The 72,089-nt window shown below is 39.5% G+C and overlaps 4 protein-coding genes across 7 annotated transcripts in view; all 4 read left to right on the top strand.

Annotated features, from left to right (window-relative positions):
* LOC141588193 (uncharacterized) overlaps positions 1-7,286 on the top strand; it is a 20,963-nt gene extending 13,677 nt beyond the window's left edge. Inside the window, exon 5 of the mRNA XM_074409648.1 lies at positions 6,867-7,286. Coding sequence (XP_074265749.1) covers positions 6,867-7,286 — 420 coding nt within the window. The remainder of the gene's footprint in view (positions 1-6,866) is intronic.
* A 17,806-nt stretch (positions 7,287-25,092) lies between these two features.
* LOC141586863 (uncharacterized) lies at positions 25,093-46,636 on the top strand. 4 transcript variants are annotated; one of them, XM_074408261.1, is made up of 3 exons: positions 25,093-27,504; positions 29,587-29,791; positions 46,313-46,636. In XM_074408261.1, the coding sequence occupies exon 1, from the start codon at positions 25,272-25,274 to the stop codon at positions 26,922-26,924; it is 1,653 nt and encodes a 550-aa protein (XP_074264362.1). In that variant the 5' UTR covers positions 25,093-25,271; the 3' UTR covers positions 26,925-27,504; positions 29,587-29,791; positions 46,313-46,636. The 4 variants fall into 4 exon arrangements, with proteins under 4 accessions (XP_074264362.1, XP_074264363.1, XP_074264360.1 ...); XM_074408262.1 differs by lacking the exon at positions 46,313-46,636 and adding an exon at positions 45,839-46,057; XM_074408259.1 differs by lacking the exon at positions 46,313-46,636 and adding an exon at positions 29,962-30,069.
* On the top strand, positions 39,625-40,203 carry LOC141588192 (uncharacterized). Its single transcript, XM_074409647.1, has one exon. The coding sequence runs from the start codon at positions 39,625-39,627 to the stop codon at positions 40,201-40,203; it is 579 nt and encodes a 192-aa protein (XP_074265748.1).
* Positions 41,637-42,035, top strand: LOC141588191 (uncharacterized). The gene has a single exon (XM_074409646.1). It carries the CDS (start codon positions 41,637-41,639, stop codon positions 42,033-42,035), a length of 399 nt encoding a protein of 132 aa, XP_074265747.1.
* Positions 46,637-72,089: the final 25,453 nt, after the last annotated feature.

The following is a 72,089-nucleotide window of genomic DNA, read 5'->3' as shown; positions in this document are numbered from 1 at the left end:
TCCCTACTGTCCGGTCATTTCCGGCAATTTTTTTGCATTTTTGCACTTTTTGCACTTTTGAGTCATTCGTTTTGCGCTAATTCAAGCCATATATACAAATGTATGTTTTACGTGAATTTCTATGTAAATTTCGGCAGCATGACGGCGTAAACCGTCATCTACCAAACCTGTTCAAAGCTAACTGCAGATTACAAAACAACGCAACTCAAGAAAAAGGCACTCGAGCCATCGTATATATAACCAAAAGAGGGATATGTACAACAAACTGGGGGCTCGAGCCCCAAGCAAAATCCAAAATGTCCAAAATGTAGGTCCTAAAATGTACAAATGTGCAACAACAAACAAAACAAACAACAACGAAAACTACTGCTGGTCGCCGCCTAAATCCACAACTCTCGCCTCGAGAGCAGCAACCTCAGCGTCGCGAACCTCGAGCTCCCTCAGCAAACGAGCTGTCTCCTCCCGAGACTGGGCCAGCTCGCGCTCCCTCTGCAAACAACAAATTGGCTCATGTCAATCATTTCAAGCAATCATAAGAAAATTAGAAAATTCAAAAAGGAAATAGACGAAAGGTTCATACCTGACGACCTCGACCGCCGACAAGTGCCTCGACGGTAGTAGCTCGCAGCCGGTTGGCTACCCTCCATAACGCTACAAACCGAGACGGCGCAACCTGCATTTCCAAGTAAGAAGTTCTCAATAATTGGGTAAATTCAATCAAATGTGTTCTTACACAGAAATCATACAAATTAGAGGCTCACCCTCCGAATCAGATGCTGCCACTCGTCCAAGCCAGCATCCATCACAGCCACGTCAAAGTCACGCAGCTCGGAGATCGTCGTCCTCCCGGTCGCGTCAGTGTACTCGAGGGTCTCGGGGTACTCTGGGGGCTCGATGTCCGCCGCCTCAACCTCCTGCAAAGACAAAGGATCGCCATTAAATCGATGATTATTCATCATGCTTTCGAAATGGTCATAAGGAGAGTAAATGCTCACCACAACCGGCCAGTACGCCAACCTCCCGTAGAGGAACGCCGAGTAGTCCTCACCAGGAAGCAGAAGGGCGTCGCCACCAACGCCTGCCAAGTCAGCCTCCACCTCAGCCTCAGAAGGCTCCCTGAACATCGTCCTAGGAGGATCGATGGGAACCGTCAAGACATACCGAGAGCACTGACGAGCCAAGCGCTCACCCAAATACCACACAGGACCCATCGACGTCCTTAGCAGCAACCGGCTTGAGCTCCTAGGTCGAAGGACCTCAGCCACGAAAGGAGGAGCGTCAACGTACTCCGCCCAAAGCCTGGGCGCCCACTGGGAAAAGGACAAGCAAGAAATCATTCTTATGATCGGTTAAAAAGTAATAAAGAAGCAAAACGAATATAAGTGAGATGCTCACACTATCCAGCTGAAGAGCGTTCACGTCCCGCCGGTAGACACCATGAGAGGAACGCTTGCTCCTCGTGCGACACATCACCCAATCCCTCACAACGGGATAGGCCTTCTTCAGCGGCTCCGTCCTCTTGGGCGAGAGGCTCGGAAAGTAGGAGTACACCCACGCCTGTGGAGCAAGATAGTCAATAACGATCTTTCGTAATTTGATAAAGAAAAGAAGTGATTTTAGTCTGAATGAAGGTTCATACCTCCAACAGTAGTCCAGGGCCGACAGCACCAGGAGAAGTCCCCTTCTCCATCAACTCCGAACGAACCATGGCCCTCATGAAGTGGATGAGGACCGCAAAACCAATAGTGACCCAGTCCCAACATCCTAGGGAGCTCAGGTCAGAAAAAAAGGGAAGAAGCTTCGTCGACAGCCTCTCTCCCTTGTCTCTGAGGTTGATCAAAGACAGAAACCACCAAAGCCACAAGCGGGCCCTCTGCTCAGCTGTACAGGGAGGAGGAGCCGTCTCCCTCCCGTCAATCACCACCCGCGTCGGGGTCTTCCCCGCAAAGTAGTCTCGGACGTAAGAACTAGGCACCAAACCAGGCACTGCAGCAGCCTTCGGTGCCAAGTTCCAGCCGATCAACCTCCTAGCCTCGGCCGAGCCCACCCTCATGGTAGTCTCCGGCCACTCTACCGCCTCGGTCCCACACGGTACACCAGAAATCATGCCGTAGTCCTCCAACGTGACTCCCACCTCACCAAAAGGCATGTGAAAAGTGGAAGTCGTGTCCCAAAATCGGTCCAAGAAAGCGCGGACCGGGCTAAGGTTAGCCCGCAGCTTCCTCTTCGCGATATCTCTCCAAGCCTGCACCAGGGCGCTAAATGCTCCCCGCTCAATCATGGCTCGCTCCTCCGCCGATAGCCTTTCGTAGCACTCCATCGCCGTCGTGTAGCCCGAGAACGATCAGATGTTCCTGGCCTTCTATTGTGATTTGAAACAAAAGCTATCTTTAGTTTGAATGAAATTGGAAAAGATATGAATAAATGAAATGAAAGAAGATGAGTGATGAGTGATGAATTCAAGATTACCAAGCACTTCACCGTCCTATAGGACAGGTGACCCTCCGCAGCCCAAAGCAAGTGCCTGCTGTCCCAGGTCTCAGCCCACATAGGTTCTCCTCTCAGCTGACGACCACCTCGTCCAACGTTGGCCCGCCTCGGGGCCTCCTCCTCCTCGAGGACCTCGTCCTCAGCAACCTCAGCAGCTGCCCCAACAGCAATTGCCTCCTTGAGAGCACGGGAAGCGTCAACGGCAGTGTCTATGTCCATGGGAGCTCTCCCAGAAGTAGAAGCCTCGTCACCTGCAACGTTAAAGTAATTTTAGGCCGCGTCAAGTGACGACGAACCTTGATCAGGGGATTTTCGAGTTTTAGAAGCCCCGAAATCGTTCTTTTATCGCCATCTTTGGCCGCATTCCCACAAACCCGATCACTCATGTGGTAATTTGGGTTAAGTCAAGCCTAGTCATGGGTTCGAGTCGAAATTTCGACAGCATTTCGTTGTAACGGCGATTATGCCCTAGAAAAGTGTCCTGAAAAACCGTCATAAACCAAAATTCCGAGATGGTAGGAAGTTTACCCATCATCCAAGGATTCCAAATGTCAAGTTTCATCGCAAACGGGCATTCTTAAGGCTATTTTCGAAGCAATTTACGGTTTAGCTGTGAAACCGTCACAATTTCACTCAAATGCCCAAAACTCAACGAAAATTCAAAACAAATACATGGTTATGATCCTTATACTACCAATTAGCCATTTACAAGGTCAATTTTGCAAGGCAAGATCATTTGGGGGAAAAGCCCCAAATTTTCGACATTTTAGGGTTGAAAACCCTAAATTTTGTCGATCCAATTCGTCCATTATAGAAGATTAATGCAAGAATGATATACATACCTTGATTAGTCATGACAAATGCAAGCTTTTGGATCAAATTTTGACAAAAATGGTTGAGATTTGAGAGAGAAATTGATGATTTGTGTTTCGAAATAATGAAATAAAACCCCTGTTTCATCGCGTTTTCACGCAGAATTGCCACCCTCAGGAATAGACGCAGTAGGTGCTGCGCCTCTTCCAAGCGACGCAGCTCTTGCTGCGCCTCTTCCTCAACTTCATCTCATACGAATTTTCAAAAATTTGTTATGAGTTCGTTATTTGTGGGCCCACCTTTGGTGCGCCTCTTCCCCGATGCCATTTTATCTTTTCTGGTCCGTTTGACGATTATTCTTCGCTCAGACCCGCATTTCTAAGCCAACTGCAGACTATCGTACATTATTTATTTATTCCAAGACCTTGCTTGTCACAACGAGCAAGTATTCTCTGACAAGTGTTTCGACACGCCTTCATTATATTCCCCCAGCGAGAGTAAGCGGATAGACAATCCCTCTCGAGACATGGAGATCAGTTCCCAATAAGGTTTTCCCCAACGAGAGTTCACGACATACAATCGTCCTTCTCAAGTTCTTCTGAAGTTTGTTTGAAGCCGACCCAAGCAGATTTCGCCCAGCAGTTCCCGCCCGTGTCCTGCTACTCACGATATTTCTTGTTTCCCCATGGAGTGCGATGAAGGTGTCGTTCTCCAGAAGTTCCCAGACCGGCAGAGTTCTTACACTCAAACCTTGGTTGCCCCTTAAGTTGAACTTATATTTGGCCTCCTCCCCATCGATGCTTTCCTTTAGGGTCCCACACCCTAGCACAATCCTTATATATCTTTTAGGTCTTACCCTTAGCTCCTACGCTTAACCTTAGCTCCTATGCACTTCCAGAAGCATCATGAGAAAGAAGTTTTAGGTATGGTATCTTCTTATGGCTGACGAGCTTCCTTACGTAGTCTAATGGACTTTAAACGACCCTCCGCGGCAGTCGACAGACTCTAAAATATTCCCGATGATAGGTCCTTGCTTCAGACCTCTTGAGCCGCCTCGCCTCGCGTCGCCATAGTCGTCAATTTGTAATATTCAATTGACCTGATGGCTATACTTTGACTTTCGCCTTGTCCAAGCCTCGGTCAAAGTGGGGGCTCTGTAGATACCTCATTTCTGCACCTCCCGCAAACCACCCGGTGATGATTGGGTCGCATGTTTGGTACGCGGAACGATTTGTGACAGTTCGTAAGTTTATTGTCACGTGATTGCTCAAACATTTATGTCTACCTCTTAATTGTCATCTACGCGCCGATACGGTCATTTTGACAGTAATTAGAGTACATTTGGAGTCCGGGCCTAAAACCGTCTTCATTTTCTGATAACCGCTAAATCCGGAGTCAGAATGTTCTGGAATGTTCCGGATATTTCTATTCCATATTTCACAATCTTTTAATCTTTGGTCAAGAATTTCCCGTAATATTCACACAAAATATTAAGGAAAATAAGATTAATCCGTTATTCCATAAATTAAACACGGAAATCTTTCTTCCGCAGGAGGAAACCACCTGGGAACAGACGCAGCAGGTGCTGCGTCTCTTCCAAGGGACGCAGTGCATGTTGCGCCTCTTCCCAAGTCCTTTTCTGTGTATTTTTTGTATCTTTTCATATCTTTTCGAGATTCACTTCCAAAGTCTCTCCGAAAACCCTAATTCCTCCACGTGATTAGAATAAATAGGAGCCTTCGCTCCTCATATTTCTCACGCGAGTGTCCGCCCTTCTCTTCTCCCTTTGCATTCTAGACCTCGTTCTTACTTTTTGGCGTCTACGTGCTTGAACTTTCGACCACGTAAGCTCGGATCCTTCTGAGTACCAGCCTCGTTTTGCATGACCGACCAATTTGACCAACTCCACCATAATCAACTTAATTAATCTTAATCGTTTTCCTCTTACGAGGTCACTTTCGTTACATTCGAGTCGAGCATCACTAAAACATAAACTTAGTTCATCTCGTTTCGTCAAACATGTAAGTCTGAGGGTGTAAATCCTTTTTTATTCATTGTTATTTACTTTTTGTAATCATTAATGTAAGGTTTATGTCGAAAGTACTTCTAAAAACCGATTTGTAAAACCATGTTTAAAACCCTTTTTACGGATTATCAGGAGACAGACGTCGAGAAAGGACGCAGCAACTGCTGCGCCTCTTCGAAGGAACGCAGCACCTGCTGCGCCTCTTCGTGAGGCTGCCGCAGTTCCTGCTTCCTTTCTTCTTCCTTCGTCCTCTGTTAGTTTCATTTCTTTACTTTCTTTTGCCATTGTTTGCTCTTGTTTCGTTCACATAATAATTCAACATATTGTTAATCACTGTTAGTATATAATTCATCGTTAAATCCCGACCTAAATCCCTTATAATCTAATATTTGCGGGTTTTTGTCATCAAAGTCAATCCGGGTTGTAGAGATTCGATTCATTCATATAGAATTTCTGAAATTCGATCTTTGATATATTCCCATCTGTTTGTTCATCATTAGTTTTTCATTAATTCGTCATATTTAACCTAATTAGTTCACTCATGTCACTAATCGATCTTTCATTCATGTAATTAATTCGTTTACATTCGTCTCATCCATGTTTTATCGCTTTTATGACTCATTCACATGTAATTAATGTATTAAATCACTTTCATCCGAGTCATATATCGTAATCAATCATTAAATTTCACCCACGAATACTAACGATTTGTAGTTCCGGCTTCACAGCCAGAACTCAGCCTTGGAACAGACGTAGCAACTGCTGCGCCTGTTCCAGGTTGATTTCTGTCTCTGAACTTCCGTTCTGCCTTGACCTAGTTTAATTAGTTTACGTATTCAATTAATTGTCATTCGTATTATCGTTAATAATCTGTTCGCTGATTTATTCTTCTTTTTTCTCAAATTATCCGTTTTAAGAGTATTTTCGACATAAATCATTAAATCCGTTGTAATTATTGTAATTTTCATTATTGTATTATTGTATTTCTTTTATCGTATTGCTTGTATGTTTTCACATGTAATTGAATCTAAATCCCTACTTCGACTCAAATGCATGTTAAATTAATTGTCTACCGACTTAGTATTAATTCTCACATGCTAGGATTAATCTAATGGATGTTGCATTGCATGCATATAATCGACAATATATCGAGTATAGACGATTTTCCCTAATCATTAGTAGAGGCCGCTATCGAGGCCGGCGGGATTAGGTGTTCGATCAAAAGAGCTTCCTAATACGTACCCTCACCCCTTACTCCAGATCTCTGTGAACATCCGTGTTCATTGGCATCCACGAGAGTCATTCTAGACATAGAATGCTAAGGGTAATGAGTTCTTGGTGTTCATGTCACTACTTTGTGTCTTGACATGGCACGAGGTATTTGAACGGTTTCCACTTTTTCACAATAAATTGGTGGCGACTCCACAAATGCAAACGCTTGTTTCCCAAGCGCCCCCGTGGCCCATTGTCCACAGTAATATTATTTAATAAATGTTTTGTTTAAAATTGTACAAAATTTAATTGGTAAATTCGACAGGGAACCAAACATACATCACTTTTTCTTTGTCCAAATGCGGTTCCTAATTTCATGGTGCAGTGGATAATTGATTGGGTGAATGTCGATAGCGATGGGAACTGTGGGTATCGAGCAGTTGCTCAAGATATTTATGGTGATGAACATAGGTGGCCAACAGTTAGACGTGATATGGTGGATGAGTTAGAAAAAAATAGACATATTTATATAAAATTATATGGAGGCGAAATGGAGGTCGATAAATTGATTAAGAGAATTTCATGGTGGAAAAGAGATGAAGATGCACCAGTGATACATTGGATGGATGCCGATATGCGATTCATCATAGCTAATTGCTATGATGCAATTTTCACATGTTTGTCACCTACGAATAGTTTTACAAGCTTACCAGTGACGCGAACGAGTGCAATATCACAGGGGTAGAAACAAATAATTTCCATTGTATTTATAAGTTATGGCAGACACTTTATATGGGTATGTTCGAATTCATTATATTTCTTAATTAATGTGTTATATGCATTTTCCTAACAAGTTTGTTAATCCCTTTTTCTAGGTGCGTCTTAGAAATGGGTCACCATTACCAACCATGCACCCGCATTGGAGATATCATGCTGATAAGAGTAGAATTCTCGAGTTCAAGCAAATTGAGCAAAAAATAATATCTTTTCAATCTCAAGGACCGCAATTTGGAGAAGCTTCTCCGGCAAAGACCATATCATCTTCCACATAATGAATTTTAGTGGAACAGTTTAGAACTCGCACTCGTATTTTAAGTGGGCACTATTTAGCTATTTGTTTATGACTCTTGTCTTCAACAAGTTTTACATTATTAATTACATTACATGATTACGTTTCATAATTCCGTCTTATGCTCATCTCTTATATAGTAGTCTTACTGCCGGCAAAGAGAAGTGAAAGACCAATAAAAATTGGAGGTATACACACTATAAGAGCCTATCAATAGCTGAATTGCATACCCGATGTTCTTCTTAAAGGTTTTTCTACATATTCAAATGCTTCGGGACTGCATATTTTTCAGTTGGTAATACCAGCATCAGTGATTAACACGATTGAGGCTATCTTGTAACACCCCCATACTCCTAGTGCCTTACCAGGATCCCCCAGGTATAAGGATGTTACCATCTCGGTTACCCGAGGCAATGATAATCATAAGACAATAAAGAAACATATTTAAATAGTTAATATAATTTAAGTGATTACATATCTCAAACCAAGACTGTCAAAGGAATTACAAAGTACTCAATCCGTCTACTGATAAAACTATCAAGCTACTAGACATCGTCGACATTGAAAGACTTCTAACTGCAACGTGATGACTCATCCCAGCTATCCCGTACGCATCATATCATACCTGCTCAATAACTGCTCACCACCCCCGAATGGATCACCACAGTTTTTAAAACATTTAAACGGGGTCAGTACTATTTACACAAGTTATATATCAACAGTGTTGGGGCTGGTGTCCTTAACAGTTAGTGCAAGGACTTATAAATCTCTAAAAGGATCAAAGGGCATATTTTTGGTATTATTATCAGTTGATCCACGTTTATCAATAACGGTTGGCTTGCTAGATAAGTTTGACGTTATTGTCATACAGATGGCGGTGATCAACCGGTCCCTAAAAGTCACACCTATAGGATACGTTTGAGAGATGTGACGGTATGAAAATACAGTCATGTAGATGCCAATTTTGACTAACCGATTAGTTCGAGTTATTTGACTAATAATTAGTCAAAATGTGATGTTGAGATATTTTATTTAATACGGATTAAATAATAATGGCTAAGACGAATTAAGCGGTTAATTCGTAAAATTGAATATAAGCGTTTTATATTTAATTAAATGTATATTGAATATAATTATACAATACTGTTTTGTCGGACACGTATTAATAATTCAACTAACCCGTATTATTAGTTGATGCCTTAATTTCCGATAACCGATGACAGTTTATAATTAGACCGTGTCATATACATTTAGTTATTTGGGTTCGGACCACGAGTTAAAATGAAGAGGAAATGGAAAAGCCCATATCCTCTCCTTGGACTCGGTTTTGGCCGAATGGTATAGACAAAAGAGAGCTCTCTCTCTTTTGTAACCTAAGGCTAATTCATTTGAGAAAAGATTAGGGTTTTGAGAATTGTGCCTCTCAAAATTCGGATCTCACATCCAACCAAAACTCACAAAACAATCCTCTCTATATTGCAAGGCAATTAGAGGATTCCTTCTAGCACAAGGGCATTTCTCGGACTATCTTGGGTGCAACAATTAGGAGGAGATCTACCTTGATCTCTCGTTGCCATTTTGCACTAGGACCAAATTTTGCGTTATAATCCTATAATTAAAGGGTATTATACGGATATTACCCTACAAGTGGTATCAGAGCGAGGCCACGTAAATTTTTCTATGTGTTTTTCATAAAACGATTTTGAAACGGCTATGTTTGTCTCGAAATCCGTGCCTTGTATACACGGATGTTGCGTTTTTGTTAAAACCGTGCGGCTGTTTTACACGGCTGTCTTGGGTTGTTTTTGATTTGTTCTTTTACATGTTGTTATTTTATACCGAGATTATAGCAACATGTCAAGTTTTGTCAATTGTTAAATTGTTTTGATGCGTTTTTTATCAAAATTGCAATTGATTTTGTCTCGACAAACTGTTTTCACGAGGGTTTTGAAGTTTTCAGCCATGTTTGCATTCGATCGAGCGTATTTCTACTCGATCGAGTGCCATTTATGTCTTGTTTTTGCTCGATCGAGTCCCTGTTGTACTCGATCGACCACTTTTCAAAACCCTACTGCTCGATCGAGTTGTCCTCGTACTCGATCGAGTAGATTTGCTGATAAAGGTACTCGATCGACCACCAGTTTAGTCGATCGAGCACTTTCTGTTTGGCAACCCTCTCGATCGACTTGCGCTTCAAAATTGATCGAGCCCTTTCGTTCCTCGATCGAGCACCTGTGTCCCTGGATCGAGGGATTTCTGTTTTGACAGCTTTGAAAATTTATTCCTTTTGCTTTAAATTTTCTTTTGGCTACAAAATGTACATTATACGGATATTGTACACTCGCTATGATTGTGAAACGGTTCACACACGTACCATTAAGTTATTTTAACGTGTATTTAAAGTAACGGACTGTATTAGATTAAAATTAAATTGATAGAAGCGGTTTTATCACATGAATTTTAATTATTAAAAGGTGGTTTGGATAAATTTCACATAATTACGGAATTATGTCACGAATGAATTTGTTTTTAGTTGATGCATTATATTTATCGTTGATTTTAAATGCTTGTGAATGCCTTTTATTACGTATTTATTTTTATTTTGCAAACGGTTGTAACTTAGTGTGGCCTTAGTAGAACGTGTTACCGTAATGATGGAACACGGTCTTGGTTGTATTTTGAGATCTCGTATCTCCATTTTATTTCTTTTAATTACAGTTTTTTTTAATTAGAATGTAAATAGGTTTATATTTGTAATTTTAAATTGTAATTTTTTGAGAAGACCAAAGATGGAGACCAGATGCTCACTCCCGCTACTTGGATCAAGATGGAACATCAAGACAAGCTTCTCGGGTCCAACGGCGGATTCCAAAGTTGTTTTATGTTTTATTTTACTAGGATAGGCCACACTAGGAATTTTATTTACGTATTGCATTCCTTTATTTATTTTTCGTAACGATAATATGCATCATATTCCGCCTAAAAACCAAACCACCTAATTATTGCATGAAAACTGACACATATAGAGGTCACGAGTTAGTTTTCATTGACATTCTCATGTCACACGATTTTAAGCCATCACCCAAATTGATTCATTCACGCAGACGCTAGTTTTTCGTTCACTTAAAATGAATTATAATTAAGTTGATGGGATCTTCCTCGTATAAACAAAAATTGAGAACGGTCTTTATAGGTCAAACTCCAATGAGTCCCTTCTTCGTCGGTAGGCATAATATGACCCCTTCTACGTCGGGTAAGTTGGAACCGATTGACCTATTTTATCTCAACACTATGGTCACTCGTACGATCCTGTGACTATGGTGGACTATAGATAGGATTTACGGAAATCTATCGACCAAGAGTTCTTCCTGAAGAATTAGCTAAACAGTTGGCTTATCAATTTACGGAAATTGAGTCTTGGGATCACTTGTATCATTCTTGAGGGAGATCAATTATGCAAGTGCGAGAGTCTACATGTTAAAATGTATTTTAAATAGACTTAAATCACCTCGATGAGTTGCTTATTTCGTTTTGTTTTTCTTTCTTTTTCAGTGTAGATCACGACTTTTAAACTGCTTAATAACAAATGGTCAGGTTCTACTGATAACCCAATGCCAAGTGCCACATTGGACCGTGAGTCCTGGCTTCGGATCTTCATGAATCAGATGAATCAGTCTACTCGACTGAAGAATGATGGATCAAACTTCGCGGACTGGGAGGCGGCATTACGGAATGCTGCCGCTGCTGACGGGAAGCTCAAATATCTCTTGGAGCCCATCCCGGCAAACCCAGGTCCCACGGCTAGAGCTGCCGAAATCACCAAGTTTAATGATTTCTGTATGGAAGCGGGTGCGATTAAAAACGTACTCATTTTTGCAATGGAACCCAATTTGCAGAAACGCTTCATAGCCCATGGTGCAAACAAGATTTTCACCACGCTCACCAAGGAATTCTCGAAAGCACCGAGAATCGTGACCTATGAGCATACCACTCGCTTCTTTGATGCGAGACTCCAGAAGGGCCAACCGGTTAGCCCACACATTCTCAGCATGATTGAGAATGTCGAGAAGCCGGAGACCTTTAATTGTAACATCAGCGAGAACATTGTTATCGACCGCATACTTCACTCACTCCACGATGGTTATTCACAATTTAGAGCGAATTACTATATGAATGATTTGAAGAAAACTCGCATGAACCGCACTCCTCCTCGTACGCACCGAGAAGGACATGAAGTTCAGTGGGAGCATGAAACAAGATGTTCTCGTTGTGTCAAATAAAGGGAAGGGTAAGGGCAAAGCTCGGGCAAACCTAGCGAGGGTAAGGCGAAGTTCAAGAAGTCGGGTTCTGGTAAGAGTGGGCCTGGTGAGTCGAGCACCTCATCGGGCACGACAAAGAGCAAGAATGAAAACATGGAATGCCATCACCGCCACAAGATCGGGCATTGGAGGCGTACATGTCCCGTTTATCATGAGGACTTAAAGGCAGGTCGTGTTAAACCTGTTGGTATGTCTTCTTCTTCTTCTACTTTTATTCATATGATTGAGATTAACCACGCAAGTTACGGAACTTGGGTACTTGATACTGGTTGTGGTTCTCATCTGTGTAATCATGTGCAGGGGCTCCGAAACATCGAACCCCTCGTAAAGGGTGAGGTGGACCTGCGTGTTGGGAATGGAGCAAGAGTAGCTGCCATCTCAAAGGGGACATATGTGATCCAGCTTCCCGGTGTTTGAGTTGTCATTATATGACGCTATTATGTACCTAGTCTTTCGAAAAACATTATTTCGGTTTACGCACTTGATAAACTTGGTTTTTCATTTGTAATAGAAAATAATACTTGCATTTTCTCATTACACGATATGATTTACTGACAAGGCGCCTCCATGAACGGAATTTATGTTTTAGATCAGACCACGGAAATATTACACGTAATGAATAAAAAGTTAAAGGTCGGTGACAAAGATCAAACGTATCTATGGCACTGCCGTATGGGACACATTAATGAGAAACGCGTAAAACAGCTCATAAAAAATGGAGCTATCTCGGCCTTTGATTTTCAATCATTTGGCACGTGTGAATCATGTCCCCTTACTTGGTCGAAGCGATGATTCCAACTCCGAGATGCTTGCTTAAGTCCATAAATGGAACGCTTAAGCTTGCACACTTTCTTAGGATGTTCTGGATCGATGAAACCTTCGGGTTGTACCATGTACAACTCTTCCTCCAAAAAGCCGTTTAAGAAGGCGGTTTTCACGTCCATTTGCCAAATTTCATAGTCATGAAAAGCGGCAATCGCTAAGATAATCCGAATGGAACGCAGCATGACTACGGGTGCAAAAATCTCATCGTAGTGCAAACCTGGCACTTGGGTGAAACCTTTAGCAACTAGTCGTGCTTTGTAGATATCTTGTTGACCTTCCGTATCTATCGAGATAGATCACAACGGATGTTATCTCTCAGTCAGGAGTCTTACATAGACAAAGTCCTAGAGAGATTCAGCATGACTAACTCCAAGAAGGGGTTCCTTCCTATGGCTCCAGGGGTGCATTTGAGCAAGTCTCAGGCACCAGAGACACCGGAAGAGAAAGAGCGCATGACACGGATTCCTTATGCTTCGGCAATAGGATCAATCATGTATGCCATGATATGCACACGTCCGGACGTGGCATATGCATTGAGTATGACAAGTCGATTCCAACAAAGATCCGGTGAACCACATTGGCTGGCATCAAGAACATTCTTAAGTACTTACGGAGGACTAAAGATTGGGCATTGACTTATGGAGGCGAACAAAAGCTATCGCAACCGGTTCTGCAGATGCTAGCTTCCAAACGGATCGTGATGACTCGAAATCTCGATCTGGATTCGTTTTTACTCTTAATGGCGCCGCAGATCAATTGGAAGAGTTCGAAACAAACTGTTACAACAGATTCTACGACGAGTCCGAGTACTATGCCGCGTCTGAAGCTACAAAGGAAGCGATATGGATGCGTCAATTCTTACATGGGCTATCTGTAGTGCCTAGTTCGAATGACCCGATCACCATCTATTGCGACAATAGTGGTGCCATCTTCCAAGCTAAGGAGCCAAAGTCTAGCAACAAGTCTAGACATGTACAACGGAAAGCTCATCTAATCCGAGATTACGTGGAGCAAAAGGAAGTAGTGATAGAAAAGATTGCTACAGATGATAACATAGCAGATCCTCTCACTAAAGCATTACGACAAGATAAGCATGAAGGGCACGTAAATTCCATGGGAATCAAACGTGTTCCTGAATTGTAGTACTCTTTTATGGATTAGATTCATTCTCCTTTGTACTCTATACGACATCATCGTTTTGATATTTTATATATATATTTTGTTTTTCATGTGGTATTGTACGACAAATTTGAACACCACAAAGTGAACTGAACAAACATCATATCTTTTTAGTCCTTAATTGCACACATGAGCTGATAACTCTGGCAATTATTTTGTGACGTTGGTTGATGGTGGGTTCAACGAGCCATAAGTCAACCGGTTGACTGACCAATCACAGAGGCGATTTATACGGATATTTCGTAGGACACTATTGTGACATCGACGTGGAGTCCTAAATGTTTTATAACATTCCGTGCCCGGTCGTGGATAGGACCTCCATGGTGATCCTAAGAGTCAATTCTTTTGACTATCGACTGTCTCTTGAGACTAAGGCAGATTTTGGGTGACTTTGGTTTCTTTCTCACGGTCATCCGTAACAGGGGGCCAAGTAGATTTTTTCTGGGTCATTTCATGTTGTGCTTAGATCGGAAGGAGTCGAGTTGAAGAAAATATTCAGCCTTTATCAGGTACTCGATATTTCTCAGGGCCACTCGAGGAGTCAGAATCGAAATGCATGGCCATGCTCGAATACGAATTCGTTTTATCAGTTGAGTTACTCTCTAGTCAGGGAAACCACTCTAGATACAGATCGATTGTAAAATACGACCTTTGTGGATCCGGATCTGCAAATTGTTTTACATTGAGTGGGAGAAATTTTAAATGAATATGAGAATCGGTTATCGCACATACACTTGTACGGACAAGTGGGAGTTTGTTGGAGCTTGTGTCCTCCAGTTAGTGCGGATAACGTCATTACACATACACTTGTACGGACAAGTGGGAGCTTGTTGGGGCTGGTGTCCTTAACAGTTAGTGCAAGGACTTATAAATCTCTAAAAGGATCAAAGGGCATACTTTTGGTATTATTATCAGTTGATCCACGTTTATCAATAACGGTTGGCTTGCTAGATAAGTTTGACGTTATTGTCATACAGATGGCGGTGATCAACTGGTCCCTAAAAGTCACACCTATAGGATACGTTTGAGAGATGTGACGGTATGAAAATACAGTCATGTAGATGCCAATTTTGACTAACCGATTAGTTCGAGTTATTTGACTAATAATTAGTCAAAATGTGATGTTGAGATATTTTATTTAATACGGATTAAATAATAATGGCTAAGACGAATTAAGCGGTTAATTCGTAAAATTGAATATAAGCGTTTTATATTTAATTAAATGTATATTGAATATAATTATGCAATACTGTTTTGTCGGACACGTATTAATAATTCAACTAACCCGTATTATTAGTTGATGCCTTAATTTCCGATAACCGATGACAGTTTATAATTAGACCGTGTCATATACATTTAGTTATTTGGGTTCGGACCACGAGTTAAAATGAAAAGGAAATGGAAAAGCCCATATCCTCTCCTTGGACTCGGTTTTGGCCGAATGGTATAGACAAAAGAGAGCTCTCTCTCTTTTGTAACCTAAGGCTAATTCATTTGAGAAAAGATTAGGGTTTTGAGAATTGTGCCTCTCAAAATTCGGATCTCACATCCAACCAAAACTCACAAAACAATCCTCTCTATATTGCAAGGCAATTAGAGGATTCCTTCTAGCACAAGGGCATTTCTCGGACTATCTTGGGTGCAACAATTAGGAGGAGATCTACCTTGATCTCTCGTTGCCATTTTGCACTAGGACCGAAGGTTATTTCTATTGCTTAATCGTTTCATCATGTTATTCGTTTTATGACTATAATCACATGTAAATTTTGCGTTATAATCCTATAATTAAAGGGTATTATACGGATATTACCCCACAAACAGTACACAGCAACCAACACAGCTCAAGCAATCATACACAATCAGGCACTCCACTCCATCTCCGTCACCGACTGTCCACTGGACCAGCCACCCAGCTGGGGGGGACGCAGCCGTTCCCACCTAAGCCCCGCTCATCATACCGAGCGATAACCCTGTCCCATTAATGTGCACATCCCCTTCCGTGGCGGGTTCCACGAAGGGCGAAACTAGGGCGTGAAGCCACTCCCGCAAGTGACTCCACTTAGCCGAGAACGCATCTCGAGAACCACAGACAAACAATCACAATCACAATATCAACAACCGTCTGAATCAACCAATTACACCAATTACAGCACAATCACCACACATTATGTAAGTAATAATCGAGTAGGGAAACCCTACCTGAACAAAGAACACAATCGACGGTCTGCCTCAACAAATGTATCAAAATTCCTCTCCTACGAATCCTCCTCCTAACATATAATCATGCAATTGCTACCAATCAAGAAACATAACAAAAACCCCCAATCCCAAAACTAGGGTTTAACGAAACTTAACGAAATAATATAAAATTGGTATGTAGATCTTACCCTCGACGCAAGGATTACAAAGGTATAAAGAACGATGGAATCCGACCTCTCGAACTCCGGGATTTGTCAACAACACGGATGAATGCGAAGAACGTAACTTGAATCTCCCTTTTAATGTTATTAGGTTTGTAAAGGTGTATTATGAAAGTGACGGAAAGATTTATATATTAATCCGTGTTATTAACAAAACCCGTCGAATTATCACCCGCTAACCGAGCTACTCGATCGAGTAGCTGAGGTACTCGATCGAGTGCCCCCTTACTCGATCGAGTATCAAGGTTACTCGATCGAGTACCCAACAGGTCAGAAACTAATTTAAAACGCAACACACCCTTACTCGACAGAGTAAGGCCTACTCGATAGAGTACCCAGAGACTCATAAAACCGTAGTATTACAGTCTTCCCTCCTTAAAAAGAACTTCATCCCCGAAGTTCAACTCATACATAAAAATAAACATACTAACTCGGTCAAGACGCAACAAAGCTACTAAAAACTCAAAACAAAACCCCAACTTACAAAATATGAAACCATGAACTCTTAACACCAACTATACCAACTATTCCTACCTCCACAGCTCGCTCACGATGTCGTATCAACTACATCATAAACCCTCCCGACACTAACTCCATACATAACCACTACATAAACATCAAACGGAATGTTACATTCTACCACCCTTAAAAGGAACTTCGTCCTCGAAGTTTACTCACACTCATAACCTCATCATCCAACTGTCAACACTATCGAAGTATTCTCGCATTCCTAACATCGAACTACTATAAGCACGTCCATGACCTTTTAACACTATCAACCACAACATACACAAATCCATACCTTATGCTACACCAACACTCTACTTCCAAATATACTACCATATGTACAACCATCAAACTTTCTTTTATCGCATCCTACTCCTCTTAAGATAAATGTTACGTCCTCGTAACTCACTAATACTAAATCCTAGATATATCTTTTCATTTTCTCATCACCACCGCATGTCAAAGATAATCACCTATAACCTAAACACTCGCCATGCACATATCCAAGGCTTTCTTACTTAAACATTTTTCATACCTCAACTCATACGGCACACCACCTAATCTATACCATAAAACTCGTGGCAAAATCACCATACTAACTCTCCATTCTTACTGCAAAACAACATACCTCTCTATGTAAGGCACCTATCTCCCAAAAGCATAACTCACGATCTACACTCGTTACGTACACTCACACTAGATCCTCAAGTTCTTTTCTTTATTACCGCAAAAATCATACAAAACTTAACATGACACTAATTCCCCACACTCTACACTCATTGTCCCAAAATCTGATTATGAACCACTGCGCAGCGTCCCGGATCAAGACAACTCATGTTCCACCAATCACTTACCATGATTATGTCTAAAGCCTCATCTTAAAACAAGATCAAAAGTATCAAACAACTTCTGACAACTGTGTCCCATCAACAGAATGTCACTATACCATGACAACAACGAAAACATATACAACTCTCTTTCATATCATACTCTACCCTCATACCAAAACTTAACTGGTAAGAAACATCAATAAACAAAACAACTGTCTATCTGTATAAACTGAAACTCACAGGAAGCAACATCAAACAAAACAACAATCCATGTATGACTGGTATGAACTTTCGAAACTCGAATCATAATCATCCCGCCTACTCCACCACAATCGGTGACGGCATCGCAACACCGCCACCAACAGCCACACCACAGTGCGAAAATACCCGCATCACAATACTAAATACCGTGCCCGGATCACCACACGAGGCACCACAACCACATCGATAGACATCACAGCTACATACAATTCCCATAAACACTGACTCAAAATAACTTCTCAGACAAGAAAAACTTATACAAATTCACTTTACTAAATCACATCGCAACATATTGTATGAATTAAACAGATAACCTCATGAATATCATCCCCTTACCATATCACAGATTAACATGTATCATGAATACATACAAGCATAACCATCGCCGGATCACTCGAATTATTACCTTTTTGAATACCATTCAATTAGATTAGCGTACCCAACATGCATTACAGAACATTCAAATATGACTTTATAATAATCACACTATACCACTTCTTGTGAGGTCAAAACCTCACACAAACATTTATACACATCATAGACCCATAATCACATCCAACTGTCAGATCGATCACGTAAGTTACCACTCAACATAGGTTACCTGCCGCCCGAGCTTAACTCATATGCCCTTCACAACATTTTCCCCTATTCGCACAACCATCACTTCTTGCCAAGTATAACCATACCATTACTATTCGACTATTAGCATCCGCCTCATCTAACCACATCTTATACCTTCTCACAATTATACACAACAATCAGGTCCCTACCAAATCAACCTCTTTTGAATTGTTACCTTTCTAATATACCATCACTCTTAACCATTAGTCACAAACCATAACACCACCACTGTCCGGACATCAAACCTCTTTCATTCATCTCTAAACATCACGATTTCTTTCCTATCTTCGGTTAACATTCCAAATAACTATCATTAAATTCACCAACAAAATTACATCAACATCATTCCCAATACTATCTTACTCGTATTTTCGTTTAACTCTCCACCAATTATCTATTATCGTGCAAATTTTCCACCAACTGCTTACTCCCTTAATTCCTCGAAACTCATGATTAATCATGTTGTCCCGAAATTTCGTATAATCACTAACTTACTTACTCTTGATAGTATCATACATCTCGAAGATTCCTTACTTTTATGTCACATAACTCCGGTCAACATTTTCCTAGTTTTGCTCCCCTCATTCTTTTCTTGTACACTCGACAGAATCAATTAACCATTCAACTCCTTATCACTTCTACCTAACTCTTTAGTGTTTCGGTTACTTTCTCACTGCTCCAAAACTCACATCTAATTATTTTATATCGATATCATCTCACTCTTTCTTGTCACAAATATTCTCTTATTATGTCATCAATCACCCTTGCCACTAATCCATCCATAGAATCAACGTTTACTGTTCAACAATTACATCTCTAGAAATCAAAATTCCTTTCATACTGCTAATTGCCCAAAGAAATCACACAGTAGTTTCATCTCTTAATAAACCAAATCTCCGAAACTCATTCACTGTCTACAAATCCACCTCGCGACATGTCTCCACAAAGTTCACTATATACTACTCTTCTCACCCTTTTAAAACGAACTTTCACTATGGATATTCTTAACCCACACGACTCCTAACCATTTCCCTCCATGATTCTTTACACATCTCAAGATGCCACCATTTGCGTCCCTCATTTCAATCTTTTCATTCTCACGTTCCATAAACTCACATCATCCCTTGCCCACATTCACTTACTTTTACGTTACTCAACACACAACCATATCACTCATCTCATTTCATCTTAGAAAACATGCTCTATGTCTCAATTAAGCCATAACGATCTTACTTTTCTTTTTCCACTATCTATCACAACCACGTATAACTCATGTCCTCCCACCGAACTCATACTCACCACAGGTGCCACTCACTACACCACAAGATTGGGTAACTTACGCGTCAAGACCAACGTACGTGTAAAACAATGCATAAAGAAGCAAAATAACAATTTTGAATTAAACATAATATGCAACGAATTCAAAAGATAAGCATATGACCCAAAACAGGGGTCACTAGATCGAGTACAGGACACTCGATCGAGTAAGTCACTTACTCGATCGAGTAGGTGAAGATCAGAAGCACGTAAAACAAATTACCAGGGCTACTCGATCGAGTAACTGACATACTCGATCGAGTGCCCCCCTACTCGATCGAGTACCAAGGCTACTCGATCGAGTACCTACGCATTTCGGCAAAGATTTGTCCGGTTTTCAGAAATGCAGTCATAACTCACTCATTTATTGGTCGTTTTGGGCGTGTGACCTATCGTTAGAATCGTTAAAGGACAAGCTATAACCTATAATTGGAATCACATTAAAATCATTTATGCATATCAAGTTATAACAGTTTAAAGACAACCTCCCTATAATCGAAAACACAACTACTTGATTTTACTTCCCAACAACTTAAACGGCAACAGGGTAAACAAAAACAACTCGATGCTCATAAAACCAGTATCCCTATCCACATGTTACTAACTTCAAAAGCCAAGCAACAAATAACTCGATGCACATATATCATTCAACTCACCAATCACATATTACCCACATGTTTTTATTATATAACTTTACGTAAACAAAATCACAAGTATATGACATCAAGTATCATATTCACATGTTACTAGCATAACAACCTTATAAAATCTCTTCCATCATACAACATGAGTTATAAAAAAAATATCATATTATCATGCAACAATTATCATCTTTTCCACCAACTATTCATGCTCTTACTCAAACTTTCAGCTATATAAACTCGTACAACACTACCAACAACATATATGTATACATAACTCTATGTATAACTCCAATCAAACACATTTTCTTTCCGTATTTCTATAATGCCATATCGTAAAACAACTATCATGCTTTCAATCAATAACTTACGAAATCACATCATCACCATCTTTTCTACACATTCCCCATTCTCAACATACATACATCCACTGATTCATGCCACACATCACTACATAGGTACACAATACACAAGGTAAACACATAACGATCCCGACTCATATCCTATAGTGACCGGTTCAAAATCGTAGGGCGAGTTCGCGACTTTAGGACGTCTCCCAAATCTTTGCATTAGCTCCTACAACTTTTACCCCGGGTTCATTTTATTTGACTCCCTATGTTTATTGGGTTCATTGGTTACATGTTTCAGGATCGTCGCTCTGATACCATTTTGTAACACCCCCATACTCCAAGTGCCTTACCAGGACCCCCCAGGTATAAGGATGTTACCATCTCGGTTACCCGAGGCAATGATAATCATAAGACAATAAAGAAACATATTTAAATAGTTAATATAATTTAAGTGATTACATATCTCAAACCAAGACTGTCAAAGGAATTACAAAGTACTCAATCCGTCTACTGATAAAACTATCAAGCTACTAGACATCGTCTGACACAGCGGAAGACTTCTAACTGCAACGTGATGACTCATCCCAGCTATCCCGTACGCATCATATCATACCTGCTCAATAACTGCTCACCATCCCCGAATGGATCACCACAGTTTTTAAAACATTTAAACGGGGTCAGTACTATTTACACAAGTTATATATCAACAGTACACATCAACCAACACAGCTCAAGCAATCATACACAATCAGGAACTCCACTCCATCTCCATCACCGACTGTCCACTAGACCAGCCCTGCCAGTGGGGGACCGCAGCCGTTCCCACCTAAGCCCCGCTCATCATACCGAGCGATAACCCTGTCCCATTAATGTGCACATCCCCTTCCGTGGCGGGTTCCACCCCTACCTGGAACAGCAACACAATCAGACGGTCTCAACAGCTGTATCAAAATTCCTCTCCTACGAATCCTCCTCCTAACATATAATCATGCAATTGCTACCAATCAAGAAACATAACAAAAACCCCCAATCCCAAAACTAGGGTTTAACGAAACTTAACGAAATACTATAAAATTGGTATGTAGATCTTACCCTCGACACAAGGATTACAAAGGTATAAAGAACGATGGAATCCGACCTCTCGAACTCCGGGATTTGTCAACAACACGGATGAATGCGAAGAACGTAACTTGAATCTCCCTTTTAATGTTATTAGGTTTGTAAAGGTGTATTATGAAAGTGACGGAAAGATTTATATATTAATCCGTGTTATTAACAAAACCCGTCGAATTATCACCCGCTAACCGAGCTACTCGATCGAGTAGCTGAGGTACTCGATCGAGTGCCCGCTTACTCGATCGAGTATCAAGGTTACTCGATCGAGTACCCAACAGGTCAGAAACTAATTTAAAATGCAACACACCCTTACTCGACAGAGTAAGGCCTACTCGATAGAGTACCCAGAGACTCATAAAACCGTAGTATTACATATCTATTGTACATATTTTTCCAGAAGGGACTGATAGAGCTCTACAACAAAAACAAAACCAAGTATCTCATAACTATGTGAAAATAGCCTATCAACAAGTAATCCCAAATTATACAATATCAGTAGCTGAATTGTTTGTTTTGTAAAACAAACAAGAACAACTCGTTTTCGACATTAGGCATCAACATCACTCGTCCAAGTAGTGTGAAGATAGGAAAAATAGAAATACTTATTTACTGTTTGTAAAGACTTGTTCAGCGTGAATCGATTATTTTCAGATGAATCGATTAAATAAAGACAAACAGTAGACAAATAAAGACAATCAGTAGCTGAATTGTTTGTTTGTAAAGACTCGTTTTTGCTGAATCGATTATTTTCAGATGACTGCAGGTTTGCTGGCAAAAATCAATACCAGTAAGAAGGAATAATGTCGAGTGATGTTGATGCCTTTACAAACAGTAAACGAGTAATGGCAAAAATAGATATCTAGCTTAGTAAAAATCGATTTAGCGAGATTCAGCGTTGTAAAGACTTGTTCTTCTGATGCATATCTCAAATTTCTTCACTTCCCTGCAAAACCAACCAAATAATGCTCCAATTTCTACTATTTCGACCCGAAAGCAGTAAACTCGGTGAATCACAGTCAAAACTTGGAGGCGGGGATGTGAGCAGGGAGGGGTGGTCGGCTGCGGGGAGGGGACTGTCGACTACAAGGAGGGGACTGTCGACTCCGGGGATGGGGCTGTCGGCGCGAGGATAAGGGTGTGATGTGATGGTCGTCGCGTGGATGAGAGTGTGGTGTGGTGGTCGGCGGCGCAGGGCGGGAGGTGAGGGAGGAGGGTGGCAGTGAAATTAATATTTGGGGTTTTTTACTTCTCTTGTTTCTCTCTCTCTCGTTTGTCGTTTGATGAGGGGGAGAAATGAGAGGGGTAGTTTTGAAATAAGGTGGAATTAAGTGCGGGATTGAGTAAAATGATGTGCGGGATTTAGCACGTCCCTAATTATAATGTTAGATATGATATACTTCCTCCGATCCACACAGATGTAAACACTTCCCTAAAACGGATGAACCAGATCAATGTAAACATACCATATTTGGCATGGAAAATGACAAGCTTACCCTTACATCCACTACCTATTTACAACTTTATCATCCACTCACCAACTACTTATTTACTCCACCTAAACCCATGTGGCCGCAATCAATATTTCCTACTTTACCCCTCACATTTCCACATTTTCTTAAATAACCACTTTTTGCTTACGTTTACATCTGCGTGGATCGGAGGGAGTACAATAATATATCGTAAATGGTACTCCGTAATAGTCCGAACTAGAATAAGGTAAGTCAACACAATTCAATTTCATACAATATTAAGTTAGACGGTAAATGTAGGTAATCCGAACGGGATCAGACACCAAAACTAGTACGCACAAATAATTGAAACCCGGCTTACTAAACCTGACAAAATTGACCCGGGTCGAGTGATTTGGCCTGAATAACGTGACCCAAACCTGAATTGACTCGATCTAATATATCCTCGACCCGATTCTTTATTATTACTCACAGATTATTATAGGCTTGATTAATTTGATAATAATAACTGACCCGAAAATAATAACCGAAATAAACTAAGCAGACCCGGTTAACCCGTTTGCTTAGGCCCTGTTCTTTTTGGCTTTTTAGAGCCGAATCAATCAATGGAGCCGAATCGAATCGAATCGAAATGAAATGAATCGAATGAAGTTGAGCCGAATCGAATCGAGATGAATCAATCGAATGGAGCCGAGTGAAATTAATTGAATCGAATGGAGTGAAATTTGAACCAAACTAAGCCGATTAGAGAGTTTGAATTGAATCAAATAATATTAATATTAATATTAATATTAACACTAAATATAATAAATAATATTATTATTATTATTATTATTATTATTATTATTATTATTATTATTATTATTATTATTATTATTATAGGTATTAATATTAATAATAATAATATTATTATTATTATAATTATTATAATTATTACTATTATTATTATTATTATTATTATTATTATTATTATTATTATTATTATTAGAAGAAGTATTAAAATTAACAATGTTATTAATAATATTATTATTAATTAATATTCATATTCATAATAATAATAATAATAATAGTAATAGTAATAGTAATAGTATTAATTATATTAATATGAATATTATTAATTTTAATAACCATAATATTCATAATAATAACAATAATGAGGATGATTAATTAATAATAAATTGATAATAATAATAATAATAATAATAATAATAATAATAACAAATAACTAAATAAATAAAAATAATAAATAATAATAAAATAATAAAAAATAATAATAATAATAATAATAATAATAATAATAATAATAATAATAATAATAATATTAATATAATATTAATATAAACTATTAAGTTTAAGATTCGCAGAATTGAAATTGGCTGAATTTAGTGGAAATTAATCAAGTTTAGTAGCCGAAATGACCGAATGGAATGGAGCGAATGAAGGATCGAATCAATAGAAATTTAAATCAATCGAATCGAATTGAATCAATTAGAATAGAAATTGAACAATCAAGTGAAAAAATAAAATCGAGAAAGAGCAGGCGCTTTAGTTAGTGAACTCACCCAACACAAACGCTGCAGGGCTTGCACCCTTTTTTCTTGCTCTTCAAGTCGTTTTATTTCCGACCTTCTGACAATGCACTTCCTATCTCCCATTCTCCCTCCTCTGCCGTTTCTCCGCTAATACAACCTCCTAACCCCCCATTCTTCTTCTCCTTGAACCAATAAAAAATACCATCAATTTCACGCAAAAATGATTTAAAATAAGAACAAACAATCTAAACCTTAGTTAAACCCCTGAATCCTCATGATATTTCCATTCAAATCCCATCACAAGGTACGAAGCTTAGTTTCCAATTTTAATTCACACCCTTTTTTTGCACTCTCTCGTTTATTTCATCATCACAATTGTCCCCGCGGCGATGCTTGGTTTACAAAGTTTGTTTGTACCCTTTTCTGTTTGAAACCGCAATACTTGGATTCTAATTTGCATTTGGATTATCTTGGTCGAGCTATAACCCCTCTGCTTGTGTTTCGTGTCGTTGCGAAATTGGATTACCAATATAAAAATCCCATCTTGGCATTTAAGTTCTTTGAGTTAACCCGTGTTAGATTTAGCATGATTCATAATTTTGACACTTATAATTGCTTGTTGAGGTCACTTTGTCAGATGGGTTTTCATAATAATGCTCAAATTGTTGTTGATTGGATGATAATTGATGGGTGTGAATTGGATTGTTCGGGTTTGGGTCAATTGGTTGGCTTGTTTGTGGAAGTGGGTAGGTTTGATGTTGCACGGAAATTGCTTGGTGGAGTGAAATGTCGCGAGGGAGGAGTGGATTCGTATTTGTATAACGTACTTTTAAGTGGTTTGGTTAGGAGTAATAGGGTAGATGACGCTGTTAGTTTCTTTAGTGAGGAGATGGTATCGAAATCTTGCTTTGATGTTTGTAGTTTTAATATATTGATTAGAGGCCTTTGTAGGACTGGAAAGGTGGATGAGGCGATAAGATTGTTCAATGGTATTAGAGGTTTTGGTTTGTTACCAGACATTATAACTTATAACACTATGATAGATGGATTATTTAAGGTGAAGAAGGTAGATAAGGTTCGAGAGTTGGTTTTTGAAGCTAGATCGAGGAATGAGATTACGCCTACTGTTGTAACATATACGTGTATGATATCTGGTTACTGTAAACTTGGTAGGATGGATGAGGCTTCCTTGCTGTTTCAGGAAATGTTGACCATTGGTATTAGACCTACCACCACAACGCTCAATGTTCTTATTGATGGTTTTGGCAAGGTGGGGGGACATAGCTTCAAGGCGTCTGCTATGTATGAAAAGATGATTTCTCTTAAGCTTCAGCCTGATGTTATTACCTTCACTTCTCGCATCCATGGTTACTGTCGGATTGGACTAGTGGACGAGAGTTTGAAGGTTTTGAATGAAATGATACATATGAAATTGTCTCCAAATGGGTACACATTTTCTATTCTTATTTTCGCCTTATGCAAGGAAAATAGATTGAATGAGGCATGCAATTTACTTGGACAATTGAAGTCGAGGAATATTACTCCTCAAGCTTTTATTTACAATCCAATCATTGATGGGCTCTGCAAAGCTGGAAAGGTAGATGAGGCAAATTTGCTGGTGGCCGAAATGGATGACATAAGATGCAAGCCTGATAAGTATACTTTTACAATTCTTATTATTGGGCACTGTATGAAGGGGAGAATGATGGAAGCAATTAAAATTTTCAATCATATGCAAGCACTTAAATGTATCCCGGATTATATTACTGTAAAATGTTTATTATCATGTTTGGTAAAGGCTGGAATGCCGACTGAAGCTTCACAAATACAGAAAAGCATAGCATTAAATAATGTGGCTGTGGGTTTATCATCTTCAGAAAAACGTATCCCAGCCAGGACCAATATGGATATTGAGGTGGCTGCTTAAGCGAATAACCCGTGAAAATGCTTCATACCGCAGCTGGATCGGACTTTTTCTTTCCATCCAGAAAATTGATTAGCTGGATCTATTACTTTGTGCTGCTTTGATTTTTTCCGTTGTGTTCAGGATTACACACATCGATTTAATCACCGCATTCAATATACGCTTAACCTGCGAAGCGTCTTTGGCATGGGCACTTGGGCAGGGGGTTATGTTTAGGCAGTTTTATAAAGAGGAGTTTTTGTCAGATTTTTGACGACGGGTGCAATATTTGTCTGCCACTTCACAATTTAAAAGGGGCTCAAGCAGTTTGCTGAGCTATTTGGTCTATTTCATCATGCTCCTAAGTTCTAAATTGAAGATAGTGAAAATTCTTGGATCCCTTGGAAATGGAAATCATGCTATACCTGTTCCTCCTGCTTATGTTTGATTGGTGCACCTCAAATGAGTGCTTATTGATAAGACATCTGTTGCTTATTGATCAGCTGTTGCTTCAGGGATCTTGTTTTGCTTTTTTGAATGAGATCTTAACAATGTCGCATTGTGCATCTCTTGACTTAAGTAATGTGAGATGATGGAGAATGAGGTTAGCATATATTCACAATTTTCCTGCGTTTCCTTGATCTTTTATTCACTTCTCATATGATTTCTTAATAGTGGCATGATCTTACGACTTTCCCTGTTCAGATATACTATACAGAGTATATAACAAGCGATGCAATACAATGCACATTTCATATCTTTGTCCTTTTATTTTTCCCTTTGCCCCATCATCCGTATGTTAGAGGATCCCTCTTTAGAAGTAAAAACGGTATTATTGCACAGTTCTATATCTACTTTAGATTGAAATACAAATTTGTCTATAAAGCCGTGAGTTTCCTTCATGCCGTCTTTGTTATGGGACCCTTGTTTAGTTTGAAGAGGCGACAAGGCGAAGGCACTCGAGGCGTTCCATTTTTTTTTTTTTTTTTTTTTTTATCAAATTTGTATTTTTCAAATAAAATTTTGGGCATCAATACCCATTTTACCATGTAAAAGAGTAAAAATTAGGATTAATGGGGAAAAGAAATGACATAATTAAGATCTAGAAGAAAAATTTATGGAAATTGCATAGAATGCATACTAGTGAGCCTGGTCAGGCGAGCCTTATCTAAAAGGCGCACCTAAAATGCACAAAGGCGTTTTGGCTAGTGCCTCATCCAAGGCGCACTTTTTTTAAACTAAGGACCCTTGTCACCTTAGTACGCCTTGCACCTTTTACGATTAATCTCGCCGTATGCGCTTACTAAACTGTTTCTATGTTGTAGTTTTGTTATGTTAATATTGCTAAGTTGTCATAATTTTTAGCAGTTGCAAAAAAATGCCATCTGTAAACCCAAACCCCTTATGCTGATTTATGAACCACTAATTTAGTATGCTTCTTAATTACTAACCAATCAGATCACCAACATCCCCATCCGTACCCACCCTAACTTCCTGCTTCCTCACCAGAACACCCCCCCCCCCTCCCCTCTCCCCCCTCCTCCTCTCTGAAGCAACCCAACCCAGCGGCCGACCACTCTCCCATCTTTGACCACTCCCCAACCCCGACCTTCCCACCAGAAACTCCTCCTTTCTCCTCCATTCTCTTCAGCCGATATTTCACAACCTTTATATCCGACCGGCCCATCCCTGTTTCTGCCACTGCTTCCGCCATCCACAGGCCACACCTGATGTCCCCTACATACATTAGAGCATCTGTCTCCTCCCGCAATTAAAAAGAGCTTGTATTTGAGTACATTACATTGCATTTTATGTCAAAATAACCTAATATAAAATCTATTTGAAGTGTACATTAGCCAACATTAAAATACATAGCAAACAATATTGAAAACACCAATCCTATGAATATCTTAGTTTTCTTCGTCTATGACCTTAACATCTCCAACGCAAATCTTCATCTCATCACATTTCAGCTCAAGCTCCTTCAAATCCATCTTCTCCTTAACTCCTTGCTTAAGTTGATTAACTTTCTCATGACACGAAACTTCAAGATGTTTTAAGTACAACATGGATGCCACAGTTGCATACCTTTCTTCTAGTTCAAGTTTGCGTGGATCTTATTAAGGTACTTGACATTGGGTAAAATCAGAAATGGAGATGAAGGAGATAAGAAGAAATATATATATAAGGGGAGTAAAAGAAGAAGATGGTTGTGAATGAGAAGAGAGAGAAAGAAAAGGGGTTAAATCAGGACAAGAAAGAGGAGGGAAGAGAGGGTGTTGAATTTTTTCAAGAGAAAACAGAATGAAAGGTTAAAAAAAGACGGCTCCCACGCGATAAAAAGAGTAAACAAAGTAAATGCCGGAGTCTGACCAAAATTTGGCCGGATAATGGATTTTGGTGGTTTTCAACAAAATTTTAAAAATTAAAGGTAGTGTCTTGCAAAAAATTAAATGATAGGTAGTGTATTTGCAAATGAGACAAATCTTAGGTAGCTTTTGACAAAATACTCCATAGAAAATGAAAATCAGCTACTCATGTTAAGACATTTAGTGACGTGTGTAATTGAATGGGTGCGATCCTTGGTTCATATGTACTCCACCGCTTGAGGAATAATTCAAGCACTTTTCCTCTCTTGAGTCCTGACAATGAAACTGAATCACACTATATTTTTGCATCTATTCAGTTTTACAAGTTATTTAGGAGGACATGATTTGAAAACATGGAGGTGATTGGATCATGCAAAAAGCACATCACATCAGTTGATCCCCAATTTCTCTTATATCAGTCATCCTGATTTTCATCGTTGGCTACAATATAGAGACACTAGTGGAGGCCACACCTAACAACTGGCAACCGTATTGTGGATGGCAGGAAATTACTTGGATGAGGTGTGTTGGTTTCTCCCATTTTTTTTTTTTTTTCGCTTCAGAGGTTGCTTTGGATCCCCTTGTCCATCTGCATTATTGAACTTCTCCCTTGTATAGCATGAGTATAGTTTTTTCCTGGTGAGGGTATACATTGTCTCTTACTCCTGTTTTATTGGCAACTGTATATACAGAGTAGTTAAACAAAAAACAGAGATTTGGGAATACTGTCAAACATTCACAACTCAGCCATATCAGATTCAAATAAATAAACAGAGTTAAGAGGTCGTTTGGCTAAAAAATGGTGGTATGGAATGCTTGGAATGTGATACTATTGAGGTATGAAGTTAGAACCCCATTGCACATGTACTTGTTTGGTTAGATACTTGGATATCTTTCCCACTGTAGGTGTAGGGGGAATAGAGTTTGAAACTTGGTTTGGAGAGTCAAGCATGAGATTCTAATTGATTTAGCGTTTATCAAGTATCGGCTCCATTTCAATATACCTCATCAAACAGTGGAATTGATAAAACCCATTCCATTCCAATTCAATCCAAAACACTCAACCAAACACCTTGTAATTGCTGTTTGACTTGCTGCGTGTCAATAGCTGTTTGGCTTGTTGGCTATCGATGATAAATAGAACTCTTATAATCTGTATGCTGTTGCCATTTGTGGCTTTCAAATTGATGATTCCTGTTGGCTGTTCCCAAACATTCTGGGAAGTCATCTTGGGAGGTCGTCCTGAGTATGCATTAATCTGTAAACTGGCCATCTAAGACCATCCCAGAAATCTGAGTCAAAATGACGGATGTATGTCTAATTAAAGCCATTTAGTGACGTTCTTCAACCCACCATATCTTGCATTAGGATCTTGAGGAGTTTAGGATCCCAAAGTACCTAAGAGGGGGAGGGGGTGAATTAGGTACTTTTTAAAATTTTTAACTTAACTTAATTGATTTAAGTTAGTTAAATGAAATGATATCTCAAATACCTAACACAATCTCTTTTAAATGAAGATTAAAAGAAGTGTCGTTGGTTATGATTGAGGCAACAGTGTAACAGACTGTAACTTGTTGTCTTTGTAAAAACTGTAAACAACGTACCAACGTGACAGTATAGTAGACCATTGCTTTGAAGAAAATGAAAACGACAAACTAAAATTGCAAAATGAAAAGAATGAACGAAATAAGATCAACACAATCGGTTTTGAATTGGTTCGGCCTACACTCTATAGGCCTACGTCCAATCTAGTTCTCATTAATAATTTGATAACGTAGTTAACTCTAATTACAATTATTCTATTACAACGAGATTTCCCCACAATCTACTCCGTTTGTGCTATTTAAGAAACTACTCCGTTTCTAAAGCTCATCTAATTCTCAAGTAGTTATAAGATCAAATGTCTCTAGTTTTTTCACTTAAGAACGCGAGAGACTCAATGTCGATCTAACTAAGAGAAAGAAGATATTGAGCTATGTCATACTAGACGAATAAACCATTTTGAGACTTATAAGAAATAAGAAAAGTTTGCAACTAAAAGGTTTTAGACACTTGAAAATATTAAGAGTTTTTGCAAATGTTTTCTATCTCTTTCTCAGATTTTTGCTATGTGAAATGTATTTTTCTCAAAGGAAGAATCAATCCTTTTATAGATGAAAAGGAGGAATCTTTTTAATAAAAAGAATTCAAGTTTGAAAGTCAATCCAAAGACAAGTAAGATGTGACAAAAGATTTCAGATTTGAACTTTTGTACTTGCACCAAAATGGTTAATAGTGGTAAGGGCTCTCATCTCTTAAACAAGTGGTCACGGGTTCGATTCCTAACTCTTGCGAATGAAAAAGCCAAACTTGGGAGGGGTCAACCCATTAAATTGCCTTCAGTACCCCGAAGGAGATTGCCCCAGCTGTCGGTAGGGGATACTCCTGGTCAACACCAAAAAAAAAAACCAAAATGGTTAATGAGAAAAGCAAGCTTTAAAAAGTTTATTTCTTTTCCTTTTGGAGAGTCACACATGTGACTTCGACAAGAAATGAAGGCTTTAAAAGTGCTTTCAAAAGATCAATCTTAAAGCATTTAACCAATTTGGGCAAAGCTTACAAGTTACCAACTAAACCAACTAATCAGAATAGTTGGTTAGGATTCCTCACAAACTTGTTCAACAATTTAAAAGACATCTTTAAAAAGCATGGTTTACGTCTAGGACAGCAACAGTGGGCGACACTGTTGCCTTGGCATGGCAAACTCAATATTTTCTATCTCAATACTGATGACCCAAATTAAATACAAGGCGGTCTTCATCCAACGCTTCAATCGTCTTGAATCAACAAATCGATAATTCCTATTAAGTAAACAACAAATCGATAATTCCTATTATGTAAACTTAAGCGAAAACATTAGTAACATTTGGTTTGTCATCATCAACATCAAATACCCAACATATCCTCTTTATTTTCTTGTGGTTCACTTTCAATCAATGGTCCAGACTCCAAATTTTATTCTGCGCAATCTAATTTGCTCGATTATAAAAAGTATTGAAATGATGATGTGAAGTGAAAAAAATATTTTAGAAAAAGGATGACGTGAGAGAAAATAGACCTCTCCGTTTCTTTTAGGAAATTGAGAGCATCTTACCTCCCATATCCCTAATGGCCTAATATGGGAAATTCAAAGGCGACAGATGCACAATATTTTATTCAATCAACCATTGTCTAAATTTGCCTTGAGAACAAATTCACTATAATTTTCAATTGGTTCAAACACTCTGCCCGACAAACCATAACCTGTAAATTTGCATGATATCATGGGTGGATCGAGATTGGGATCAGTATGAATCTTATAGTCCCTCCTCTTCACCATACTGTATATGTTTAACTTTCAGGTTAAAGTTTCAAAATTTTGACTTTAATTAAATATATTAATATCAATATCTATCTATCTATCTATATTATTAAAGTAAGCTTTTTTCGAGGGATTATAAAGTCTCCAACTTTTACAAACTACCGCAAATAAATCTATATCTTAATAATTTTTAAAATAAAGTATTTATGCAATAGAGTTTGAGAGATGTTCAAACTGGAAAGATAGTACCGAAATATATCACAATATATAAAGCGGTATGATGATATCCTACCAAGCATACTTTTTTCTGTCTAATTCTATTCTTTCTTACTTTCCTCTTTGTTTCATTGCAATTTATTTATTTGTCTGCAATCGTGTTGTTTTGTTTGTTGCAATTATTACATTTGTGAATCTAATTGTTCTTACTTAATGTGAGATCCATGAAGAATATCAAGCAATCTCACAATACTCCGACCTGCATATTAGACATGAAAGTAATCTCAAAATTCGGTATCAATTCTTCATCCATGCCTTATGCAGATTTTTTTGTTGGTAATTTTTAGCATTTAAAATCTCAAACATGAGATCTTTTGTCGTTTTCCTCTGCTTTAATGATTTTTATTTTGAGAAAGCAATTTTACAATTCCTCTGCTCTAATGATTTTTATTTTGAGAAAGCAATTTTACAAATTTGAAGTAATCTATTTTATTGCTATATTTACTTACTAACATATGATATCAAACTTATGTCCTACAGTTTGGCCGCATATTGGTGGTACGGTATGCATGAAGTTTTATCATGATAAACCAACACCTAAGTTTTACGTTGCCTATTTGCAACCTTCTTGAATCTTATTGTATACATACTTATATGGGCTCAACTAATCATAATAGATTTCTTTATGTATTATTTTAAATAAGTTGACGGTCTTTATAAATAAGTAAAAGCATTATTTTGGTTCCGTATTACTTTTATGAGTGGCACAATACTATAAGAAAAAATGAGCGGCACTTTAACTTTTAGTTTTCGTTTCTTCATGTTTATTTCATGATTCTTGATTATCAGGTTTTGTGTGACTATTTACAATATCCTAACGAAAAGAATTTAATGTTGGGTTTTCGTGCAGAAATTAGCCGATGATTTAGGGGTTCAGGAGGACTTTAGTAAAACGATTCTACTTCGATCATCTAAGACACTATCCTCCATTAAAATAGAAGTTCTATTATACTTTAAAAGCTTTGTAGTGCTACATAAAAAAAAGAAAAAAAAAAAGAAAAAAAAAAGGTAGATACGATATACCTGGATGTTTACAACTCGGGATCATCCCTTTTATCATCAACGAGATCAATTATAATTATAAATACAATCATACTCCTATTTAAAGCTACTTTATACTTGCGTTGCGAAGGCATAATTATGATTGATCTTTGCAATTGTAGGTCAATAAGGAGTTTGGTGTATTACTTTCAATAATATTGTTAATTTTTTTTGCATTGTAGTCATCCGTATATGTTACTCAGACACATGTTATGGAGTATAAACTCTACTTTAGCTATTTGTACTCCCTCATCATAAACTGGTGGCATAGTTTAATATTTATATCCTAATGTTTTCCAAGAAAAGAAATCATTACGTATATGTTTTCCCAGGCACGGCCCAGGGGCCGTGCAAGCGGCCAATCTTGACACGCACAGGGCCCCGACTTGAAGGGGCCCCAATCGTAAGAAATACCCGTGTTAGTTAATAATTAATTTAACGCTTATTTTTAACATAATAATCAACTTGACTCGGTGGTAAGAGTAATGGTACATATTGCCAATGGTCTTGGGTTCGATTCTTGGGAATCGAACTCGGGTGGTATTGCTCTTTATCATTTAACTAACCATTATGCCATGTAGTTGTTGTTAAAGAATGGAAAATAAATTTGTTTATGTACTAAATTCCTTCGGAATGAAGAAAAAAGTAGCCATATAAAAGTACTCAAAATAGTAAAAATATATTTTTCAAATTATTCTATTAATAAAAATGGTACTCGGGGCCCCTTTTTAAGATTTCGCACAGGGCCCCCAAAATTACCGGGACGGCCCCGTGTTTTTCTAAAAAAACGACTAAAGTCACATCCATCCTGAAGGAAATCAAATAATTTTACTTTTAATCGATTATAAAGAGTCCAATACTAAATTGAAGAGAAAAATAAGTATCCTAATAAGTAAGAATGACATATATATATATATATATATATATATATATATATATATATATATATATATATATATATATATATAGAGAAGAGATCAACTAAGGTCCATAGATATATTAAGTCCATAAGTTCTATTATGAGCCATTGGATGGAGGGAGATGGATGGCCAAGATCAACCTCCAAAAGTGTGTTTATGGATTAATATCACTCATTCTCTCCTCCTTCACTAATCCTTCTAATTAATCACTAATTCACTATAACTTCTTTTCCTCTCATCCACTTCTCTCACATATCACACAACTCATCTTCTCTCTAAAACCCCAAAAAATAAAAACCCAAAAAATCCAAATAAATAAAAAACCCAAAACCCAAATAAATTAATAAAACCCAAAAAATCCAATTAAATCAAAAAACCCAAAAAATCCAATTAAATCAAAAAACCCAAATAAATCATTCATTCTTCTCTTCCTCATTCACCACCACCCACCACTATCCCACCCGACACCAACTCACCACCCACCACCGCCGCCACCACACCGCCGCCACCTTTTTTTTTTTTTTTTTTTTTCGTTTTGTATTAATTTGTATGTTTTTAGTTGTTTTTTCCATTTATTATTTTTTTGTCTTTTATTTTATTTTAGTTGTCTTTTATTTTGTTAGTTCTCATTTTTATTCATTTTCTTAAATCTCTTCTTGTTATACGTTTTTTTTAAGATTTCGTGTTTTAAATCTCGTTTTTTTTTTGTGAGATACTTTTTTTTCATCTAAGACAAAAATGGAGTAAAGTAATACAAAAATGAACCAAAGTTATACAAAAATAGACCAAAGTTATACAAAAAAAAGACTAAAGTTAAACAAAAATTGGACTAAAGTTATACAAAAAATTGGACTAAAGTTATACAAAAAATGAACCAAAGTTATACAAAAATGAACCAAAGTTATACAAAAATGCATCAGAGTTATACAAAAATGGACCAAAGTTATACAAAAATGAACCAAAGTTATACAAAAATGAACCAAAGTTATACAAAAATAGACCAAAGTTATACAAAAAAAGACTAAAGTTATACAAAAAATTGGACTAAAGTTATACAAAAAATGAACCAAAGTTATACAAAAATGAACAAAGTTATTACAAAAATGAACCGAGTTATACAAAAATGAACCACAGTTATACAAAAATGAACCAAAGTTATACAAAAATGGACCAAAGTTATACAAAAATGGACTAACTTTTGTATAACTCGTGCATTTGTGTATAACTCAGTGCATTTTTGTATAACTCCTCCATTTTTGTATAACTTTGGTTCATTTTTGTATAACTTTGGTTCATTTTTTTGTATAACTTTAGTCCAATTTTTTGTATAACTCTAGTGCATTTTTGTATAACTCTGGTCCATTTTTGTATAACTTTGGTTCGTTTTTGTATAACTTTGGTTCATTTTTGTATAACTTTAGTCCAATTTTTTGTATAACTTTGGTTCATTTTTTGTATAACTTTAGTCCAATTTTTTGTATAACTCTGGTGCATTTTTGTATAACTCTGGTCCAATTTTTGTATAACTTTAGTCTTTTTTTTTATAACTTTGGTCTATTTTTGTATAACTTCAGTCCTTTTTTTGTATAACTTTAGTCCATACTTGTATAACTTTAGTCCATTTATGTATAACTTTGGTCCATTTTTGTATAACTTTGGTTCATTTTTGTATAACTTTGGTTCATTTTTGTATAATTTTAGTCCAGTTTTTTGTATAACTTTAGTCCAATTTTTGTCTAACTTTAGTCTTTTTTTGTATAACTTTGGTCATAAAATGTATAACTTTAGTCATAAAATGTATAACTTTAGTCATAAAATGTATAACTTTAGTCGTAAATAGTAAAAAAATCAAACAATAAATATGAAAAATATGAAAAAAAAAAAATAATAACAAAAACCAAAAAAACTCATAATAACAAAAACAAAAAACCAAATAACAATAATAAAACCAAAAAACCAACAACCCAACCAAACCCGAAATCTGAAATAAACCAAATAACAATAAAAAAAAACCAAATTTAAATATCGTGTGTATAACTCTAATGCACGCAGTGTATAACTTTAATAGACAAGATGTATAACTTTAGTCCAAAAATACTTCAATAACAATATATAACTTTGGTGTTTTAAGTCGTAAATTGTATAACTTTAGTCGTATAACCCAATTAAATTAACAAATTATATACAAAAATAAAATGTTGGTGAATGACTCATGAGAATAACAAATTATATGCATAAATCTAACAAAAAACCCGTAAATCTAACAAAAACCGTAAATAAAACAAAAAACTAAAATACAAATAAAACAAAAAACAAAGAACAATAAACAAAAAACAATAAACAAAAAACTTGAATAACAATAATAAAAACCAAATAACAATAATAACAATAATAACAAATAACCAAATACCAATAATAAAAACCAAATAACAATAATAAAAACCAAATAACAATAATAAAACAAAAAACCAACCGAATTTTTTTTAAAAAAAAAAAAAAAAAAACACAAATCTGAAATTTTAAACTTGAAATTTGAACGAATATGAGGACTTTTGTGACCCGGTTTAGGGCTTCATTTTTGAAGGGGTTGCGGGTTGGTTTGGGTATGGGTATGGACAGATCTAGGTCGAGGGTGGAGAGGAGTCGAGTGGTGGTTCTTGGTGGCCGTGAGGGTGGCTGTAGGTGGCGGGAAATGGGAGAGAAAGAGGGATGTCGGGTTGGTTGTGGTTGTTGATGTCGCGGAAATGGCCACCCTTGAAACCACCGTGGCGGTTGGCGATGGGAGAGGAGGAGGGCGAGAGAGAGTGGTGGAGTGGTATAGGGCGAGGGAGAGGAGGGTGGCGAGGAGAGTGGTGTTGGGTGGTGGCGGGTCTGTGGAGGGAGGGAGGTTTTCGTGTGGGTGGTGGGCGGAGGTCGATGGTGCGGCGGTGGGCGGTCGATGGTCGATGGTGCGGTTGTTGTGGGTCCGGTGGTGGTGAATGGTTGTGGAAAGGTGGTTTGTTATGGTGGTGGTGAATGGTTGTTGAAAGGTGGTTTGTTATGGTGGTGGTGAATGGTTGTCGATGAAATTGTTGTTGTTTCTTTTTTTTTTGGTTTTTTTTTTGTTGGTTTTTTTTTTTGTTGATTTGGGTTTTTTTGTTTTTTGAGAGAATGAGAGAAAGATGAGAGAGAATGAGTGTATGAGAGAAGTGTGAATGAATGAATAATGAGGAAGTGAGTTGGAAGATTAGAATGGTGGAAGAGTTGTACACAATTAGGTAGAGTTATACACAATTAGGGAAGAAGATTAGGGAGGGAGATTTGTAGCCCTCCATTGAGATGTAATCTCATCCCTCCATCCCTTCCATCCAAAGGCCCTTATAAGGACTTATGGACTCAATGGATGTAAGGACCTTAGAAGAACCACTCTCTCTCTCTCTCTCTCTCTCTCTCTCTCTCTCTATATATATATATATATATATATATATATATATATATATATATATATATATATATATATAAGAGAATGAACATAGTATCATATTTTAGCCATCATCTTTATCGGATGTATAAGTTGGGTCCAAATTAGGATTTAAGAGTATTTATTAGTGATTTAGTGTGATTGTCAATTTGAGAATGGGTTACGTAAGAATTAGAGTACATACAACTGATACAAGCAATGTCAAAAGTTTTCCAACGAGATAATTAAGACACCAAATCCATAAACAACAATAGCCATACATTGTTATATTGGAGTATATCACCATTCGAAGAATATTAGACACAGTGTTAAGTCCTACTTTAAAATCCTATTTTTACAATTAAAGTTGGCTGGTATGAGTGGTGATGGCTCTCATCTCTTAAATAAGTGATCAGAGATTCGATTTCAGACTCTTACGAATGAAAAAGCCAAACTTGGGAGGGGTCAACCCATAAAATTGCCTTCAATACTCCAAATGAGATTGACCCAAATATCGGATCCAACTGTCGGTAGGGGATACTCTTGGTAAACACTAAAGAAAAAAAATACTTCCTCCTCTTCACTCATTTCCTTCCCTTTCTATTTTGCACAAGAATTAAGAAAATGATTTTGGACCACACAAAACACTCTATTCCACTCTATCCCAGATGTAATTAAATTTGGACCACACAAAAGTTACCAAAAAAGGAAAGGGGAAGAAAACCCGACTTACCTAAACATGAATGAGGGAGTACTATTTTTGCACAAGTTTTATACAAGTTTGATTTTATGGAAGATAATCTACAAGTTTTATGTGTCTTTGTAATGGTTGAATGTAAACATATAATTTCCGTATTTTTTCTTATCAAGGCATTCACAAAATAGGAAAATAATAAGATAAGAATTTAATTAATTTACTCAAAATATTATGAAAGATACCATTGGAGTTCTTTTAAAATTAGAGGCAATTACTTGTTATGAAATTTTTTCTAGGGTTTTCTCCTAGGGTTCCTGTCTAGGTCTAGGTGTAGGTCTTGGCTTTCTCCTCCGACTCGAGGCTCTTCTCACGCTTCTACGTGAGATTTGCTAGGGTTTTCTTTCTTTCTTTTGTTTGCTTTGTTTGTTTTGGTTCGTTTTTGTGCAGGGCTAGGGTTTAGCGAGATCGAATGGCCACATCTTCGACTAAGGGAAAAGGGTTGATGGGAGGAGATGATTGTAGAGATGGGAATCGTTTCTATGGGATGAAGGGACAACAGAAGAAGACGAATGTGGGCGTTTGATGCTAGTGGGAAGAATCTGGGCTCAGAAATCTATCAATGTTAAGACGGCAATTAAGACAATGATCAAGCTCTGGAATCCTTCGAAACCTGTTATAGGAAATGTGATTGACGCTAAAGAGAAGACTTTTGTCTTTCGATTCGGAGTGATGCGTGATAAGGAGCGTGTTCTTGAAAATCAGCCATGGCATTTCGATAAGTTCGTGTGGTGCTTCAACGAGCCGAGTATGACGGGTAAGATGACTGATCTTCCGCTATATCATTTACCTTTATGGGCTCGTGTTTATGACCTTCCCATTTCGGGTAGGAGAAATGAGTCGAATGTGAGGAAAATTGGAGCGATGTTGGGGAAGTATGTGGGTATGGAGCTAGGGCCGAACCCGGAAATGGATAGAGCTATTCGTGTTCGCATTATCCATGATGTTAGGCTGCCATTGAAGAAACTAATCCATATAAAGATGAGCGGTGATCGTGAGGTGCCTTTCGAGGTGAAGTATGAGCGCTTGCCTACTTTCTGCTATGGGTGTGGAAGATTAGGGCATGGGGAAAAAGATTGCGAGGAGGGCCCTTTCGAGGAGCATGAGCTTCAGTATGGGGAGTGGTTGAGAGCCTCTCCTTGGAAAATTACGAAAATCTGTTAAGGAGGGGTGTGGAAAGGTCGCTTGGCCATTGTCCAAATGAGTTTGATCCGGAGAAAAAAACGTAGTGAGGAAGATGCGGTTGCTAGAATTATTGAGAAATTGCGAGCATTCTTTGTTAGAATGCGAGTGAAAAGAAGGGGATGGGGAGACGTTGCGTACAAGGGGAGTAGGGAGCAAAGAGGGAGAGGATGTGATGATAGTGGAGAAGGGGGGGATTCTGTGAGGGGTGTCGATAAGGAGGTAGGTAGGGAGGAGGATGCTAATGTTGAGTGGATTTTTCCGGTCGACAGGGAGGTGGAGATGGGTATGGGGATGGGGAGCTCTCTGGAAATGAACGACGGGATAGGGACAGCTGGGAAGGGGACTGGTGAAGTGAGGAAGGGCGGACAAGGGAGGAGTGGAAACGCGGGGATAGGGGTGTGCAGTTGCAAGGGAAGGAAGTGGGTGAGGACTGAAAGAGTGGGAGGCAGGGAAAGTGGTGTGTTGGAGATGCCTGAGGTGGGGGAAAAACGGGAGCGTGTGGAGGAGGAGCTAGTTGGGGGGAACAAGAGGATTCATGCTATACAAGACGGGGGCGTCATTGAACCTGAGGCGGTGGTTGGGAGATCTCAACCCCGCCGGGCTCAATGAGTCTTTTAAGTATTAACTGCCGGGGCTTGGGCCACCCCGACGCAGTAGGTGCGCTCCGTCATTTGATTCGACGGGAGGCCCCGGCCATGGTGTTTCTTTGCGAGACGAAACTCAATGGTCGTGAGATGCAGACTGTTCGGGCTAAGTTTGAAGGGTATGAGGGAATGGAGGTGGATAGTGTGGGCAGGTCCGGTGGGCTCGCTTTTTGGTGGAAGAAGGGGATTCAGTGTGATTTTGTTTCAGCTTCAGTTCACTATATGGATTTTATTATTCGGGAAGAGGGAGGGGACTGGAGAGGGACTGGGTTTTATGGGTGGCCTGCGGTTGCAGACCGTCATTTTTCTTGGTAGCTGTTGCAGATCCTGGGGAGACAATCTTCTTTACCTTGGATATGCATTGGTGACTATAATGAAATATTGTATGCTAACGAGATGAAGGGAGGGCAACGGGCACAGTAGCAGATGAATAATTTCAGGGAAGCGGTGGATGATTGTGGGCTTGTGGATGTTCGTTACGAAGGATATAGTTTCACCTGGGATAATGGGCAAGCTGGAGCGGATAACAGACAGTGTAGGATTGATCGTGCGATGGCTAATAGTGAATGGTTTGACAAGTTTCCGTATGCGAGACTCATACATCTCAGTCGGGAATGGTCTAACCATTCACCCATTAAGCTGGTTATGGATAGGCGGGAGGAGGAAGGGAAGGGGAGGAGACGGTTTCGTTTTGAGCAGGTTTAGGTGGGTGAAGCTGGGAGTGAGGAGGCGGTTAGAAGAGGATTCGAGAGCGGGGGATGGGATATGATGACGGCTTTGAGGGAGAGTGCGGAAGAGCTTCAGGCGTGGAAGGGGATTAGTATAGGGAAGATTGTTAAATTGATTGCTACTAAACGCAAGCAAATTGAGAGACTTAATGAGGGGGGGAGGTCGGTGGAGGAGGTACGAAGGAGGAGGAAGCTCGTTGGTGAGGTGGCTGAGTTGTGTAGGCAAGAGGAGCAGTTCTGGAGGCAAAGATCGAGGGCTCTTTGGCTAAAGGAAGGTGACCGTAATACGAGTTACTTCCACAAGCAGGCGGGACAGAGACGAGCAAAGAACCATATTAATAAACTTACTGATGAGAATGTGATGGTTCGATATGGGGATGAGGCGGTTGCGGGGGTTGCTACGGCCTATTTAAAAGGATCTCTTCACAGCGGCTCCTAGGCGCGATTTCGGGGACGTGCTGGATGGTATGGAGGGTCGGGTCAATGATGAGATGAACCGAACGTTGAGGCAGCCTTATCGCGAGGAGGATGTTCTTGAAGCTCTTAATCAAATGCACCCATTGAAAGCTCCAGGCCCGCATGGGATGAATTGTTTGTTCTATCAGACATATTGACATATCGTTGGTCCACTGGTTACTAGCACGGTGCTGGGAATATTGGATGGTGCTCCAATGCCGGATGAGGTGAATCATACGCATATTGTCTTGATTCCGAAGAAAAAAGCTCCAGATAAGGTTAGTGATTATCGCCCGATCAGTCTATGCAATGTCATTTATAAATTGGTGTCGAAGATTCTCGCGAACCGCCTGAAGGTTTTCTTGTCTGATATTGTCTCCGTTAACCAAAGTGCTTTCACCCCGGAAAGATTGATTTCGGATAACGTGCTCATCGCTTTTGAATTGTTTCACCATATGAAAAATTCGAAGAGCAGGGAGGGGCATATGGCTATAAAACTTGATATGGCGAAGGCGTACGACAGGGTCGAATGGGACTTTTTGGGCCATTTGCTGCGTGTTATGGGATTCGATGGGCATTGGGTTAACCGGGTTATGATGTGTGTGACGACGGTTGAGTCAGCTGTGTTGATAAACGGTAATGTTAAGGAGTTCTTTCAGCCAGGTAGAGGCCTCCGACAGGGGGATCCTTTATCGCCATATCTGTTTATTCTCTGTGCCGAAGTCCTATCAAATATGCTAAGGAAATCAGTGGAGGATGGCTCGCTTCATGGCATCCGCATTGCGCCACAAGCACCGGTAATTTCTCACCTTCTATTTGCGGATGATAGCATTTTTTTCCTCAAGGCGGGTGAAGAGGAGGCCGTGAAGGTGAAAGAGATTTTACGTGATTATGAATTTGCTTCGGGTCAGCTGGTTAGCTTGGATAAGACAACTGTGTCTTTTAGCCGTGGAGTGTCGGATGAGAGACAGGCGAGAGTTGCGGGGCTGTTGGGGGTTCGAAAGGTTGATGAGCAGGAGCGCTATTTGGGCCTACCGACTGTTATTGGTCGGTCTAAAAGCCGATCACCGATATAGTCCGAAATAAGTCGCTTAAGCGGCTTCAAGGGTGACGAGGGAAGATATTGTCGAAGGCTGGTAGGGAGATACTTATAAAGGCTGTGGCCAATTCGCTCCCTACCTATGTGATGAGTATTTTTAAACTTCCAGCTGCTTTTTGTGACGATCTTCGGAGAATGATATCGAGGTTGTGGTGGGGTCATGAGGAGGGGAAGAAGGGCATTTCTTGGGTTTCGTGGAATCAAATGTGTAAACCAAAATGTGTAGGGGGAATGGGATTTCGAGATTTTCTCAAATCGAACCAAGCTCTTCTAGGCAAGCAAGCATGGCGTTTGTTAACATCCCCGGATTGTCTGTGGGCTCAGTTGATGCGAGGCATAATTTTTTAACGGCGAACCTGGGACATAATCCAAGCTATACATGGCGGAGCATTTTAGGGGCAAGGGAGGGGTTGTTACATGGCCTACGTCGACGGATTGGTAATGGCTTAGACACATTGGTTTGGGGTGATCAGTGGGTACCGCATACTCAGACGGGGAAGGTTCTGTCACCGTGTTTTGGGGCGAACGAGGGAATGAAGGTGGCTGAGCTTATGGACACGGGTAGAGGGGCGTGGAGTGAGGAGAAGTTGTCGATGTATTTGCTACCGTTTGAGAGGGAACGTGTGCGTAATATTCGACTCAGTGAAGCGGACCATGACGATATGTGGTATTGGGCTGCGGAGAGGGATGGTGAGTATTCTGTTCGGTCCGCCTATAAGTTGTTAGTGGGGTTTGAGATCGATTCTGAGCCATCGACATGGGAACGAAGTAAATGGATATGGAATAACCTTTGGAAAGTTCAAGTGTGGCCACGGATCAAGCTATTCTTCTGGCAGCTGTGCAACGACGCGCTAGCAACCAAGGTAAATTTATCTTTTCGGGTCGGGAGGGAGGATGTCTTGTGTCCTTTGTGTCAGTGTCAAGTCGAGTCAAGTATTCATTTGTTTCGTGACTGTGGCTTTGCTAGTGAGGTTTGGGACAGGCTGGGGGTGCAGGTTGAGGAGACCGCGGGGCTAGGCGGGATAAGGGACTTTGTGGAAGGTTGTTGGAGGGAGATGGACAAGAGGGATTATGGGTTGTTGATGGTTGGGTGCTGGGCTCTGTGGGAGATGCGAAATCAGGCGGTTTTTGAGGGGGAGAAGGGAGAGATTGAGAGGGTGGTTAGACGGGTTCGTTGGTTTTGGAAGAGGTAGAGGGGATAGGGTGGCACAGTTCAAACGGAAGGAGGCCAAAGCAGAGGAGTAGAAGAATGAGCACGGTAGGGGGTGGATGGCTCCGGGTGAAGGTTGGGTAAAATTGAATGTGGATGCGGGAGTTAAGGAAGGCGTCGGTGTGGGGATAGGTGGGGTGTGTAGGGATAGTGCGGGGAAGGTACTTTGAAGCATGGCAGCGCGGAGATTGGAAGTGTGGGAAGCCCATGTTGCTGAAGCGGTAGCAGTTCTCGAAGGCCTTGAAGAAGCGGTCAAGGCAGGTCATGATGCGGTGATTGTTGAAAGTGATTGCTCTCAAGTTATAGACGGACGGAAGTCAAGGAAAACGGGTCGAAGTGTTTTTGGACTTGTTTTGGACGATATTTTGCGTCTTTGTTCCTCTTTTGGTTCGATTGTTTTTTCTTCTGTATCTCGTAAAAACAATGAGGTAGCTCACGCTTTGGCTCATGCGTTACCAGTAGTCTCGGGACGTGTTGTTTGGCTAGACAAGTTACCTGATGTAGTAAGTCGCAATATTTCGATCGAGTAATATATTTACCCCTTTTGGGTTTCAAAAAAAAAAAAAAAATTAGAGGCAATTACTTGGTTTTTCTTAGTTGTTTTTAATCTTTAGTCATTCAATGTGTATCTTAGGCCCTATTCTTTTGGACTAAATTTTAGCATATTTCAGTTTAGTTTAGTTTAGTTCAGTTCAGTTCTATTTAATTCAGCTTAGTTCAGGTCAATTCAGTTCAGTTCAATTATTTTCAGCCGAAAAGAACTGGGCCTTAAGTTAGGCACTTTATTCAAATGAAAGATCTGAAACATCATACGATGAAAGCAAAAGCAAATGACTCATAGGATATTACAAATAGGCCCGTGCATCGCACGGGCATTAAATCTAGTATATACACTTAAAAGAGGAACTTTTGGAGCGATTTCATTGGTTATTGCTTTTGTTGAATAAATTATGTGTATAAAATAAAGATTAGTCCATATTTAAATTTAAATTATAATTACATATAGACAGTCCAAGTTTTTAAAATTACAAAATTAATTAAATAAGTTAAATAGATAATGAAGTAAATGTAGGATAAGATTGTATCAAGACTCAAAATTATTAGTTCGTTTTTAAGTCAGACTAAAACTTCGTAAAACTCAATAAGAATAAATTTAATAATTTTATGAATTAGATTATGGATCAAACACTAGCTCCAACAAAATATGGAAGCCTAGAAACGTAGGAACCAAGCTATATGCTTGCTTATTTGAATAATATTATTACTCCAAAATATATTTGAGTCCTAACTCCTAACTCCTACAACACATAAAATTCATCAACACCGATCATTATAAATAGTTAGATGATGTTTACTATCATCCCCCTAATGTTCCATTATTATTTATATTTTCACGTTTCTATGCATGATAAATTGATAATGTTGATATTGATGTTTTGATTTTCGTAAGACTATTTTTTTTTTCATGAATGTGCAGGTCAGTGCTTATAATATAGATTTAATGTGTTGTAAAAGACTTTGATCGACCTTTTTACAAGGTATTTCAATCCTTTATCCACTATATATTGTAGCGAAAACTCAAATTACATTTCATATGAGTTCTTTATTCTTTATTTTACATGCGTTAGGAGAAAGTTATTTGGGTGGAATACCGGAAAATTTGAGTTATTGACAGTAGATTTAATAGTCTTAAGAAAGACACGCATTCATCTTGAGTTACCTATTGAAAAGTTGAATTGTCATATATACATGGTTTTAATTTGATGGTTTTTGCTCTACTTAATTCATTCGTCAACTATTGTACATCTCTGATCATACTTATTTTGTCCTTGTACTCTTGACAAGAAGCGCTTAATTTTTATTTGTGTTTAACCACAAGAATTACCGATGAAGTAATGATGAACTTATTTTGTGAGTTTGTGTTACATTGATGACGGTTTTAATTTTGCAGGAGTCATTCAATTCGTTCAACTTGAAAGTTCATGAGTAGTGAATATTGTGTTTAGATAGTTGCATCAAATAAAAAACCGGTTCTGATACGATTTCGCTCAACTTCAAGATGCACTAGAGTTTTTCAAGTGTCTTGCATGATTATTTTTCAACTATCAGATAAAACATGTATCAAGATACACTAGAGTTTGATTCACTTTCTCAGATTCTCATGAATCCAGATTGTAGCTCAAATTAATTTATCAATACTGATTTAGATTGTAAATAAAATAGTTTCTTTACTTTGCCATCAAATATTGCGGATACAATAATCTCATTTAATCGATTGTGCAGTTTGTCTTATAAAGAAAAATTGATACACGAATAAAACGAAAAAATGATCCGTTCAATGTTGATATATTTTGATGCTTAAATCTCCTTGTGGTTAGTGTTACCCACTTCCCGGGTCAAAAGACAAACTTTTTGAGCGATTTTAAAGTCTCCAATTATTCTAAATTACTTGCATATTAAAATATAGAATTTTTTTAAAAGTAGATCAATTAATTAAAATTAAAATAAATATTTCAAAATAGTATAAGATTTTGTCAATAGTCAAATTTAATGTCAGTGAACCTAAATATATGGAACTATGTAAGGATTAAGGAAGAAGTTAGCCAATGATTATTCTAAAAGCCAATTCAAAAACTATTCTTCTGAAAAACGAAAATGCAAATGTATATATGTGATGGGAATAGGCAGTACATGCACAAATAGGATTTTGCACGCACATGATATTAGTTGGACTTTATTATTGTTTTACTCATTATGTCAAAACCACAGAGGGATCATACTAATCGGGTTAATTCGGATTATGGATCAAGTGGGGTTCTCACTCAGTGTTGGGTCGGTGAGGGTTATTCAGTCGGATACAATGAGGCTATGGGGTAATATTGACAGAATTGGTATAGGAGTATATTGCCGGATCGGTACAACCAAGGCTTCTATCCTTGAAAATAATCGTATTCGAATGACTCCCTCTCTTTGTGTAGGTACAGCACGTATTGGTTGAACAATTTGATAAGAAGTCATTAACGATAAGGTCATTTCGCGTACAACAATTGAAAGGGATTGAACGAAAAGAAGAAAAAAATTTCAAGCACTACCACTAACATAAAACTAACAATAGGGGATTGATCGTTATTTTTAGGGTAAACCATAAAACTATTAGTAAACTATTGTTTTTTTTTTCTAATATATCAATCTCACGAGATAATAGCTCAAGCGTTGGATATAACTCAAGATATTATAAATGACACTATCAAGTGCTTTGCGCATCGTCCGGGCATTTTTCTAATATTAGCCCCAAGATAAATATTATGAAATCGCTGTTGTGAATAACTTATGATATTACCCGGGCAACGCCCGGGCATGAAATCTAGTTGAAAAATATGAGAGATTCGTACCAAATAAAATAAAATAAAAAAGATAAGTTACAATATGATATTAAGTATTCGAAAATTTTCTATGATAACCCTTAATTTTGTATGATTTCCCATGGTACTCCTGCATTTAAGAATCTATCCATGATACCCTTGAGATTCAATTTTTGAGCCCATGGTACCGTATAATGTAACGGTCGTTAACGGAACGTTAAAATTTTGATGACGCGACAATAATTAGTAATTAAAAAATTAATAATAAATATGAAATAAAAATAAAATTTGAACATTTCCCACGGTACCTTGTGCTTTATACATTTCCCCTAGATATCCCTAAGTTATAGCAAAAGAAATACCATGTTCTGCCATTACAACTCACCATCAAAATATTGACAAGGTTATTGATTTAAGAAGAGTTTATGTAGAAAATAAATCACAACTTATTGCGCTATGTTAACTCACTAAAAGAAGCTCGACAAATGTCTAACATGGCTTGTTAGAAAAAATAAAGATTTGACAAATAAAGTGAATGATGACATGAAGGCAAAGATAAGTTTTTGTTCAAGCCCTTGTATTTTAACATAAAAGTAGCATTGATTATGTACATGTTGATGTTGAGTAAGGGTAAGAGTAAATCAAGATGACACATGGAATGATAGCAAAATGACCCCCTTATCATGCTATTGCAATGCATAAATCAGGATTCAAGAGTGTAGTGGGAAAACTGTATAAACTTAAGGGTACTACGGAAAAATTATTACTGTACAACTTAGGAAGATCTGGAGAAGAATGTGTAAAGCACAAGGGTACCATGAGAAATGCTCAAGTTTTTATTTGTATTTAATATTTTTTTATTAATTTTTAATTACTAATTAGTGTCACATCATCAAAATTTAATATTCCGTTAACCGTTACATTAAGGGCTCGCATGGAATGAAGGAAACAATTAGTGGGGTAATGTTTTAAGGGAAATAATTACCGGGGAATATAATCCAGGAAGTAATATGTTCCTTATTTGCAAGTTCGGAATGCTAAGAGAATTATTAGTAGGGTAATCTATTTTCGGGTTTGGTACAAGTGTAATTAGTGCATTAGGTATAAAATGAATTCATATTTGCTCAATATTGAGAGTAATGAATTACTCCAGTAATAGTTACCCATAGGGAGGGTGGGTAATACATTATGTAACACCCCCGCACACCAGGATGCCTTACCAAGGACCATCCCCGTGTATGAAGGTGTTACCATCTCGGTCACCCGAGGTAGTAGATCAAATAGACAATAAAAGAACATTATAATTAATAACTTTAACACCTTACAACCACGATACAAAACTGAATACAAGAGATAACTATGATTGCTAAAGAACTCATGGGTCTGACACCTATGCCGGTAGCGTGGTGACTCGATTCCCTCCATGACCAACATCAACAATCAACTGTACCTGCTAAGCCAACTGCTCACCATCCCCGAATGGATCACCACCGTTTTGAAAACATAACACGGGGTCAGTTACTGAGCAATTAAGGTAAGACAAGTACGATAAATAACCAACTGATCATCCACCAACCCCGGTCTCCCGATCTCGCACAGTAACCGACTACACACCAAGGTGTGTAGCCCTGCCAGATTACGCATCGCAACTGGTAATCCTCGCCGCCAGTGGGTGACCGCAGCCCATCCCCACCAAGTCCAGCTCCTCAGTGAGCGACTAACAATCCCTGTCCCTTAATGTGCACATCCCCTCCCGTGACGAGTTCCACGGAGGGCGAACTAGGGTGTGAAGCCACTCCCGCAAGTGACTCCACCACAAACACACACACACCACAGCAACACAGCTGTCACAACACCACAACTGTCACAACACAACCACATCACCACCGTCGCCACAACACTCATACTCCAATGACCAGCAGATAACAATAATTACAAACAAACACAATCTTAAATCAATTGACAGTAACCGAGTAGGGAAACCCTACCTCGTCGCAAGCCATGAAAAGCATCCATACACAGCCAGACCAGACTCCAATATGCATCCTACAATGATAGCCATCCCCTATTATACAACTATCCTCAATAACCTACTTGAAGACACAAGGCAGAGACTTACCTAATTATGTAAATCGATGATGACACGGATGACGACCACGCATGCAACCTTCCTAAGCGAATCCCGTCTTTCCCATGGTGGAGCTGTAGGTTATGTATATGATAGTGTATGGAGGTAGGGGTGATAGGAGAGAGTGGCAGGCTAGGGTTAGAGAAAGAGGAACTGTCGAGAAAATGAGAAAATGAAATGAATCTCGCGAACTTGCGTTTTATATTAACACGTCAACAGCTGCCATACTCGGTCGAGTACTGGAGTACTCGGCCGAGTAGTGTGGACAATGGGCCCACGGGGGCGCTTGGGAGGAGAACAAGCATTTACATTTGTGGAGTCGCCACCAATTTATTGTGGAAAATTGGAAACCGTTCGAATACCTCGCGTCATGTCAAGACACAAAGTAGTGACATGAACACCAAGAACTCGTTACCCTTAGCATTCTATGTCTAGAATGACTCTCGTGGATGCCAATGAACACGGATGTTCACGAGAGATCCGGGTAAGGGGTGGGGGTACGTATTAGGAAGCTCTTTTGATCGAACACCTAATCCCGTCCGCCTCGATAGCGGCCTCTACTAATGATAAGGGAAGTTATCTATACTCGATGTATTGTCGATTATATGCATGAAATGCAACACCCAACGTTTTAATCCTAACATGTGATAATTAATACTAAGTCGGTAAACACGTAATTTAACATACAATTAATGTCGAAGTAGAGATTTAAGTGCAATTACATGTGAAGGCATACAAGTGATACGAGAAATATAAATACAATAATAAATACAATAATGAAAATATTACAATAATTTACATTGGATTAATGATTTATGTCGAAAATATCTTTAAAACAGATAATTTGGGAAAAGAAAGAATAAAGGAATTAACGAACAGGAATTAAGGGTGGTAATACGAATAATAGTTAATTAAATACGTAACTAATAAACCAAGTCAAGGCAACACGGGAGTTCGAGATGAATCAACCAGAACAAAGGCAGCAGAGCTGCGCCCTCTGGAAGAGGCGCACTGCGTCTGTTCCTTGGCTCAATTCTGGCCGTGAAGCCGAAATTGCGAATCGTTAATGCTCATTGGTAACTTTAATGATTGATTAGTATTGTTTACTCGGATGAAAGTGATTAGCAGGTTATTTACATATGATTGATGGTCATAAAAGCGATAAACATGGATGAAACCGACTAGAACGAATTAATTACAAGGTTAAAAGGATTAATAATTAACAAATTAAGGAACTAAACAAATTAATTAGGTTAAATACGATGAATTAATGACAGACTAATGATGAATATGATAAGAAACAGATGAGAAATATATCAATGATCGAATTTCAGAAACTCAACATGAATGAATCGAATTTCCACAACCCGGTTTGAATTTAATTACGAAAACCCGCAAATATTGGTTACTTGGGATTTAAGTCGGAAATTAATGATGAATTATATGTTAATGACGATGAACAATATATATGTTAAATTATTATGCTATTATATCAAGGAATCGAAGAACAAACGAAAACAAGTAAAAAAACAAACGAATTGACAAAGGACGAAGGAAGAAGAAAGGAAGCAGGAACTGCGGCAGCCTCACGAAGAGGCTCAGCAGGTACTACGCTCCTTCGAAGAGGCGCAGCAGTTGCTGCATCCTTTCTCGACGGTTGTCCTCTGATAATCCGTAAAAAGGGTTTTAACAATGGGTTTTAGAAATCGGTTTCAATTGTATTTTCGACATAAACCTTACAATATGATTACAAAAGATAAATAACAATAAATAAAAGAGAGATTTACACCCTCAGACTTACATGTTTGACGAAACGAGATGAACTAAGTTTACGATTAGTGATGCTCGACTCGAATGTAGCGAAAGTGCCGTCGTAAGAGGAAAACGATTAAGATTGATTAAAGTTGATTATGGTGGAGTTGGTCAAATTGGTCGGTCATGCAAAACGAGGCTGGTAATCAGAAAGATCCGAGCTTATGTGGTCGAAAGTTCAAGCATGTAGACGCCAAAAAGTAAGAACGTGGTCTAGAATGCAAAGGGAGAAGAGAAGGGCGGACACTCGCGTGAGAAATATGAGGAGCGAAGGCTCCTATTTATACTAATCACGCGGAGGAAGTAGGGTTTTCGGAGAGATTTTGGAAGTGAATCTCGAAAAGATATGAAAAAGATACCAAAAATACGCAGAAAAGGACTTGGGAAGAGGCGCAGCACCTGCTGCGTCTATTCCCAAGTGGTTTCCTCCTGCGGAAGAAAGATTTCCGTGTTTAGTTTATGGAATAACGGAATAATTTGGTTTTCCTTAATATTTTGTGTGAATATTACGGGAAATTGTTTACCAAAGAATAAAAGATTTATAAAATATGGAATAGAAATATCCGGAACATTCCAGAACATTCCGACTTGGCATTTTAATGCTTTTCAGAAAATGAAGACGGTTTTAGGCCCGGACTCCAAATGTACTCTAATTACTGCCAAAACGACCGTATCGGCACGTAGATGACAATTAAGAGGTAGACATAAATGTTTGAGCGATCACTTGACGATAAACTTACGAACTGTCACAAATCGTTCCGCGTACCAAACATGCGGCCCAATCATTACCGGGTGGTTTCCGGGAGGTGCAGAAATGAGGTATCTACAGAGCCCCCACTTTGACTGAGGCTTGGACAAGGCGAAAGTCAAAATATAGCCATCAGGTCAATCGAAGAATACAACCTGACGACTATGGCGACGCGAGGCGGCTCGAAGGGTCTGAACCAAGGACCTGTCGTCGGGAACATTTTAGAGTCTGTCGACTACCGGGGAGGGTCGTTTAAAGTCCATTAGATTACGTAAGGAAGCTCGCCAGCCATAAGAAGAGACCATACATTAGATACCCCTGGGTGAAATGTGACTGAAGACGCTTCGGCAAAATCTTTGAAAATCCGAATATTACTTGGTGTCTGAAGGCATTAGGGGCCCCAGGGATTCTGAAGAAACTTCTTAACACTTCTGAAGGCTAACTATGAAGGTTATCTCTCACTAAAGGAAAGGCTGAAGGATAACTCTCTCTAAAGGACTGAAAGGTATGAAGGTTCGCCTGGGGAATAAAACGTTGATTTTGGGAAGAAGGCAATGACACACGATGAATCTGCTGGGAGAAATCTGTTTGTGTTCAGCTTCAAACAAACTTCGGAAGAATTCGGGGTCGATGTTGATCTCCATGTCTCGAGAGAGAATGACTGTCAGTCGTGAACTCTCGTTGGGGAACTTAATCGGGAACTGATCTCCATGTCTCGAGAGGGAAGTCTATCCGTGTACTCTCGCTGGGGGAACTTAATAAAGGCGTGTCGAAATACCTGTCAAAAAAGGAATGCTCGTTGTGACAAGCTAGGTCTTGTGTAAGAAAAATAAGGCGATAATTTGTTGTTGGCTTGGAGGATGTGGATCCGGGTGAAGAACATACGTCAAACGGACCAAATATGTGATGTAGCATCAAGGAAGAGGCGCACCAAGGATGGGCCCACAAAAATAACGAACTCATAACGAATTTTTGAAGACTTGTATGAAGGGGAGCTGAGGAAAAGGCGCAGCAAGAGCTGCGTCCCTTGGAAGAGGCGCAGCGCCTGCTGCGTCTATTCCTGGGCGTGTTTCTTCTGCGTAAAAACCCGATGAAACAGGGGTTTCATTTCATTTACTCGAAACACAAAACTTCAATTACTTTGTCAAATTCCAACCATTTCCGTCGAAATTTGATCCAAAAGCTTGCATTTGCCATGACTAATCGAGGTATGTGTATCAATCTCGCATTTATCTTCCGTATTTGCTCAAATGGGACCGACAAAATTAGGGTTTTCGACCCTAATTAGTCGAAAATTTGGGGCTTTTCCCCCAAATGATTTTGCCTTGCAAAATTGACTTTGTAAACGGCCAATTGGTAGTATAAGGATCATAACCATGTATTTGTTTCGAATTTTCGTTGAGTTTTGAGCATTTGAGTGAAATTGAGACGGTTTCACAGCTAAACCGTACATTGCTTCGAAAATGGCCTTAGGATTGCCCATTTGCGACGAAACTTGATATTTGGAATCCTTGTGTGATGGGTAAACTTCCTACCATCTCGGAATTTTGGTTTGTGACGGCTTTTTCAGGACACTTTTTAGGGCATAATCGCCGTTATAACGAAATGCTGTTGAAATTCCGACTCGAACCCATGACTAGGTTTCAACTTAGGCTTGACTCGACCCAAATCATCATATGAGCGGACGGTTTTGTGGTTAAATTGCTGAAGATGGCAAGAAAAGAACGATTTCGGAACTCCGAAAACTCGAAAATCCCCTAATCAAGGCTTGTCGTCACTCGACGCGGCCTAAATTTACCTTAATTTTGCAGGTGACGACGCTTCTACGTCTGGGGGGGCTCTCATGGACATAGACACTGCTGTTGACCTTTCTCAGGTGCTTGAGGAGGCGTTGGAGGAGGCTTTCACCGCTGCGGTGATGGCTGCTGAGGACGAGGTCCAGGAGGAGGCTGTTGAGGAGGAGGAGGCCCCGAGACGGGCTAACGTTGGACGAGGTGGTCGCCAGCTGAGGGGAGCACCTGCGTGGACTAAGACCTGGGACAGCAGGCACTTGCCCTGGAATGCAGAGGGTCACCTGTCCTATAGGACGGTGAAGAGCTTGGTAAATAGGATTCATAACTCTTCATTCATCTTCTTCTCATTTCTGTTTGTCATTCCTTTTCTCCTTCATTTAAGCTAAAGATAGCTTTTGTTTCAACTTAACATAGGAGGCCGGGAACATCAGGTCGTTCTCGGGTTACACGATAGCGATGGGGTGCTACGAGAGGCTGTCGGCTGAGGAGCGGGGCATGATCGAGCGGGGAGCGTTCGGCGCCTTGGTGCAGGCCTGGAGGGACATTGCGAGGAGGAAGCTTCGGGCTAACCTTAGTCTCGTCCGAGCGTTGTTGGACCGGTTTTGGGACACGACCTCCACGTTTCACCTGCCTTTTGGTGAGGTGGGGGTCACGTTGGAGGACTACGGCATGATTTCTGGTCTGCCGTGTGGGACTGAGGTGGTGGAGTGGCCAGAGACGGCCATGAGGGTTGACTCGGCGGAGGCCAGGAGGTTGATCGGCTGGAACTTGGTGCCGAAGGCGGCTGCGGTACCTGGCTTGGTGCCTAGTTCTTACGTGCGGGACTACTTCGCGGGGAAGACCCCGGCGTTGGTGGTGATCGAGGGGAGGGAGACGGTGTTGGAATATGTGTCCTCCGACAATAATGCGATCACGACTGTTGATCATGATGATCACATGTTTAAATCTCATTATAAAGAATACAATTGGGAAGTAATATTGTTACTGTCAACTGGTCAACATATATCGGTAATGATTGGCTGACTAGAGTTTGACATTCTTTGTCGTCGTGCGACGTGGTGATCATTGACCCCTAGGTCATACCTATAGGGCAACACTCTTAATTGATTATTTAATTAATCGTATAATGTTACGAGTTAATTAAATTACTTGAAAATTGACGAACGATTTTGGAAGTATAATTTACGTATCAAATTGAAATGTGATTAAATGAGATGCGGTCTGAGTAATTGAATTGTATCATTACTCGGATGAAATTATTGTTTACAGAAACAATTAATTTGAATGAATTATTATAAATACGATTTATAATTGGTAAAATATTTTGGCACAAGTAATTATGAGATTACTAAGTCGATTTTTGTATGTGACGTATTTTTGATAATACGTTGATTTTTTATATGTTAAAAATTACATAACAAATTTATATAACATGTGACATGTGACATATTGACAATTGACAAAAATAATATGGAATCCATATTAAGTAAAGTGCCGAAAAATTGGAGGAGTATTAGGCTTAATATTGTGTTTATAATTAAGTGGTAAACATAATGATTAAAAAGGAAGAGTAGCCATGCAACCCTATTAACCTTGTGAAGGCAAACTAATGCATGCATTGGGTGAGCTTTCTTCCCTCCTCTTCCCTCCTACCCGGTTTTACCAAGGGAAAGGCAAGGGTTTTGCCTTAGATTTTTGATTAATACATTACTGCAAGTGTGTATAATTTATTCATTCTAACCTATCATCCAAAATACAATTTCTAGAGAGAATAAAAATCCTCCTCTTCTTCTCTCATCAAAACCGAAATATTCAAGTGTTAAATAATATTTTGGTTCAATTTTCTACTAGATTAATATTATACTAGTACTTATAATATTAATTTGAATTAAGAGAAAGCCTTGGGTATTAAGCTTAGGGAGAGATCCTATACTTGGATCTTGTTCTTCCATCTTAGGGAAAGCTCAAGAACAAAAGAAAAGGAGATTTCTTTTGTGCCCATAATACCGAAATCACCTATGTAAGAACATGATTTCTCCTCTATTTTAATATTGTTTGCATGCATAAAATCCGTATTTAATTTTATGACAAATTAATTTCGACACATATGAGTATGTTAGTATGTATAAAGATCTACATTTCCTTCAATCGGTATTAGAGCCACGGTTGTTTGCATGCAAATCGGTTAAAAGTTTTTTCGAGTTATAAGAATAACAAATAAAACTTGTAAAATTTGTGTTATTATGAGATATCACGAAAATAATCCATGCATGTTAATATTTCTGGTCCTAAAATGTTTTAGGATATTTTGGTTAATTTTTCGGATTTTTATTGTTCATAATTTACAATAATGGCATTTAAATGTGATTTTATGAGTAAAAATGTCATTTTTGGTCTAAAATTAGCTATACTTCGAATTTTCAGTTGGTTTTGGATATGTTGTCACATATATTATTTTGAGATAACCTGTAAATTTTCATAATTTTTGGACTTGTTATGCTCGAAAAATGAATTTTTCATTATTAAATTCGGATTTAGGTGAAAAATAGGTTAATATGAGTTAAATTTCGAATCTGGTCAAAGAAAATTAATATGTTGTCACATGCAATTTTACAAGATGTGTGTAAAATAATTGGCTATAAAGAAGTCTTTTTGCATGATTTATGGATTTTTGAAGAAAAATAGCATAAATAGTGACATTATTAGTGGAAAATTAATAAAACATAATCTATGACTTAGGAAAAACGTCTAATATTGCATTTTATTATCTTTTTCAGATCTAAAATTGAAAAGTTAGTGAATATAATTTTTCCATGTTTTTATGATGATTTTATTAAAAAATCGATAAACCGCAACATTGTTTTTCCGGAAAAATTTCGAAATTTTTAACCTAAGATTTTGAACATTATGAGTGTCATGGTATTTTTCCAGAATGTTCATGAATTTAAATTTCAAATTTCAAATTTATTTGAAATTTTGTGATTTATTTAAAGTTTATGGCTTATTTTTGTAATTTTTGATCCATTTATGAACAATTTTATAAATATGGGTTGATTATGGTCAAATTATTAGTGAAGACTAAATTTTGAGTCCTAAGAGGTTAGGGTAATTAACTTATGCATAAATATGAGTTTATGTATTTTTGTGATTATAAAATGTTGAAATCACGCAAATCCGTAAAAACCGAGTAATATACGATATTGGCTAATTAAAGGCGATTTAGCATAAAATTGAGCATGTTCATACATATTATAATGCTGCATTTTATTTATGATTGTCATAATTTTAATTTATGTAATTTTGAATTATGTAATTTTACTTAGTATGGCCTTAGATTTTAATTGGTATTTCCCGAAATGTATGGGAATATCGATTCGGTTGTAATTTTTATTGTGATCTCGTATCACCGTTTTGTAATTTAATAGATTTATTTTATTTTAGTTACAAATGTATAATAGGAAATTATGTAATTTATTATGTAATTTTATTCATTCCGGAGTTCCAAAAGACGGATTTCTTCAAGAATGGCGATACATAAAGACGGTGTTACCTCGAGATGCGTGCCATAACCGAAGTTCAAGGGACCAATGGAGTTGGTTTCCGAATATGTAATAGTTAAATAGTTTTTCTATTTTAGGAAAGGCCATACTAGGATTTATTTATTTTTATGCTTGCATTTTATTTTATGTCGCATGCATCGCTAAATCGCCATAACTAAAACATGCATCCTTATTTTATCAAGTTTATCGACCGTGTCAATTCGAATTATCGTAGTTCACCGCTTTAGTTCACTTAAAACATGAGAGATAATAAATTGACATGACCTCTCGCTAAAACAATTAATTGAGACATAGCCTTACCAAATAGTAGAAACCATGAAAACCTATTTTGCGAGGGAGTGCGCTCGGCCCCACCGGGGTACAAACCTTGTTACGTAGGGGAAGTGGGTGATGAATGTTAATCCACCGAATTCATGTTGATAAGAGATGTATCGGCCACACCGTGCCCAAGTTAATGTGGGTTTGGATCATGGACACATTTATTCGAAATTTGGATTGAACTCAACAAAAGTTTTTGATAAGGGATGTATCGGCCCCACCGTGCCCTTGTCGAATGTGTTTTGGGCTAAAGATAATTGTTAATGTAATATTATCGACCAAGAGTTCTAAAAGTAGAATCGATTAAACGTTAATCCACCGAGTTATATTGATAAAGGATGTATCGGCCCCACCGTGCCTAAGTCGATATGAATTTGGGTCTTGGAATCATTTATTCTAGTTGGGTAGAGGTCACTAGAAAAATGCATAAAACTTGTTTAAATCATACATTTTTACGAGTATTATTATTAAAACGACATTTGTTTTACTCCTTATATTTTGTTTTGTAGACCACTTCTTTTTCATAACAAATGGCAACACCAACACCAACTCCTAATGCCACACCTCTTGCTAGTTCGTCATGGCTCCGATCCTTTATGGATCGATGTAAACTTGAAAAGAATGGGTCAAATTTCTCCGAATGGGATGCCCAACTCAAACTAGCCGCCGAAGGTGACGACAAGCTTCGTTACCTTACCGAGGCCTCTCCACCCGAACCCTCCACTAGGTCCACCGCGGCCACTAGGGAAGCATATGAGGCTTTCCAAAAGGAGTCCGCCGCAATGAAAATGTCTTGATATTTGCGATGGAGGCGGACCTCCAAAGGAGAGCCTTTAAAATGGGCAATGCTAATGAGATTTACTCCAAACTTGTGACCATGTTTTCACAAACTCCGCGGATCGTCCAATATGAGGCGGCCGCGGCATTCTTTGATCTCAACTTTAAAGAGGGCCAAAAGGTTAGCCCTCATGTGCTCAAACTCATGGAGCTAGTCGAGACCTTGAAAATTCAAAAGGTTGAAATCCCCAAAGAACTCATCGTAGATAGGATTCTACACTCCTTGTCCAAAGTCAAGGCATATGTGCAATTCCGGGTGAATTTTAACATGCAAGACAAGGATGTGTCTCTTGAGGAGTTGCACAAGTTACTTGTGCAAGCCGAGAGGGACATAGGGTTAAATGTGAACCCTCCCAAGGATGTGCTTAACATAAGCACTAAGAGTAAGGGGAAGTTCAAGAAGAATGGGAGAAAGGGCAAGAAGCTAGCTCCCACATTCACCAAAGCTAAGCCTAATGAAACTAGCACCTCCAAAGTCAAGAAGGGTCCTCTTGATAAATGCCATTATTGTAATGGCATGGGACATTGGAAAAGAAATTGTTCCAAATACCTTGGTGATATCAAAGCTGGAAAGATCACTCCAATAGGTAAATGACTAACCTTCTTTTATGTTTCTAAATTCAACTATGCTATTATGATGCAAAGTTGTGATAATGTATCTCCCTTTTTATTGTAAATAGGGCCTCCACCAAGCAAAGACAAGGGAAAGGAAAAGCAAGCATGAGAAACCATGGAGAAGCTAAGGATAGCTTTTATGGAGCTTTGCTTTTCATTGTCTTATTTCAAGTTATGTTTTGGATTTTAGAACTTTAAGTTTCCGTGTTCGACATGGAAAAGTATTTTGGATAATGGTTTGTATTTTGGATGATGGTGACTTGGTTTGCAACCCAAGTCACCCGTTTTATCATTTATCCTTTTATGTTCTAAAATTCATCTTTAAATGCTTGCACTTTGAAACATAAGATTAGTCACTTAAAGTGATCTAATAGACAAATATAATGACGGGTTTCATTATATGTCCACATGCTTAAAGCTTGTGTATGATCATTTATAAAGCGATATTGAGTCTATGAACTCTCATAAAGGAATGTCAATCACCAAGTACACATATGATATCAATAACTATTAGTCTATCTATGAGATAGTTCTCCTTATACTTCAACATCATTAATTTGTGTCTCATATGCTATCTTTGAATATATAGTGTATTTATTCTAAAGATAGAGTGGGAGAAAAATGAGGACACAACACACAAGGCAAGATAAAATTGTGTACTTGTGTAAATGAAGATCTACGCAAGAGAGAATGATTTGAATGAAGGTATATCTATTTACATAGTATGCCGAATAGATGAGATCTATGGTCTCAAGATAGTTCTATATTACTAAAGAGACCAAGAAAAGTAATCATAAGAGTATATTCTCAAGATAACTACACGAGGAGACCAAAAGAAAGTTTTGGAAGAAAAATGACTAATGTAAAGTCTTAACAAGTTTTGACTAAGTTTATGAAACATTTGACCAATAGTTTCAACCTTGAGATTTACTTAAGAGCCTGAATGAATCATAGTAACATACTAGTTATGATTGAGTTGCAAAGATTGATATACCGATATCTTCAATGGCCTAAGTTTTTTTTTAACCACGCAAATGTCATTTGCTTAACCTCACTATGAAATGGTTAAACCTCCTTCCAAAAGGGTATTTGCGAAGGACGTATTCTAGATATTGTTTATATTTGAATAATGACATTTCTACACATCATTATGACATGAGTGTGTTGGAGATTTAAAATCTCTTTACGTAAGGTTAAGATGAGACCACTTCAAAATAGGTATTTTGAAGGGATATGATGGGAACATATATGGTTCTATCTTAATAACTTGGCAATGCAATTTATATTTCAATTCTTGAATAAATTTCGATTGAGAGGTCAATTTCGAAATGTGTAGAATTGAGTGGGAGTTAGGAAATTCTCATGTGAAGACATGGAATTTAGTGGGAGCTATCATCCTTTGAATATTTGCGACTCATCACTCATTAAAGAATGACGAGCTAATACCTTCTTTCATAAAGAAGCTTTTGAGTTTTCAATTCTGGATGAAAATGGACAATGATGAATCCAATTACATCAAGGGATGTTGGATTAGTATTAAGAGATACACATCGTATCAACATTCACATAGGTTATTCATGTAGATGAAAATGGAATTGCCATTAGCAGTCATGGTCGTTCATTGAACCTATGAACGGTGATCTCATGATTATTAGTAACTAATGTTTCCGCCATTAGAATAATCATGTACATGTCCAATTATGAATCATATGCATAAGAACATGATGATTGATTGGTGAGCCATAATAGAAACGTCATGAATTCTCAAGTAGAATCCGATGAGCGATTTCAGTGTTTAACGGAATACTCTATTATGTGTCAAGAGGTTGCACATATTATAGGGAGTCCGAGCACATATAAGGATTTATGAGAATCCCAAATCTTTCAAGCCTAGAAAGAAAAATGAGAAGTTTTTGAAAGATGCTTGGTTGAATAAGAGGTTATTCAAGATAATCTTTCCTAGTTAAGCTAGGACTTGTGAGAAGTACTATGCTAATAATCTTGACAAATTGTTACAAGATTCTACAAAACATATACCTAGTGCATTGTGTGTGGATGGAATACTTGATCAGTACAAGTTATATTATTCATCACAAATTCGTTCGTTATGTGATAATCGATAAGAAAGTTCTTTCAAGTTAAAGAACCGAAACCGAGGTCGGGAACCTTAATGTGTACTTGGTAGGATTCATGCTATAAGAGAGAACATGAATGCAAAGGAAATTGCAAGTGTAAGAAGTTTGAACACATGGACACATGGGATGTTAAACTTCTATTGCAATCAATAAGTGTTTACACTGACGATATACATCACAAGGTTGTAATATGATATTGACTACCCGAGTGTGATGTCGACATTTGTCGTTTGAGTTATTATTAACTCACCTTGCACATTGTTAAATCCAAACGGGTTGTAGAGACAATTGAACCCCGTTAAAGTGAACATGGATTAACATTGTTTTTGCCCATAGTTGCTTGTATGAGGTGACGTCTCGAAGTGACTAGAGTGTGATGCGATTGATGGCAAGTTCAAGTGCTATAGAGTCATGTGAGATGACTAGTCGATCACATAGGCAGACTGTTAGGAACATTTTGTCGGGCCTAATGACCGCTTATAGAGTTCTGGCAAATTTATATAGCATGGTCGTGGCGAGAGCTACTATAGTATTCAAATGAGTCGATTCTTTTGACTAAAGACTATTCGCCTAAGATGGCACAGTTTCAGATTAACTTTGATTTGTGTTACTACGACCTTCGTAAATGGGGTCAAATGGGCATATTTTGGGTTATGATGGATGTGGCTAGTCGAAGGGAATGAGTGCGATAGGAATTGTCCACCCCTAGTCAGGGTTATAACAATATCTCAGGGCCACTCGAGGAGTAATAAACTGGAAATGCGTGGCCACGCTCGGAAAGTATCTATGATAGATAAGTCCGGTCAATCGCTTATTCTCCGGATCGAGGAAACCACTCTCGATATGATCACTTGCAAGTACGACCGAAAGACACCTTGCATTGAGTGGGAGATAGTAATAGGACAAGAGAATTGGTGACGCACACTTGTCGAGGACAAGTGGGAGATTGTTGGAATATGTGTCCTCCGACAATAATGCGATCACGACTGTTGATCATGATGATCACATGTTTAAATCTCATTATAAAGAATACAATTGGGAAGTAATATTGTTCTTCACAACTGGTCAACATATATCGGTAATGATTGGGTCGACTAGAGTTTGACATTACTTGTCGTGCGACGGTGGTGATCGATTGACCCCTAGGTCATACCTATAGGGCAACACTCTTAATTGATTATTTAATTAATCGTATAATGTTACGAGTTAATTAAATTACTTGAAAATTGACGAACGATTTTGGAAGTATAATTTACGTATCAAATTGAAATGTGATTAAATGAGATGCGGTCTGAGTAATTGAATTGTATCATTACTCGGATGAAATTATTGTTTACAGAAACAATTAATTTGAATGAATTATTATAAATACGATTTATAATTGGTAAAATATTTTGGCACAAGTAATTATGAGATTACTAAGTCGATTTTTGTATGTGACGTATTTTTGATAATACGTTGATTTTTTATATGTTAAAAATTACATAACAAATTTATGTAACATGTGACATGTGACATATTGACAATTGACAAAAATAATATGGAATCCATATTAAGTAAAGTGCCGAAAAATTGGAGGAGTATTAGGCTTAGGGGTCGTTTGGTTCATGGGGGAATTTATTTCATGTGGGAAGTAGAGATTCACATGAATTGAGTTCCTAAATGTAATTCATGGGAAATACCCAAAACTTGTTTGGTTGCCATCAAGGAATTGACACTTCCCATGAAATAAATTCCTGTATGTTGTTTGGTTGGATAACTCAATTCCTATGATTTTTTGTTGTAAATACTATTTTACCCTTTTGCTAAAATTTATTACTTCACCCTTAATTCATATATATGACATACAAAATTTGATCTTAGCTTACAAGATTTAACAACATGAAAAAAATGATTGTCTGGATGTTCCCATTTATTATCAGAAAATCTAATAAAAATAAATTAAAGTAGCATAAATTATAAAAAACCATATGCATTAAAGTAGCATAACTTCTTAAACTAATGATAGCAGAAGAGCACAGCAGTAAAACAAACATGGAAGATTGAGGTAAAAAAGGTAGTAGGGGAGAGAGGAAGAGAGAGTACCTGCTGAAGTGATGATGGAAATTGCATAGGAGGAAAAAAAATTTGTGTGAAGAAGATGACGGCTGATAGAAGAGTTAAATGGTTGTGTTTTTAATAGGGGTAGAGTAGTAAAATATTACTTTAAAAAACACAGGAATTGGGAATGACCAAGGGGGGGCTTTGTCAGCCACTTCCTACATGATGTAGGAATTAGAGTTCCTATGGAACTCTAGATTCCTCCATTTTGAAAAAAAATGGGTAACCAAACAAGAGCCTTAAATCCCAATTCATGGGATTTTGGAATTCCTGGGTTTTTCTGAGGCAACCAAACAACCCCTTAATATTGTGTTTATAATTAAGTGGTAAACATAATGATTAAAAAGGAAGAGTAGCCATGCAACCCTATTAACCTTGTGAAGGCAAACTAATGCATGCATTGGGTGAGCTTTCTTCCCTCCTCTTCCCTCCTACCCGGTTTTACCAAGGGAAAGGCAAGGGTTTTGCCTTAGATTTTTGATTAATACATTACTTCAAGTGTGTATAATTTATTCATTCTAACCTATCATCCAAAATACAATTTCTAGAGAGAATAAAAATCTTCCTCTTCTTCTCTCATCAAAACCGAAATATTCAAGTGTTAAATAATATTTTGGTTCAATTTTCTACTAGATTAATATTATACTAGTACTTATAATATTAATTTGAATTAAGAGAAAGCCTTAGGTATTAAGCTTAGGGAGAGATCCTATACTTGGATCTTGTTCTTCCATCTTAGGGAAAGCTCAAGAACAAAAGAAAAGGAGATTTCTTTTGTGCCCATAATACCGAAATCACCTATGTAAGGACATGATTTCTCCTCTATTTTAATATTGTTTGCATGCATAAAATCCGTATTTAATTTTATGACAAATTAATTTCGACACATATGAGTATGTTAGTATGTATAAAGATCTACATTTCCTTCAGACGGCTCCTCCTCCCTGCACTGTAGAGCAGAGAGTCCGCTTATGGCTCTGGTGGTTTCTGTCTTCGATTTACTTCGGAGACAAGGGCGAGAGGCTTTTGACGAAGCTTCTTCCCTTCCTTTCTGACCTGAGCTCCCTAGGTCGTTGGGACTGGGTCACTGCTGGTTTTGCGGTCCTCATCCGTTTCATGAGGGCCATGGTTCGTCCGGAGTTGATGGAGAAGGGGACTTCTCCTGCTGCTGTCGGCCCTGGACTGTTGTTGGGGATATGAACCTTCATTTCTTCTCATGAAAGATCATCTCTTTTCCTTGTCAAATCACGAAAGATCGTTACTGATTATCTTGATTTACAAGCGTGGGTGTACTCCTACTTCCCGAGCCTCGCGCCCAAGAGGAAGGAGCCGGTGGAGAAGGCCTATCCCGTCGTGAGGGATTGGGTGATGTGCCGTACGAGGAGTCGGCGTTCCTTCCACGAAGTCTGTCGGTGGGAGGTGAACGCTCTTCAGTTGGACGGCGTGAGTATTTTACTTTATATTTGTCTGTCTTACTTTTTCTTTCCTTTAGAACTGATCATAAGAATGACCCTTCGTTTGCTTTTCTAGTGGGTGCCTAGACCTTGGGAGGAGTACGCTGGCGCTCTTCCTTTCATGGCTGAGGTCCTTCGACCTAGGAGTTCGAGCCGGCTGCTGTTGAGGACGTCGATGGGTCCTGTGTGGTACTTGGGCGAGCGCTTGGCTTAGCAGTGCTCTCGGGATGTCTTGACGGTTCCCATCGATCCTCCTCGGACGATGTTTAGGGAGCCTTCTAAGGCTGAGAAAGAGACTGACATGGCTGGCGTTGGTGACGACGCCCTCCTCCTTCCTGGTGAGAACTACTCGGCGTTCCTCTACGGGAGGTTGGCGTACTGGCCGGTTGTTGTAAGTGTTTTGCCCTCTTTTATTTTTTGATTGTTTGAGCATACGATGAACGATCATCGGTTAACGTAAATCATTTGACTTTGCAGGAGGTCGAGGCGGCGGGCATCGAGCCCCCAGAGTACCCCGAGACCCTTGAGTACACCGACATGACGGGGATAACGACGATCTCTGAGCTACGTGACGTTGACGTGGCGGTGAGAGATGCTGGCTTGGACGACTGGCAGCATCTGATTCGGAAGGTGAGTCTTCTAGCCTGTATAGTTTTCGTGTAAGAACACGTTTGCTCACATTTGCTCCATTGCTAAACATTTTTCCTTTTGAAATGCAGGTCGCGCCATCCCGGTTCGTGGCTTTGTGGAGGGTAGCCAACCGGCTGCGGGCTGCCGCCGTCGAGGCACTCGCTGGTGGCCGAGGACGTCAGGTATGAAACTTCCGTTTACTTTATTTTCTGAGTTTTCTGATTTTCCTTTATGCTTGAAATGATTGACATGAGTCAGCTTTGTTGTTTGCAGAGGGAGCGCGAGCGAGCGAGAGCTTGCCCAGTCCCGAGAGGAGACGGCTCGCTTGCCGAGGGAGCTCGAGGTTCGTGACGCCGAGGTTGCTGCTCTCGAGGCGAGAGTTGCTGAGCTAGACGGCGACGAGCAGTAGCTTCCGCGTTGCTTCTTGTTTTTTGGCTGTATTTTTGTACATTTATACATTTTTTGGACATTTGGATCTTGTTTCGGGGCTCGAGCCCCCAGTTTGGTGTATATATCCCTTTTTGGTTGTACATATGATGGCCTGAGTGCCTTTGCTGCTGGGTTGTTTTATTTGTACATGCAGGTTAGCTTTGAACAGGTTTGGTAGATGACGGTTTACGCCGTCATGCTGCCGAAATTTACACAGAAATCGCACAGAACATATATTTGTACATATGGCCTAAATTAGCGCAAAACAATGACTCGAAAATGCAAAAAGTATGACCAGAAATGAAAATGCAAAAATTTGGTCGGAAATGGCAAAATGCAAAAATTTGGTCGGAAGTGACCGGACGGTAGGGAGGGTTACCCCCTAAAAAAAGGAAAAAATAAAAACATATAAGTTTGAAATGGGAAAAAGCAAAAGAGAAATGTAAAGTTCGAAAAAATGATATAATATCAAAATGTAAAAAAAAAGAATAAATGAAATTAAATTGGTGAAATGATTCCCCAAAAAAGAAAATTAAAAAGAAATATATAAGTGTGCTAAAATGACGAAAATGTCGATATCGTCTCGAGATGCGTGCCTGGGAATTTAGGAAACACGAAATATGGTAACCTGACGCATTTACCAAAATAATAACCCGTATGAATAGGAAATTATTCGTTGAGTAATTTAGGAAAGATCCAACGCGAAAAATCACAGAAAAAGAGCGGAGGAAGAGGCGCAGCAAGAGATGCGTCCCTTCGAAGAGGTGCAGCACCTGCTGCGCCTGTTCCCAGTGCGTCCATTCTGACGGATTTTAGGAAACAGCTTTTAGTATAAATAGAGACGTCGTAGGAGGTTTTATTCACATAATCCTTTCGTCTTTCTTCGTCTTATTACACAAAAACTCCCAAAATAAGCCTACGTCATGAATACTCTTGAAATTCGTCTAAAAGAGTGGACAAATGAGTTCTCTAGTGTGGAGAAGTATGACATGGGGTGCTTATAATTTTGGAGCACTTTTGAGCTTGAAATTGATCAAGGTAGTCAAACAGTTCCTGGATGCTTGTCTTGACTATTGGGACCCTAATCATCACATATTTGCCTCCTAGAGGAGACATTTGCCCATTTCCTGAGGAGATTGCTGCGATTGGTGGTTGGGATCCGGAACATTTGCCTGCTATTCCCTCCACTTCTCAAGGGTATAAGAATAAGTTTAGAGACTTGCTTGGATTGGCCAGAGTTGATGTTGACCGTCTTGCGACCTCTAAAGGAGTGCGAATGTTGGATTTCATCGACCGCTTCATCAACAAGGCTGATCCTACTGTTTCTTATGTTGCAAGGCGAAGGGCATTCGGGTTTTGCCTACTTCATGTATATGTCCTTCAAGGGCATGTTGATGAGGACATGAGGGGCGACCCTCGTCTTTTGAGCTTGGTTGAGCAAATGGAGCTGCGCAGGAGCCCAGCTTGCCTGTGTTTAGGAGAGATCCTATTGGGTTTGGATAACAGGAAAGCCAACCGCGACCTACCGTATTTGGGAAGTCCCATTATTTTGCAGGTAAAGAGCACTTTTCTTTTTTTTTTCACTCTTTTCTTTTTTTTCGTTTTTTTTCTTTTTTTCGTTTTTTTTCTTTCGTTTTTTTTTTCATTTTTTCATTTTTTTTTATTTTTCTTTTTTTTTTAATACCCGCTTTTGGTAGGTCTGGCTTATGGAGCGTCTTCGGTTGATCGAGCCCCCACTTAATGTTTCTTCTTACCATGCTCGTTCGATTGCAATGAGGGCTAGGCTTTACATGGTGGACTTCACTCGAGTGTGCAACTACTGGAAAAACAAGTTGAAAAGTGAAGATGGCCCCTTAATTAGATGGATCGCACCATGGTGGCACCTCAAATCTGTTACTGGAGTATCTTCTCTGGATCCTATCCGAGCTGTTCGCATTCCCGGCTTGGAGTTTATGATATGCATCTTCCCGGAGAGGTTGATGAGGCAGGTTGGATTGAAGCAGATGATCTCGAAGCTTGATACTGTTCCGCAGACTGCCGTGGCGCTTACTACGGAGAGTCGAAGAGAGTGGGCCATCAAATGGGCTCAGAGGAACATTTGGTTCTTGAATTCTTCTGTCAGTACTCTATAGGTGTCAGATTCCTATTGTTCCGGGTGTAATTTCCAGAGCAGTTATTAGTTACCACCCGTGGCTTGTAGAATAATGTCTTGAGTTGAATCCTTCTTGCTTCTATCGTCTCTCTCGGCCTCTCCTGCAACAATGAACGAAGGCGAGGGCTTGGCTGTGTGCCAAGCGTACTCACTCCGACGCTCAAGTCGGTAAACTTAAAGGATTAAGTTGTGTTACTTGGCTAGATACGTATTGTAGAGAGATAAGGAGATATTACCGATGAATAGTGTATTTAGGTTTTTGTTGTGGGATCCTTTCCTCAATGAAGGTTGAGGAGTATTTATAGGCTTTCACCTTTTGTCACGTAGTGGCCAAGTGGCCAAGTGGCTAGCAGGTGGAAAGACTGATCTACCCCTCGGCCGAGATACCTATGGCGGGCCGGGCGGGCGTATTGACTCGCCGCCGAGGGGTCTTGGATATGAGTACGCGGTATGTGTCCCTTTGGCGGTATCATGCCGAGACCCAGGTGACAGGCCGATGGGATGCATCGGCTAGTCTGTCTAAGTCGTTGACTTGCTGTGGATATCTTTGACCTTGCTCGGTGTGTTGACTTGGTCGGGCGAGAATATGCCCCATCAATTTGCCCCCAGCGTAGTCTATGCCGTGGTATGGGCTCCGATGTACGTTGAGCATATATTCTGCACAAGTATTTTCAGAAAATCTTCTGTATCGGCTACTTCTTCTGCATCGGCGTGGCTCTTGTTAGGCCGTTCCGTATACCATATCCCCCCTCCACATGGATGCGTAAAGGGCATCCGATGTGGAAAAGAACATGAGGCTGGCCGAGACCAATGCTGAGAGTGCCGGTTGATTTTGATTGCCCCCGGCCGGTGCTTCCTGGCTTGGTTGATCAGGTGGCCGACGGTGACCAGATACCTAGGAATTTGTTTGAGGAAGATGAATAGTCGAAGAGATGTGAATGAACGTGTTGAAGACGCTTGGTCACTGTTGCATTGATTGACGTTTAACTGTTGCGACGATTGACATTCCGTGGTTGCATGCTCGACACGTGTCTGCTCGCTGATTGGCTGTCGCTCCATGGGCTTTTTTCCTATAAATAGGGCAGTTTTTCCGTGATTTTGGTCACTAATTTTATTTTCTCAAATTTTCCTAAAATCTTCATCTTTCTTAAACTTTCAAGGGCTTTCCTTTTCTTCCAATCTTCAGAGTTTTTGATCCGGCGGGCACTTTTTCCTTTTAAGGTAAACAAACGAATTTTTCTTTTATCTTGATAGTAATTTGTTTGTGAACATGTCTTCAACACGATCTTTGGACCTAGTGGGCCCGTGTCGGAGGGTCATAGGTCTCCTTCTCTCAAGTTGATCCTCAAATTCTGGAGGAATGGGAGGATGAAGATTCTTGTGGTGATTTTGGTGATGATTTCGGTGAGGAGGAGGAAATATCTCGTCCTAGTGAGGGGAGACAGTACGTCATGGATCACGGCTATGTCTGTAAGATCGGTCTTGACCGTGTTTGGTCCCATAAGTTTGCCAGTTGTTCCGGCGAGAAACTTTTCGAGGGCCATTTTTTCTTTGGTAGGGGATATGAAATTGTTGTCCCCGGGAGGGTCATCCGTCTGTTGCCCTCCACCGGGCCACACCGGCGTGTACATGCGGCATTTGGAGTACGGGCTCCGGTTTCCGTTGAACGAGTATGTTATGGCCATAATTAGGGCTATGAACGTTGCCGTTGCCCAACTGCACCCGTTGGCCATGAGAACCATATTCGGTTTCGTCTGGCTTTGTCTCTTTAAGGGAGAGGCTCCGACGGTGAATTTATTCCGCCGACTTTATCATCTTAAACCATCGATCTCTGGCCGCGTCGGATGGTATAGTGTGCAAACGGAGCAGGGCTATGTCTCTGTCGACAAACTCTCTTCTTGCAAGGATTGGCGGGGGTCGGTGGGTGTACGTTAAGGTGCCGGACGACTATCCGCCGCCTGCTCCTTCCAAAGACCAGGTTAATTTGCGGTGTGAGACTAGGGCGGAGCATGACGGATGGGTCACCCGAAACATCTGAAAATGGATGCCGCAGGTCCATCGAAGGAGGACGAGAGGTCAAGGCGATGAGGCTCTTCGAGGTGGACAAGAGTGGGATGTCGAAAAGATGGATCCCCCCGACGCAGATCATTCTTCGGATGAGCGCTTTGCTATGTTGGCCTCATACCGGCCCCGGCGCAGGTGAGTGGGGTCGGTGTGAGGCCCAGCACCGCTCTCAATGTTCCTGTTTTCTCGGACCTCGATTTATTTCCTCTACTTGACTCTTGCTTCGTTTCTTTTGCAGACCACTTTGGACCGGACCTACCTGAGGACCTTCTTCGGAGAATGGGGCTGCACAAGGATAAAACCGTTGCTAACTTGCATCCCAAGGCTCTAGCCCATGATCGCAGGACGTCGCCGAATGACCTTATGGAACAGCGGCTGAAGGCCTTGAGTAAGGAGGAGGCGCAGGCAAGGGTTGTTAGCGGCGTAGTGCGTCGGACGCGGAAGACAGCGTCGACAGCGGTTCCCGCTCCCATCCCCTCCCCCAAGAAGGTGGAGATTGTTGACATTCCCGATGAGGGGGATTCTGACGCGGAGGGATCTCCCCTTATCCGTAAGAGGAGAGGGACAGTTTCTACCGCTGGCAAGGAAGTGCCTCCTCCGGCCAAGAAGGCCAAACACGGTACCTATCTAGCTTGTGGCTTAAATTTAGCCGTGCCATTAGGTGTTTTTGGTAAGTCAATGTTGACACTGATGTTTTAATTGAATTTGCAGACCACCAGCGATCGGTGGCCGTTGCTCACGTCGGCGGTGGCGGTGGGGTCCTCTGCGCGCAGTTGGTGACCAAGGCGCCGCCGTCAACCCTCTATCCTGAAGGCTTTCGTCTCCCAACCGCGGGCTAGTGGTCAAATTGTGACCACCGCCCCTTCATCCCGAAGGCTTCCGTCTCCGAGCTTATAGAGGAGGGCACGAAGCTGATTAGGGAGCTGGCGAGGTGGAACGTGGCTACCGGTGCTCGTCTCATGGAGCAAGAGAAGGCCGTGGCTCGGGCTGTTCATGAGCGTAACGCCACTAAGCAGGTGGCTGCGTCGGCGAAGCTTGAGCTCCTCAATGAGCAGAGGCTTAGGGGAGAAGCCGAGAAGGCGCTCCCCGGCCGAGAGAAAACTTAGGAGGACGCCGAAAAGGAGGTCCTTCTTTGAGAGGGCTAAGGCGCAGTCTGCGGCGGCCGATGTTGCAAAGTCTGCGAGGAAATGTGACCTTGTTCGGGGCGTGTCGACCTCTATCTCCAGCGGAGGGATGAGCTCGGGGCCTTTTTAAGGCTCGGGCGAGGTGGTTCGGGGCAAAGAGGCCATCATTAAGCAAAAAGAGGTGGACATCGAGATGCTCCAAACCGTCATGCTCCCCAAACCGTGCGCCCGATTAAGATTTGGCCAAGATGCTTTCTAGGGAAGTTATCGGGAGCTCTTCCCTCTGGATGGTTCCTTCCCGTGGGGCGGGTTCGGCAATCGCTTGATGACAAGCTCGAGGCTAAAGAGAATGCCGCGGTGGAGAAGGCCAAGGAGGCGGTGAAGGCGAAGATGGAGAGGGAGGCGGCCGCGGAGAAAGCAGCTCTGGCTGAGAGGGCTAGGGTGGCTAAGGAAGAAGCCGCAAGGAT

Source organism: Silene latifolia, chromosome 6 (assembly GCF_048544455.1).
Source record: "Silene latifolia isolate original U9 population chromosome 6, ASM4854445v1, whole genome shotgun sequence".
NCBI lineage: Eukaryota > Viridiplantae > Streptophyta > Magnoliopsida > Caryophyllales > Caryophyllaceae > Silene > Silene latifolia.
The sequence above is the reverse complement of the archived record's forward strand: the minus strand, read 5'-3'. Positions and strand labels throughout refer to the sequence as shown.

Bases quoted from the DNA above. Each gene is read 5' to 3' on its own strand.
- LOC141588191 (XM_074409646.1), top strand. From the start codon at position 41,637: ATGACGGCTTTGAGGGAGAGTGCGGAAGAGCTTCAGGCGTGGAAGGGG.
- LOC141588192 (XM_074409647.1), top strand. From the start codon at position 39,625: ATGATCAAGCTCTGGAATCCTTCGAAACCTGTTATAGGAAATGTGATT.
- LOC141586863 (XM_074408261.1), top strand. From the start codon at position 25,272: ATGATATTTCCATTCAAATCCCATCACAAGGTACGAAGCTTAGTTTCC.